Here is a 72089-nt window from a genome sequence, read left to right on the forward strand (position 1 = left end):
TCCCCGGCAGTGTCCGTTGCGTCACTGTAAGAAAAAAAAAAAAAAGTCCCTGACTCAGTGCTGTCAATGGAAGGAAAAATAATGTCCCTGAGTTCGTGGTACCAATAAGGTAAAAAAAAGTCATTGGTGTCACTATATAAACCTCCCCAGTACCCTGTACGGAGTCCCCGGCCAGCAGGCACTCTTATGGCTTAATGACGTTTTTCCGTTGCAGCGTCAGTGGTGTAACTGTAACGGAAAAAAACGTCCTTGAGTCTGTGACATCACTGGAAGTAAAAAATGTTCATGAGTCAGGGTTCTACTGAGAAGAAAAAAATGCACCTGCACCACTGAAAGGAAAAAGTATTCATGCTTCGGTGATGTCACTGAAGGAAACACCACTAAAAAGCTCCTTCTCCATCCCCTAGTACAGAGCCCTTTCTTCAGCCCCTGGCTTACCCCTCACCCCCGTCCACTACAAGGCTCATCACTAGAGATGTGCTTAGGCAGGTTCAGGCACAAGTCCGATTCTTAATTTGAAAGGATTCTTAATTTGAAAGAGAAAATGCAACCATTTAGTGAATCCAATGAATTTAAACAGAAAGTGAAGCAAGTTCAGGATCATATCAATAAGGTAGAGGACACTCAAAAGAAAAAAATTAAGAAATATTGTAGGGATATGCAGGATTTTAAATCTAATAACGTATATAAATGGCAAGAAGATGTTTCCGGTGGTAATGGTGACTCAAGGAACTCCTCTGTTGAGGAGGTGAGTGATGAGAAAAAATCTTCCCTGAAAACATCTCTCACTACAACAAATGTGAAGGGTAATCCACTCAGTAGTATTACTAATTCATCTCCTAAAAATAATTTTTGGAAAGATAACACATCGGGTTATAATGTACCTGTAAAAAATCGGTTTGAACCTCTTAACAATTGGGGTATGGCATCCCCTAGAGCAGCGGTTCTCAACCTGGGGGTCGCGACCCCTTTGGGGGTCGAACGACCATTTCCCAGGGGTCGCCTAAGACCATCGGAAAACACATATTTCCGATGGTCTTAGGAACCGAGACACCGCTGCAGTCTCCGGCGATGTGTGGGCGGGATGATACGCTGCTGTCACCTGGCCACACCTCCGGGATCGCTCAGCAGCTCCGCCTCCTCGCCGCTGATTGGCCACCGGAACTGTAGCTCAGGAGAGGCACACAGGCGGCCAATCACCGGCGAGGAGGTGGAGCTTGGAGAGGAGGAGCCGAGCGGCAGCGCGCGTACATCAAAGAAGACCGAGGGAGCTGCCGGAGCGAGTGAAGAGGAGAGCAGCCAGAGAAGGAAGACAGCTGACAGGTAAGTGAGAGAGCGAGCCCAGGCTGGAGCAGGGGTCAGCAAAGTAAGTATCATTGGTGTCAGTGGGAGGAATAGTGCCCCATCATTTGTGTCACTAATACCAACGATGGGGCACTATTCCTCCCCCCACTGACACCAACGATGGGGCACTATTCCTCCCCCCACTGACACCAACGATGGGGTACTATTCCTCCCCCCACTGACACCAACGATGGGGCACTATTCCTCCCCCAACTGACACCAACGATGGGGCACTATTCCTCCCCCCACTGACACCAACGATGTGGCACTATTCCTCCCCCCACTGACACCAACGATGGGGCACTATTCCTCCCCCCACTGACACCAACGATGGGGCACTATTCCTCCCCCCACTGACACCAACGATGTGGCACTATTCCTCCCCCCACTGACACCAACGATGGGGCACTATTCCTCCCCCCACTGACACCAACGATGGGGCACTATTCCTCCCCCCACTGACACCAACGATGGGGCACTATTCCTCCCCCCACTGACACCAACGATGGGGCACTATTTCCCCCCCCCTGACCCCAATGATGGGGCACTATTCTCCCCTCCACCACACTGACATCAATGATGGGGCACTATTCCTCCCCCCACTGACACCAACGATGGGGCACTATTCCCCCCCCCACTGACACCAACGATGGGACACTATTTCCTCCCCCCCCTGACCCCAATGATGGGGCACTATTCTCCCCTCCACCACACTGACATCAATGATGGGGCACTATTCCTCCCACTGACACCAATGATGGGGCACTATTCCTCCCACTGACACCAATGATGTGGCACTATTCCTCCCACTGACACCAGTGATGGGGCACTACTCCCACTGACACCAGTGATGGGGCACTACTCCCCCCACTGACACCAGTGATGGGGCACTATTCCTCCCACTGACACCAATGATTAGGCACTACTCCCCCCACTGACACCAATGATGGGGCACTACTCCCCCCACTGACACCAATGATGGGGCACTATTCCTCCCACTGACACCAATGATGTGGCACTATTCCTCCCACTGACACCAGTGATGGAGCACTACTCCTCCCACTGACACCAGTGATGGGGCACTACTCCCCCCACTGACACCAGTGATGGAGCACTACTCCCCCCACTGACACCAATGATGGGGCACTACTCCCCCCACTGACACCAATGATGGGGCACTACTCCTCCCACTGACACCAATGATGGGGCACTACTCCTCCCACTGACACCAATGATGGGGCACTACTCCTCCCACTGACACCAATGATGGGGCACTATTCCTCCCACTGACACCAATGATGTGGCACTATTCCTCCCACTGACACCAGTGATGGAGCACTACTCCTCCCACTGACACCAGTGATGGGGCACTACTCCCCCCACTGACACCAGTGATGGAGCACTACTCCCCCCACTGACACCAATGATGGGGCACTATTCTCCCCTCCACCACACTGACATCAATGATGGGGCACTATTCCTCCCCCCACTGACACCAACGATGGGGCACTATTCCCCCCCCCCCACTGACACCAACGATGGGACACTATTTCCCCCCCCCCCTGACCCCAATGATGGGGCACTATTCTCCCCTCCACCACACTGACATCAATGATGGGGCACTATTCCTCCCACTGACACCAATGATGGGGCACTATTCCTCCCACTGACACCAATGATGTGGCACTATTCCTCCCACTGACACCAGTGATGGGGCACTACTCCCACTGACACCAGTGATGGGGCACTACTCCCCCCACTGACACCAGTGATGGGGCACTATTCCTCCCACTGACACCAATGATGGGGCACTACTCCCCCCACTGACACCAATGATGGGGCACTACTCCCCCCACTGACACCAATGATGGGGCACTATTCCTCCCACTGACACCAATGATGTGGCACTATTCCTCCCACTGACACCAGTGATGGAGCACTACTCCTCCCACTGACACCAGTGATGGGGTACTACTCCCCCCACTGACACCAGTGATGGAGCACTACTCCCCCCACTGACACCAATGATGGGGCACTACTCCCCCCACTGACACCAATGATGGGCACTACTCCTCCCACTGACACCAATGATGGGGCACTACTCCTCCCACTGACACCAATGATGGGGCACTACTCCTCCCACTGACACCAATGATGGGGCACTATTCCTCCCACTGACACCAATGATGTGGCACTATTCCTCCCACTGACACCAGTGATGGAGCACTACTCCTCCCACTGACACCAGTGATGGGGCACTACTCCCCCCACTGACACCAGTGATGGAGCACTACTCCCCCCACTGACACCAATGATGGGGCACTACTCCCCCCACTGACACCAATGATGGGGCACTACTCCTCCCACTGACACCAACGATGGGGCACTATTCCTCCCACTGACACCAACGATGGGGCACTATTCCTCCCACTGACTCCAACGATGGGGCACTATTCCTCCCACTGACACCAACGATGGGGCACTATTCCTCCCTCTGATACCAATGATGGGGCACTATTCCTCCCACTGATACCAACGATGGGGCACTATTCCTCCCACTGACACCAACGATGGGGCACTATTCCTCCCACTGACACCAACGATGGGGCACTATTCCTCCCACTTACACCAACGATGGGGCACTATTCCTCCCACTGACACCAACGATGGGGCACTATTCCTCCCACTGACACCAACGATGGGGCACTATTCATCCCACTGACACCAATGATGGGGCACTATTCCTCCCACTGACACCAACGATGGGGCACTATTCCTCCCACTGACACCAACGATGGGGCACTATTCCTCCCACTGATACCAACGATGGGGCACTATTCCTCCCACTGACACCAGTGATGGGGCACTATTCCTCCCACTGACACCAGTGATGGGGCACTATTCCTCCCACTGACACCAGTGATGGGGCACTATTCCTCCCACTGACACCAGTGATGGGGCACTATTCATCCCACTGACATCAGTGATGGGGCACTATTCCTCCCACTGATACCAACGATGGGGCACTATGCATCCCACTGACATCAGTGATGGGGCACTATTCCTCCCACTGACACCAGTGATGGGGCACTATTCATCCCACTGACATCAGTGATGGGGCACTATTCCTCCCACTGATACCAACGATGGGGCACTATTCCTCCCACTGATACCAATGATGGGGCACTATTCATCCCACTGACATCAGTGATGGGGCACTATTCCTCCCACTGATACCAACAATGGGGCACTATTCATCCCACTGACATCAGTGATGGGGCACTACTCCTTCCACTGACACCAATGACATGGCACTACTCCTCCCACTGCAAAATTACAGTTATGAAGTAGCAATGAAAATAATTTTATGGTTGGGGGTCACCACAACATGAGGAACTGTATTAAGGGGTCGCGGCATTAGAAAGGTTGAGAACCACTGCCCTAGAGGATATAACTACAATACAGGGAGAGATAATAATTTTTCAAGGGGAGGCTTTGCAGGACCACCCCCTTGGAGAGGAGGGGGTCCAAGAGATTCTTTCCATATGAGGGGGAGAGGGGGACCTTACTACCACCCCGGGAGGGGGAGAGGAGGGTGGGGGCCACCCAGGATGGATCACTATCCCTATTGGGGAGGAGGAGAAGGAGGGGGTGTAGAGGAGGGCAAGGGAAAAAGAAAAAGGTCGACCTAAATCAAGGAATTTTTAACTTAAGTGATTATGTTTTAACTGAAGAAGAATTGAAAGTGCTATCTTTGGGTCTGAAATTTGCACCAGATAGAGATCTTAACAAATTGGATGCATACATAGATTTACAGAAATATATTAGAAAAATTAATCTAAAGAAATTTTGGAGTAAGAAACAAAGTGGTAATAATGATATTGAGAAGGGTGTTGTTAGTGATAAATCAAGTTTATATCCTATTGGGAATATGCAAAAGGATACTATAGGCCCTTATTTGCATACTAAATTAAGGAACAAATCAGTCTTTAATCCTAAAATAGCAAATAATCACTGTGTGGAAACTTTTAAAAAAAATGGTAGAGCATGATTTGGAGCATTTATCTATCCCCAAGTTGAGATCTAAACAGGATATAATTTCAGGAATTTGGAAGTTAGAAAAGAATGAAAATATTGTAATTAGATCAGCAGATAAGGGAGGGGGGTAGTGGTTTTAAATAAATCAGATTATTATATAGAGCTGAATAGACTGGTGGATGATGTTAACACATATGAATTATTGAAAAATAACCCCACAAGGAAATATAGATCAAAATTAATTAAACTAGTCAAAGAAGGAGAAAAATTGGGAATATTGAATAGTAAGGAAACAAGATATCTAGTGCCTAAGGCTCCTAAAATACCAGTGATTTACCAATTACCTAAAATTCATAAAAATCTGACAAAACCTCCAGGAAGACCGATCATAAATGGGACTGATTCATTGTTCTCCAGACTGGGAGAATATGTAGATAAGTTTTTGCAACCCTTGGTATCTTCCTTTCCCGCTTACTTAAGAGATAGTGGGGATTTGATTAGCTCACTCAAAGCTATTAGTGAAGGTGAGTATTGTGTCATGGCCAGTGTAGATGTAAATTCGCTATGCACTAATATAAAACATCATGACGCCCTAGCAGCGGTTAAAGGAGCAATGGTAACTAAGTCAGGAGTTGATTCTGACCAAATACAATTTATCATGAAATGTCTGGATCTGGCTATGACACATAATTATTTCTGGCATTCTAAAAGATTTTATAAACAGATTATGGGTGTAGCGATGGGTGCTAAGTATGCACCGTCAGTAGCTAATTTATTCATGAGTGGGTGGGAAAGTAAGGCAATCTTTGAAAATAGGAAGAAAGAACTGCTACTTTATAGGAGGTTCATAGATGACATCATCATTATATGGAAAGGAGATAAAGAAGGACTGGTTGACTTTATTGATAAGATGGGGAATAATGATGTTAACTTATCATTCACTTATAACCTGAGTGAGACAGCTATTGATTTTTTGGACCTGACGGTGTATAGGCAAGGTAACAGGTTTCTTACAAAGACCCATTTTAAAGATGTTGACAGGAATGGGTATATTCCGAACCATAGCTGCCATCACAGAAACTGGCTTAAGGCCATTCCGAAAGGTCAACTTATTAGGTTAAAACGCAACTGTGATGATAATAAAGTATTTCAAAATCAATCTGATATGTTATTGAATAGATTTAGGGAAAAAGGTTATAAAGAACAGTCCTTGCAATGTGCTTTAGAACAGGTCAAGGGAATGAATAGGGAAGATTTGCTGGTCAAACAATCTAAAGATAGATGCACAGGAGAAATGGCTTTTATAACGAGTTATTCTCGCCAATTTAAATTAGTAGAAAGGATTATAAGAAAGCACTGGCCGATTCTAAAAAGAGATGAGATTTTGAGTAAATTACTTCCGGAGAGGCCTAGTTTCATTTACAGAAAACTGCCTGTATTAAGAGATAAATTGGTAAAGAATGTTCCTGATAAACCGAGGAAATTAACCACTTTTTTGGATAGAGTGGGTTTTTTTAAATGCGGAAGGTGTTCAGCATGTAGAATTTTAAAAGGGGATAATAATAAAAAATATTTTGATAGCTTCAAATCTAGCTCTAAGGGTTCATCCTATAAAATTAAGAAGTTTATTTCATGTGACACTAACCATGTTACCTATGTGCTTGAATGTTCTTGTAACCTTCAATATATAGGAAGAACTACTAGAAAATTATCTGTGAGATTAGGTGAGCATATCAGAAACATCAAAAAAGGATTTAAGTATCACAGTTTATCACATCACTTTAGGGTTTGTCACAATAGGGACCCAACTTGTCTAAAATTCTGTGGTATAGATAGAGTGGAAACGCCATGGAGAGGGGGAGATATGTTGATAGGCATCTCACAAAATGAAACTAAGTGGATTTATAATATGGGGACATTGGCCCCCAAAGGTTTAAATGCAGAGATTGACATTGTTTCTTATCCAATTGGTGAGTGGATTGACTGAGACCATTAATAGTGTAGTTGTGGGTGGTTTCAGACACTCTACTTAGTGAAAAGTTCATGGTTGTATCCAATAGAGTTTTGTGGTGCTATAGCTTCAAAATATTTCAGAGATTTTTAAGGAATTGTGATCTACATATGTACATTTGTTTTTTTATATATATATTTTTTTATTTTATTTTTTTTATTTATATTTGCTTTATTTTTTTTTCATTGTTTTACTTTTCTTATTATTTTTTATTTTATTTTTAATGAATTTTTTTATTTAATATTATTATTATTTTTTTTTTCTTAATTTATAATACATTTTTATTCTTTCATTATTTCCCAGAGAGTATTAAAGATAATTGGAATATATGGTGATTTGTATTTATATTTATGAGGAATTTTGTTTCATTGTTTTAATTGCGGATCATTGTCTTGTATTTAAGTTGTGAAGGGTTCTCACGCTGAGTATATAGAGGATGAGGTAAGATCAGAGGGTGGGTACTTTGTATGGTAATTATAATGGTTTAATGATCAGGTGTGGTAGTGGGAGGTAGTTTCTATTAATTTGCATAGGAGATGGATGAGAGCTCTCCCTAAGGGGCATAAAAGACGGCCAGATACTGAAGGTGGTGTCTTGAAAACGCCCTGTGGGTGGGGCGAAACGTGTTGACGCACTTCCGGGCTGCTGTCTTCTTGGCCTACGTCACTTCTGGTATTTGGAACGCACGCCGACTTTTGCGGTTCAAACAGCCATTTTTGAGGTGGAAAGCTGGTCATCCTCTACAGTGATCCTAAAAGCGTGAGATCCCTATATTTACAATTTGGAAACTTCTTCCTTTGAGGCTATTAAACAAGGCCTGTTATTTTATTGAAACATGTGAGTGTCCTTATTCTATGGATTTATATGGTATTGAGTGGCAGTATTACACTATGTAGCCTTTCTTTCCTTGCACATTGAGGATTCCATGGAGAAGTAGAGTGGAGTCGATTGCTGTATCTAAGCAGGGTGAAGGCGATTTGAGTTCCTCCTGAGGGGCTATAGGATCCCTTATATCCTATGAGGCTTATTACTCACCTCCATCTGGTGAGTGCTGTCAATATTATTTTTCACATGGTGATTAGGTGGAAGCACATTTTGGAACATTGTTTTGAAAATCCTTTTGGGAAAATAAGGACTTATGTTTGAAATATTATATATATATTTTTGCACGGACATTTATTTGATTATTTTTATTTATTTAATGTTTGCGCTGTTTTTTGTGTTATTTAATACAAGTCCGATTCTGCCCGAGCTAATTCAACAGTAAGCTGTCAAACACAACAGCCAATCCTAGGTGGCAGAAGCATTCACCACCCTGCAGATGCACGTATACACATCCCTTGCCCTGCTACTCCATACTGTTCACTGCCCTATCTCCACAGACTGCTCCCTGCCCTGCCACTACATGTACGTTGGGCAGCATGTCAGTCTGTTGGGCAGGATGTCCATCTTCTTCTAAAGTCATAGTGACGGTGTATGATGGGCAGGATTCTGAATCTGTGGAAAGTGTTGGCATATTAAGAACAGTAGTCCTTTCTGGTGGTATCGAAGATAGATCCGTGGACATGCTTATTGTAGTCTCTTCTGATCCTCTTGGGTTGTTCTGGTTTTCCGACTGATTTGTTACCAGACGTCCCTCTTCCATAGCCTTGTACTGGTTTTCAGGCTTTATACAGCAGTTATACCACCGAATTCTGTGTAGGTAAAAACAGAAAACAAACATTAAATTTAAAAATCCACTTTACGCTGTACAGTATTTATAAAGTGCCAACAGTTCGCTCAGCACTGTACATTACAAAGGGAGGCAGAATATGCGACAGTACGAAAACAATACAATGTGATACACGAGGGGTTCGATGGCCCTGCTCAGCATACACTGAGATATCAGTTTTGTGTGGACCGAAACTTGACTTGGCATAAAATATCTCCAGGGTAGCAAGGACCCTTCAAGTACCTCATTCAATTCAATCTATTTGTTCTTTTGCAGCCCCTTGGATCCTTGGCTTTGTGTTAAATCTAAATTATGATTCGGCACTTATATTGATGGCAAGCTTGCAAAATATTTGGTTTTTATGATTAGTCATAATTAATATTAATATGTGTGAATGGTCTTTGACAAATGGTAGTATTTACTATTCTTCAATTATAGCTGAGACCAAAAGATATACAAGTTAAGCTGAGATAGTATATACCAGCTGAAGGCTGAGTATACTATATTTAGGCTGGTAGCATATTTCAAGGTTATTAGAAGTGACTTACTATTACATTATGTATTTTAATAGTATCTGTGTGTATTTAGTATACGTCTCTAACATTGATACATATATAGTTTAGTGATTATACATTGATATGTTCTTAAGCTATACTATTCTTTAAATATATAGCTGAGGGTCATCAGCATACATATGTTCCTGTCCATCAAACATCATATGTATAGCATCCTTTCCTTATATGAAATGGCTTTGCTAAGCAGTAATAATTTCCATAGAAGGTATTAAGATCACTAACTATGACGTACATTTGCCTCATAAAAGACCATGAGACATCGGACAAGGAGACTCACACTTACACGCTACATGACTCTTGCATACACACGTCTGAGAAGCTGCAACAGGTGCATACTGAGATCACTTCCGGCTACAATATAGTCACGTCCGGCTTCTACACAAAGTCATTGAGACGGACAAGGACATGAAGGACAGAACAGCCATGACATATAATGGTGACTTTATCGTTTGTTTGTTATTTTTACAGTAGTTTTATCTACATGGAACTGTTCATAATACGCTTTACATTGTTTATTTGACACCATTGTGTGATAGAATAAAATCACACTTCATTTTTTTATTTCAATGGCTCTTTCATTCATAATCGCCTCAAGACACTAGAAGAAGTATTATATGTGTCTAAAAATCCAACACTTGGTCATTACATGTAGTTTTTTAATGCAAGCTGTGTAACTATCAGAAGCACAGCTCCAGTCTAAGCGCTGCTGTATAGGGAGTACCTGAATTTTACTTGGTATCAGCCTCTTGCGGTCTCTGTACAGCAGAGGTTAGACTAAGGTAGGAATAGGGACCACAAGGAGCCAATTAGTTGTGCTGCAAGTGCAAACAGCATGCTGATAGGAAGAAAGAGAAGCGTGACAAAGTAATGACTTCATCAATTTTCTGCTACTCTTTTCAATGTCTGGTCACAGGCTGAAGTGTTGCTGATCTACAGCAGAAAAAAAAATCCAGATCTCTTTCACTGCCAGAGCTGTGCTGTGTGGCAGGGCTGTGTAAATCTCAGAGCTGGATGGACAGAAATACAAACCATTTGAAAGGTATAACAACTTTTATACAGCATCTATGACATCTGTGTATTTAGCAGTCTACCCAGGGTTCAGCCTAATCTGTCATGTCGGAAAATACATCAGAGAGGCTAGGAGAAATCAGATATGCTTGTCAAAATGCAAACAGGAGTTATGGCTTATGGTGGCCATCAGCAATCTGATCAAATGATTCTTCACAGAATTGGATAATATGATCGGATCTATATATTATCATAAAGACACCGATTGATTTAAAAAAAAGTATTCTGGCCTGAACAGGAAAATCTGATTGTAGGAAAGCAGATAAATGCAATATAATCCTTGAAGAGAAGTAGTTCCGGCCCCCCTCCCAAAAATTAAAAGTCAGCAGCTGGGTGCTGGAGCTGCTGACTAAGGAAAAGCAGCAGAAAACCAGCAGTGAAACCTTGACTCTTCACAGCGGGTTTCCTACTGCGCATGGGCAGCAGTTTTCTGGGACCTGTAAAAAGTCCCAGAGGGTTGCGGGGGGGGGGGGGGATGAGGAGGAGAGGGGGCTGAACTTGCGGAAGTGGGAGCAGGTACCTGTCAAAACTAGGTACTCGCCCCCCAATAGGTGCTAAATGTGGCAGCGGAGGGGGGATGAAGAAGATATGTAGAGCTACCACTTTTGGGTGGATCGCCACTTTAAGTGTATGGTGCGTGAAACAAGCTTTTTGATTTTTCAGATCATATTTCCAATCAGCCAATAAATCTATCAAAAATACAATTTTACACTAATCATTTTGTGTATGGCCACCATAAGACTATGGGGGTGATTTACTAAAGCTGCAAGGTTCAAAATCTGGTGGAGCTCGGCATAGAAACCAATCAGCTTCCAGGTTTTGTCAAAACTTAATTGAATAAGCTGAATTTAGAAGCCAATTGGCTACCATGCACAGCTGCATCAGATTCTGAGTGCACCAGTTCAGTAAATCTCCCCGAATGTTTTTAGTAAGATTTGTATGAAAGTGCTGCACTTACCCTAAGTAGCATCCTCCTATGCAGGCCAATATTACAACAACAAGGCCTATTACCACTGGGATGGCAAAGTAAGAGATTAGACCTTTTTTAACCAAACTCTGTAAAAGCATGTCAAAATACAGGCCACTCCCTTGATGGTTCTGAGTGTCCAACGGAGAGATCATGCCATTATTGGCCATTTCATGCTGAATTTCCTCTTCAATCACTGTCTGGCTGGTCCCAGTGGCAGCATCTCGCTGGCTGGTCCCAGTGGCAGCATCTCGCTGGCTGGTCCCAGTGGCAGCATCTGGCTGGCTGGTTCCAGTGGCAGCATCTGTAGAGTCCTCTTGGTCAAGTGAATCCTGTGCGTTGCCATCGGTCTCATTATTCACCAAGAATCGAAGGTTATCCATTTCAATTGGAGAGATTCCTGTAGAGATAAAATAAATAGTTGTAAAGGAAAAACTAGCCTGAGCATCCCCTGCATAGTAAATTCACAAATGGTAAGAAAAGTTGGTAATCGTGATCTTTTAACCTTTTTTTGCCGACAGATAACCATTCTCCAGCAAGATATTCCATAGTAAATGAAAATCATAGAAGCAGACACCGTAATGCGTGGGCACCATGCAGAGAACACTTTGCCTTTTCTGGATGAACGCAAAGTGTTCTCTGGACTAGGTGGGGTGGTGACATAACATTCTGCACCTTGTCCAATTAAGGAACACTTTGCATTCATTCTGAAGTTGCAAAACATTCTTCCAGCGGCTTAGAGACTGGCATCCATACAAGGGTTCTGGAAGTGGATTCTCACAGCTGTGTGATGAGTTTGGTATCATTCCGAAAGCATGTAAGTGCATTATATGTCATTTTAGCTTTACTTAATAAAGAAGTTTATTGCCCTACTAGGGCATGTGCTTCCCTGGTCTGTTTTTTGTTTAAAGTGTTAGTTCACCTTTACCAAAAACCTGCCGATCTCTGGATAATAAACTGTGTGTCTCTGACTAAAGTTGAATAATTCCCTTGCTATAGATGTAGGCCATTTATGTACCTCATGAAGCCTGACTGGAATACTCCCAAGGACGTATCCAGACGTGAACTATTTAATTTGTCCACAGTCCTTGTTTTGGCAATTCAAGGGATGACTACAAAGACCCTGATATAGTGAAGGCTGCATGCAACACTGGTTTGGAGCTTTTTTGGCTGGTCACAACTGAGCGTGAGTGGGATTAAGCCTTGGTTCACACCAATGTGATTTGTCATGCATTTTGACAGTTCAAAAATCACATGACAAGTCGCACCTTATTTTCAGCAACAGAACAAATCAATCAAATCGAGTCGCTGTAACTTTAAAAAGGTTCCTGTGCTACTATTCTGTCATTTAATTGCAACTTGCATTGACTTCTGTTAAATGAAGTCACAAGCCACAATGAAATCACACATCCAGAACGCACTGATTTGCGGCTTTGAAATCGTTCTGATGCACTGGTGTGAACCAGAGCTAATTGTGTTTTGGTTAATAAAAATTTGATTTTTGGAATTGTGATTAAACAGTGGGTATACATCCAATGGGAAATGGTCCTATGGAAATTGTTGATCCTGATTTAAAATAAAAACATTTGAAATTCTGAACTATTTCATTTCTTTGTAGCCAGCGAATGGTTATCAAATCACTTAAGTGACCCATGCTCTTCAAGAGGTTGAGCACTCCTGACCCAACTCTATTTCAAAAGTGTGGAAAGGGGAATCTTCCCCAATGAGGTGCTGTATTCAGACAGCAGGGAGACTTCCCTGCCATCAAAGTACACTGATCAGTGTTGCAGGTTATAACCTGCAGTTCTGATCGAGTGCGGAAAATCTAACAATTGTGCAGATCAACTTCTGTACAACCACAATACCCATAGATTGAATTTGGCCTGGTCCCTGCTGAACTAGCCCAATTTCGATCCATGTATGGCCAGCTTTATTCTAGAAGACTTACCTGTCTCTTCAGTTTGATCGTAGATATTGATTCTAACTTTTGGAATATGATTGTTTGTAAACCCATTGATCTTCAAATGGAGCTCATATATTCCACTGTCATCCTCACTGACACTGTCTATGGCTAAGGAGCAATTCCCATGGTGCACACGAGAGATAAATAATTGCACCCTTGTGTCATGGAGTTTCTCTCTCAGGAGAACAGTAGTTTTGCTTACAGTTAGGTAGATTAGGCTGGTGTACATTCCACCTTCTTCTGTTTTGTCCCATTCCAAAGTGATGTCTCTACTCTCAATGGGTCCACTCACATGAAAGCTGCACGGGATTATCAGTCGCGATCCGGTATGAATGTTTATCTCATCATCCATTTGAATGTCCGTAATTTTCATGGCTGTTGAGAGAAAAAAAAAACAAACAATTAATTTAAATGCACCAAAACTACTACAGGAGTCATACAGATGCCCAAAACTAGAAAATAAGTAGCCCTTCCTTCCACCTTAGTAATGTTATGACACTGCACAATTCTGAACCCCAGCCATCCAGGTCTAGCATATCCTTCCCCTATTTGACCATTTCACCTACATATCAGCAGAGGCAGAGACAGGGAATAAAGTCATTCTAAAAAAAACAGATTACAGTGAACCTGTTAGCCATGATAAATGCCCTTCGCATTAAGGCTAGGTTCACACCTATGCAGTTTGCATATGATCCATTTCTACAGTGCGTTTTGCGTTTTTGCACAAGCAGGTTTTGTTTTTCTTGTTGCTAGGCAGATTAAAATGCAAAACGCAGCAAAAATGCACTACTTGCTTTTCTGCAGCATTTCCATTGAAGTCTATAGAACCAAAAACACTACTTTTTGCGTTTAAAAAAGTCCCTGTCCCTTTCCAAAAAACACACCTGGTGAAAACACGAAGATGTGAATGTGTCCATAGGAAATCATGTTAAATGGACTGTAGTTTGTTTCTGCAAAACACTTAGGTGTGAACCTGGGGTAAAGCTTTTAAAATGAGAAATATGCTTGATAACCAGAAAGCTTCTTTTGTGTGCCTCTCTGATTTAGTGTCACTTTGTTGCTGGGAGTTCAATTTTCCCTGACATCTGAGATAAAGCCTACCAAGTACCAATATCCTCACCACCTAGTGGCCTGTAAAAGCACTCTTATTGGAAAGAAAAATGGCATCTAGGTATGACGCAGCCAGTAGAAAGGGAAATTAGGCCCTAATAACAAAGTGAAAATCTCATAGTTGGCAACCCCTACATCCCGACTTGTTGCTTGAATGTGAAAAACATTGGTTGTATAGTATCACTACTATGAGCCTCAAAGACAAAATGTAATATATTGCAGTTTATCAACCATTGAATGTGGTGGCTGCATTCATTTTTTTCCCCAAGCATTTATTTATTTTATTTTAACCTGGTGATCAGCCAGTAATACACCTCCTGTATTAGGGTGGCTACATTCACTCCCCCATTGTATCTATGGAGGAGCACTGAAGCCACCTATGGACAGCAGCACTGTCAATCAGTTGAGAAGGTAATGTTGGATGGACTAGTAGATTTAGATGGACGTTACTGTAATGACTAATACTATAAAACCCAACTCAAGCTAACACTTATTAAGCAGTTATGTCAATTGTTTTTTTTTCCCTTTTCAGATAAAGGTTTTACATAATAGGAAAAAAGCTGACTATTGTAGGCACCCTGTCAGTGTTACATAGTTTGTTTTAGCCTTCCAAATGCCACTTTTGCTGGACAGCTTGGTTTGTTACAGTAAGCTGAAAAACAACAGACTTACTGGTCAGATCACCAGGTAATAAACTATGTTATGGGGGAATTCAGAAAAAAAAAAAGTGTTAATACTAGTGGCAGACTGTATCATGTACAGTATGTCATTTTTTTTTCTTATTAAGCTCACATTTTCATTTTTAGACCTCATGCACACTGGACGTTTTTACAACTGCGGTTTACTGGTTGTAGCAAAAAAAAACCCATCAAAAGCCAAAAACTCCTCAGCATGTTATCCTATGTATCCATGCACACAGACTGCAATCAACTTTTGGCTGAAAAAAAAAAAACTCAGAACTAGTGGATTTCTAGAGGAGTTTTTTTAGCTGTAAATGCGTCAAACCACTGTTTTTGGACAAAAAAAAATGTATTTTTTGGTCAAAATACAAAACCTCTAAAAAATTAAACTGCAAAAAAAAATAAAATGCAGCAAAACACCACTAAAATCTAATACAAAAACTCTAAAAAAAACTCACATTTTAACATGATTTTACACAGCTAACGTTACCAGCGTTATTAAAACACCCTGTGTGCATGTAGCCTAATAATCACATGAACTCTCACAAGAAAAATAAAAACTCTCTAGCAATACACACCAAATAGAGCATGTGCAGTTTCTCCACATGATAGGTCTTATCAGGAGATAAGAGGGAAACACTGGAAAAAGGGGAGGATCAGAGAAGTCAGGATCAAACAGCCTTTTTACACAATGCAGAGGATTAACCACTTAAGTTCCACAGTGAGTATAGCAAGCATGCTTTACTGCATATAAAGACTGATTTTACTGTTGTGGGTTTAGTAACACTTTAAAAGCAAAGTCAGAAACCCTGTGGTCTAAGCTTTTATACCTATAGACATTACAGAATACATCAGAGTCCTCCATTACATCAGGTGTCTTTATCGGAGTAACCTCATAAAACAGTAACCCCAATCAGAATACACTCATATCAGTTTCCCCCATCAAACAGTCCCCCCCTTACATAATGTGTCCCCATCAGAGTACCCCCTAACATCAATTTCCCCCATACATCAGGTGTCCCTACACAAGTAATGTCACTGGTTGCTATGACACCTGCGGTCCTGGCAACCAATGACTGCAAGACTAGGTCCAAACCTATGCTGGTTGTTGTCGTTCTGTTTTTCTGACTCATTTGTGTTTTTCAGGTACATTTTTGATGCAATTTTAATGTACTTTTGCATTTTTGGGATGCGTTCATGTTGACGGGGAGATGTCTGTTGCAGGAAAACACATCAAAAACAAATACACCAAATATGCATGTACATGCATGTTTCATGTGCTTTCATACATTTTTTATGTGATTCCATTGCAGTCTATGGTGTCAAAAACGCACCATGCTGCAATGTAGAAAAAGTCCCTGCTCCTTTCCAAAAACGCACAGGTGACAACTGCATGTATGTGAATGTGACCTATAGGAACGAAGGCTAAATGGAGTATAGTGCGTTTCTGAAAACGCACTGAATAGTGCATAGATGTGAACGTATACCTTAGGCTAGGTTCACAGGCTAGGCCAGGACCGCAGGTGTCACAGCAACCAGTGACATTACTTGTATGGGGGGCACTCTGATAGGGATAACCTATGCCTTAGGTTAGGTTCACAGGCTAGGCCAGGACTGCAGGTGTCATAGCAACCAGTGACATTACTTGTATGGGGGCACTCTGATAGGGATAACCTATACCTTAGGCTAGGTTCACAGGCTAGGCCAGGGCCTCAGGTGTCATAGCAACCAGTGACATTACTTGTATGGGGGCACTCTGATAGGGATAACCTATGCCTTAGGCTAGGTTCACAGGCTAGGCCAGGACTGCAGTGTCATAGCAACAAGTGACATTACTTGTATGGGGGCACTCTGATAGGGATAACCTATGCCTTAGGCTAGGTTCACAGGCTAGGCCAGGGCCTCAGGTGTCATAGCAACCAGTGACATTACTTGTATGGGGGCACTCTGATAGGGATAACCTATGCCTTAGGCTAGGTTCACAGGCTAGGCCAGGACTGCAGTGTCATAGCAACCAGTGACATTACTTGTATGGGGGCACTCTGATAGGGATAATCTATGCCTTAGGCTAGGTTCACAGGCTAGGCCAGGACTGCAGTGTCATAGCAACCAGTGACATTACGTGTATGGGGGCACTCTGATAGGGATAATCTATGCCTTAGGCTAGGTTCACAGGCTAGGCCAGGACCGCAGGTGTCATAGCAACCAGTGACATTACTTGTATGGGGGCACTCTGATAGGGAGTTTGCATCTGATACGTTTCTGTAGTGCTTTTTGCGTTTTTGCACATGCGTTTTTTGATTTTTTTCTTCTTGCTAGGCAGATTAAAACGCAAAACGAATCAAAAACACACTACATGCAGCGTTTCCATATGAGTCTATAGAACCAAAAACACAACTTTTTGCGTTTAAAAAAGTCCCTGACCCTTTCCAAAAATGCATCGGGTGAAAACACACAGATGTGAACACGTTCCATAGGAAATCATGTTAAATGGACTGCAGTGCATTTCTGCAAAACGCTGCAGAAACCGCTTAGGTGTGAACCTGGGGTTAGTGAGGATCCAGCACAGCAGAATGTTGCGCTGACAGTCTAGACTGGGCAGTTAGTTGGTCTGGATGTGGACCGCGGTCCGCCATTAAGGGTAGGCTGCTATATAATGTGTAAAACCAATCGTCACCCCTGATCACACAAATCAATTTATAACATGCTGAGCAAACTGTTAGCAATATATAAATCCTGTATAATACTGACTACAGTATTGTAAAAATAAACATATCTTTTCCTAGGGGGTCACCTTTGTGAAATCTATAGGGGAGAATATCCCGGATCTAATACATGTACATCACAAAACCCATGCTAAGTGCAACACTACCAACACAGCAAAGGATGGAAATCAAATCACAGAACACCCGGAGATAAGAAGTACTGCTTCCAACATGAACTCCGTACAAATCCCGCGGGAAAATGTGCCGAATTCAGTGAAAGGAAAGTCATCTTGTAGTTAATTCTAGGTTCCAGTCTATGTACATACCTGATGAAACTGCCAGAAAAAGCAGAAGAAACACGAAAATCATTTGGCGAAACATTTTCAATCACACGCTGAGCGCCGCACTCCTCACTCCTCTCCTCTCCAAACTCCAAGCAGAAATGATACACCTGCAGCGCAAATCTCCCGGCAACAGAGCAGCAGAGAAAAGGGGCGTGGCTAAAGCAACGGATGCGCGCACAGTAAGTGAGCGGTCAGATCACCAGTCTTCAGGCGCATGCGCCAAAAGATATTATTTTGGCCTCCACACTGAAAATAATTAAGGCGCCTGTTGGAACGTGATATTGAACCCTCTTTTTTATAATCATGTTCTCGGTGCGCAGCATGAAGCATTAAGGGTTCATGCACACGGGGCGCTTGGAAAACTTCTGAATGATGGAAACTGCTGGAAAACGTAGGTTAAAAAACATCAGTTTAGCCGTGTTTGCATACCGCGTTTAGAAGCGTTTTAAAATAAACCTCAGGAGACCCTCCCAAATGCCCAGAATGCACTGAAAAATAGTAAATAATTAACTATTTCAGACATTTTGAGAGAAATAGAGCAGAAGCAGAGAGAGTAGTATTTGCCGAGATGACCTGTCTTTTCTGGTTGTATTCACAATAGATCCCATCATGAGCATAATGCAACACGTTCTACTATATTTTCCTTCACGCAAAACCTGGAACTGACTGCACTGGTGTACTGGGCGCATTTGAATACACAGAAAACACTTTGCATGCATTTCTGATGATGAAAAAAGGCTCTAGACAGCATCTGAACATGGAACAGTTAAAAAACGCTACTAAGCGCAAACGCTTATAAACACAGTTAACCGTGTTTACAAACGTTTGGTGTTTGAAACGCCGGTAAAATCTGAACACAAGTTTGGTGCGTTCAAACTAACGACTGTAAATGACCATGGACACATAGGAAAACATTGGGGAAAGTTCAGGGGCTGCTGAAAAAAACACTGAACAGCTCCTGAACATCAGTTTATCAGCTGCACTGTACATGAGCCCTAAATCTAATCTGATGTTTCCCAGATTCTCCTTTGTATATTATTATACAGCCTGTGCAGATTTTTATTTTTTGCACTATAAACAAAAAAAGACCAGCAATTTTGAGAAAAAACTATTTTTTTTTACTTTTTGCTATTAAACATGTCTAGTAAAAAAAATTAAAAAATCAAATTGCATCATAAATTTCGGCCAAAATGTATTCTGCTACATGTCTTTGATAAAAAAAAATCCCAATACATGTAACTGAATTGGTTTATGTAAAAGTTATAGCACTTACAAAATGGTGGTATAGATACTGGAAATGTTTTTTTTTTTTTGTTACTAGTAATGGCAGCGATCAGTGACTTACAGTGGGACTGTGGCGGGCATTCTGATACTGGGGGGAACTGACTTGAAATAAGAATTGGTCATGTAACACTGTGCTGGTCACTGACTTGGTGTCCCTGACATCCCCAGTGACACCAATACAGTGATCAGTGCTAATAAAAAGCACTGACACTGTAGTAATAGCTCTGGGCAGGGAGTGTGCAGTGGTACACTGTAAGCACACTGCTTTGTATGGCTCTGCTATGCAGAGCCATACAAAGCAGTGTGCAGGAGCTGATGGGAGAGATATGCATTGTTTGCATACAGGTCTCTCCCCTATCGGAATTCCTCGGAGATCACCTGGTGCCGGCGAGGAATCACAGGGTGGGACCCGGTGATTGACAACCCAGGCCGAGAATGGCGGCGTGGGTAGGGCATGCGTGCGCCCCCTACCTGGGACTGCAAAATCACACACACACACACTTATATATATATATATATATATATATATATATATATGTATATTATATATACACACACATCTATATGATTTTGCACACCCGTGCCACCCTGTAGCAGTATTTCTGTTATAGGGCGGCGTGGAAGCAGTTAACAATAAGGAGCCCCCCCAGATACCACCCACCCTTCCATGTTAATGAGTAAGGTGTACACAGTGCCCCTAATCAGTCACCAAAAACAGTCAGTAGTAAAAAAAAAACCACAAACACAGTTTCTGACAAGTCCTTTATTAAAAAAAATTATTAAAAAATATCGCACATCATACAGCCAATGTCATTTACGTCGTTTGGGGATTTAACCCCCCTGAAGGTATTCCCGAGTGTAGCTCGGGGTTAAGTTTCAGTACCAGAAGCGGTAACCCTGAGCTACACTCGGGATTACACTGCAGCGTTGCTCTGGGATCCCTGGATCACTTACCTTGTCCCGCGGTCCCGCGCTGTCCTCCTGCTGTGTCCTCGGCCATGTCCTTCGGCCAATGCCGGCATCCGTCTTCCGGGTTCCGTTCCCTGCGAGCGTCGAGACGTACGGGGGATGGAACCGGTGGGAGATTCAAAAATGTCAAAATTTAACATACACATAATACACTAAAATCTGATAGTATTACATTACTGTATCAAAGCATTTCACATACATTTTGTCCCTAGTGCTTTGTCCTGTGCCCTGCCTGTATTTTTACCGTTCTTTCTGCCTGGAAACTGAGAAAAGTCCATGGCGTCCAAAAAGCGTCCCTTTAGGTCAAAAGCGGTTTAAGACCAGCTAGAATACAGCAATACTAAATCAGAACTACTTGCAGAATTGAGTGATAATGATTTGTGGGGAAATTCGTCATCAGACACTGAAAACGATTCTGTGACTTTGCTCAGTGATGTGCGAACTTGGCGCTCTATTTCAAACTTCAGTGTTTTTGGTTTGATTATATTATTGAATAAAATGTATTATTATTATATTATTATTTTTTATGATTATTTATTATATTATCATTTATGATTTCGTGTTTCAATCTTTATCATACCCGGGATGTTTACTAGACTCTTGTTCGGACAGATCTCAGTGAGTTATTCCTAAGAATTACAGGCCTACAATAAAAAAAGAACATATTTCCAGTGAAAACAATGTACCGCTTTGAGCACAGAAATACTGACATAATCATACCACTATGGAGGTTAAGACCTGGCCTTGACCTCCTGCCTGTGAGCCCCCCTCCCCCCTTTTTGTTGAAGCCTAGAGATTTTATTATGTGGTTTGGTCACCTTTCATTTGAAAGGGGGGCAGTTAATAAATGATTTTGCTATTATTACAGCCTGAGTCGTAGTGACCTGGTTTGTTTACTAGTCTGTTGTGTTGAGATAATTTATTATACAGTACCAGTTTATATTTATCGTAAATTATATATGTTTAAACCTTTAAAACTAGTAATAAAGAGGTGGCGGCCATGTTAAGCTCCACTCCTAGTTTGTAGTCTTTATTTTATTGATGTCTTATAATGGAGTCTGCTTTTATAGGTCTGCATGCTGCAGTGTACATACATATTGTGAGTTTTTTCACACCTAGAGCAGCCCATGAATTTTAATGCATTTTTACCATGTCTTTTACCACGTTTGTTGTGCTGCTTTTGCACAGCAAAATACGCTGCATTTGGGTTACCATTAACAATGTATGGCACTGCAAACGCAACATGTTGGTGCAAAAGTTTGGTGCATCCCTACATTACATCACTTCCGAATTTTCTTTTTGTCCTAGAAGAATTTCTGCAACGTTAGTAACTTCTTCACTTTCAACATAAGACTAGCGTGCAATTAACCCAGACAAATATTCGTCCAATATTCTCATCGTGTGTACAGGGCTTAAGTAATCAAGACACACGGGAAAAGGCAATAATGATTACTATACAAGCACTGTGTGATCTTAATGGTATAGGCAGTATTCTGATGTGCACAACAAAATGTGAGTGAAATTATTTTTTTTTAATAAACATGTTTTGATTGACAGCATAGTGATTCATTACTGCTGTTGACATCACTGTCAGTTTCCCTGTCACTGTCAGTGGTTGCTGTGATTTATCCCTGCTTCACACTGTGCGGGCTGGTTGGGGTGTGGGAATCTCAGCCAAATCGCACTTCTCTTACGAGACTCGCAGGGCCACCATTCCATTCTGAATGGAACCCCATGCATCTCAGCCTGCAGCACGTTTGCAGGAACCAACGCTGATGTACATACTATAATTGGAATGGTTGTCCATGAGGAAGAATTCTGGAGGAAGCATTCACGTCTTGGGAATTCATTTTTGAGCGAGCAATCTACACCTAGAGGGTAAGAGTAGGAATTACAGACACAAAATGTGGATTGGTGGAGTTTCTATTGGTTACGAGCACTTTAATGTGAATAGTTTGTAGTTTATTTTTCATTGTGTGGCAAAGATAATGCACTATGTGCGGTGTATATATTTTCCTTGAGGATTAAAGAGGAAGAGGAGGTCACCGTTTCCAAGATTTATCAATTGAGAATATACAAGTTTTGGAGAATTAAGAAGTCACGTGGGGGCACTGATTGTGGACTTTTCATTTGATCGGATGCTGAGGCAGGGGTGTCCCTAGGGTTGGTGTCACCCGATGCGGTAACACTTGGTGTCACCCCTCTGACGATCCCCACAGGATGGATTGGATCTGTGGATTGAGCATAATGGATCGGAGTCCGATCCATTACGCTCCCCAATCCGCAGATCCGATCCATCCTGTGGGGATCGTCGGCTGGCTTTAAAACTTACTTTTTCATGGAACGATCATTTAACCCCATATAGGTTGCAAGCCGATGATCCCTGCAAGATGGATAGGATCTGCGGATTGGGGAGCATAATGGATCGGACTCCGATCCATTATGCTCAATCCGCAGATCCGATTCATCTGAGAAGAATAGCCCTTGGCTGCTGTTGTACACAGTGCAGGAACAGTCACTGATACATGAAATTCTATGTAAATATTATGCAAATCTACAAGCCTACAACTCTTTGCCAGCACAGGCAGGCTTCTGAGATGTTTCCTATTTCCTACAGATTTGATTTCTGCTGCTTTTGTATATTTTGGCTGAAAGAGTGTGGGGATTGTGGGCATCTACACTCACCGGCCACTTTATTAGGTACATCTGTTAAATTGCTTGGTAACACAAATTACTAATCAGCCAATCACATGGCAGCAAGTCAGTGCATTTAGGCATGTAGATGTGGTGAAGACGACTTGCTGAAGTTCAAACTGAGCATCAGTATGGGGAAGAAAGGGGATTTAAGTGACTTTGAATGTGGCATGGTTGTTGGCGCCAGACAGGCTGGTCTGAGTATTTAAAAAACTGCTGATCTACTGGGATTTTCACAACCATCTGTAGGAAAATCGAGACTCAGCAGACCAGGCAACGTTTTTCCAATTGGAAAACCCAGTTACTCCTGCGCTAGGGGATGGACTCAATGTCATTAAGACCACATATGGAAATTCTTGGGATATGCACACCTTGCTGCCCTCAAAGGACCGGGGGAGTCCAAAGTACTGAATAGGGAAAAAACAAACAGAGGGAGCACCAGCCTAGTGCATTGCCTTAAAAATGTTTAATTAATGTAAATAATAAGTATTATACTCATAAACAATCAATAAATAAAAGGCATATCATAAAAGAACAGCTCTGTTCAATTCGCACTGCACGTCTATCTGTAGTGAGAACTCTCTATTCAATGTTTTTCCAATATTCTATTATCCAATTTTGGTGAGCCTGTGCGAATTGTGGCCTCCATTTCTTGCCGTTAGCTGACAGGATTAGCACCCAGTATGGACTTCTGCCGCTGTAGCCCATCTCCTTCAAGGTTCAACGTGTTGTACGTTCAGAGATGTATTCTGTATATCTTGGTTGTAACAAGTGGTTATTTGAGTAATTGTTGCCTTTCTATCATCTAGAACCAGTCTGCCCATTCTCCTCTGACCTCTGACAACAAGGCATTTTCGTCCACACAGCTTCCGCTCACTGGATATTTTCTCTTTTTCAGACCATTCTCTGTAAACCCTAGAGATGGTTGTGTGTGAAGATCCCAGTAGATCAACAGTTTTTGAAATGCTTAGACCAGCCCATCTGGATCAACCATGATCACTTAAATCCCCTTTCTTCTCCATTCTGATGCTCGGTTTGAACTTCAGTGAGTCGTCTTCACCACGTCTAGATGCTTGAATGCATTGAGTTGTTGCCATGTAATTGGCTGATTAGCAGTTTGTGATACCAAGCAATTGAACAGGTGATTTAAGTAAGACTTTGACAGTGCATTTTTTAGCAAAATCCTCAAATAAAGATATCAATATCTTGACACTCATTTGTAAATTTAGAGGAATTTCGCTGATAGTACAGCCTTTTAATGGGAAGCGAGTTAAAAGATTTGACTGGTAAATGACATAAAGAAAGAAATCCCTCATAAGATGAGGCACATTGCAACTTTATTAGTACAAAAGCTAATGACACAAACTAATGAGCAATGAACTAGAGGAAGGGAGGAGAGGAGGAATATCAAAGTTTAATATTGACACTCCTAAATTAATTACCCACTTACCGACCCACTCATAGTAAACATACTGCGAGCAGGTGGCAGGTGCGGCAATGTACATGTACTTTGCTGGCCTTCTTCCCTGTTTGGGGGTGCGTGTGAATGGCCACAGCACAAATGTGTTAGCAAGTAACAGCCAATGAATTTGACTGTATACCTGTTGATCAGCTGTGGCCAATCACAGAACAGAGTCCTGTGTTTACACTGTATACAGACAGTGATCTGGCTGTTCCTTTTCCCTTAAAATCTAGGAGAAAACAGCCAGATCTGTAAGTAAAGGCAGCACATATTACACTTGCTAGGTACACAGTTAACCCCTTGATTTCCTCTTAATGTTATCCCCTTTCCTGTCAGTGATATTAGTACAGTGTACAGTATTATCACTAATCACTGTATTAGTGTCACTAACGACGTAAGTGTCAGAGTTACTGTACCTCCCAGCGAGGGTCTGTTAGTGCCAGATTATCCACCACGCTATCACAGTCCCACAGTAAGCCACTGATCACTGCCATTACCAATATAGCATCATAGCTGCTTAAATGCCAGTATATATAGCATAGTTTGTAGATGCTATAACTTCCACACAAACCAATTAATATACTTATTGAGATTTTTTTTTTACCAAAGACATAGAAGAACACATTGTGGTCTACATACATGAAGAATTTAGATTTTTATTTTTTTTTTTATTGGATTTATTTCTATAACAGCAAGTAGAAAATATTGGGGGGGGGATGTTCAAACTTTCTTCATTTATATGTTAAAAGATATAAACTCCAGTGGTAATAAAATACCCTAAAAGAAAGCTCTATTTATGGGGAAAAAAACTATATAAAATTTCATTTGGGAACAGTGTTGCATGACCTAGCAATTGCCAGTTAAAGTAGCACAGTGCTGAATAGAAAAAAATCCCCGGTCATGATGGGGGTAAAACCTTTCTGGAGGTCATGTTGTTAAAATGAAGGAGCTGTATTGCAGAGAAAAAGTGTTGGCTATAACCAAGCAATGCCATTAATCCAAGGTGATATCTGATATATACTGCATAGGTGTTCTGTATCTATGATCTGATACATACTGCATATGTTTCATTCAAAGTGATAAACAGTTACAATCAGTTATAAAATCAATATGTGTATTAATTTGTGATTTGCAGGTAGCTTGTGCTGGCAAAAAAATGGCATGTGTGCATAAACCGCCCATGTATGAAGTTTAATATTTACTGTCCAAGACATGCTGCAAAAAAATCTGTTCACATTGGTAAAACTATATTGCTTTCTATTGGTTTAACTTCCATTTCAAGTGCTGTGTATAGTTGTATGTTCTAAATGTATCTAATTTATAGCTAAAGCTAAACTTCACAGTTACCTTCAGTCTTGCAAAACTGCACAGGATCTTCTCCTGTGCTGAAATTGCTTACTTTGATTTCACTGCATACTGCGAGTGTCTCACAGTGTGTATTAGAAGCTGTAGCAAGTTATATACAGCCCTAGTCATTTTCTGGCTGGAGGACATCTAGCTTCATCTATCTCCTTCCTACCCCCTTCTTACGGTTCTTGGCTTGCCCCTATAATTAATTGGATTTCAGTCATTATTCATGGAGGCGCAGCATCAATGTAAGGGGTTCATATTGGAATGGGACTGATGTTTATAGAGACAATGTTGTTGAAAATACCTTTTGCATTAAAAAGTTTTGATTCTGGTCAGCATTTAACCCTGTGCTATCTGCATATGGCTATAAATGACTTCTTAAAGATTTTAAATCTACTTTGTGAACCTGTAAATATTGAATTGTAACTAAAGAAACAAATAATCACATCTAAGTAAACTAGGTACGGTACATTGGAATGTGCAACCTTTTTGCAGATTTTTTTTTTTTTTTGTTCTGAAGGATTTGCTGTTCTTTCTCAAACTGATTTCTGAATGGGAGTGTTGGCCTTACTACAACCTCCTGGTGCAATCTCAGTGTTGCCAGAGGAAAAGCTGCAGCATGTGCTCCCCTTTACAAGTGAATGAGCCTTGGAAGCTCATTTAGACAGGCCGTTTGTTACTGTATTTGAAATGCACATGAAACGCAGGACAACAAATTCCCTTTTACTTCAATGATGTACAGCATACACAGTAAAACTTGACATTACTTGCCATTAAGATACATGATATCCCTGAAAGGCACTGGTGATATAGCCTTCTCAGGGGGCATCTGTAAGGCTCTGGCCCAGTGCCTATGAAGACCAAGAAGTAGAAAAACTCTTCCCTTGTCATTCAAACATTTGGAACTGTGATGCATGTGTAAGTTGTAGTCTTTTGCTATTAATGCAGATGCCAGCAAAAGACTCACACAGATCTCATCCTTTGCCATGGGTAACAGAAGGAACAAGAAGTGAGACAGGAGTACCAGAACTCCAGGAGATTCTAACCTAGAAAAGACAGGAACCCTATTTTCAATGGCTACATTGGGCGACCAGTGCACCTAAATTCTATTTTTCACCTTATGTCCATTTTAAGAGGTTTAAGAGGGTGAATGATTATGAAAACCCTGCCATACTCTATCCAAAAGGCAATAAAATGTATTGCCTGGTATCAAGCTTTAATTAATATTACTGCAAGGTGCGTTCCACTTAACCTTCCTCAAATGTAATTTCAGTTACTGGAACAAGAAGTAACTTGTATTAGATGTATCTCTTCATATAACGGACACTGCTTCTTTTTGTAATTGCTTTATTTTTAAAGTTAAGTCATAGAGCACAGTTACATAAATACAGCCATGAACAGATAGATGGCCAGGTAACATTATTTCCAGTGATACATATTAAAAAAATAAATTACAAAGTGACTGACACATGGCACAGGAGAGTAGAGAGGTTATTCTGCAGTACAAACACAATAAGAAAAACAACATGGGTGTATGGTATGGGAATATGCATCTCAAGGTGTAGAGGTGTGCCTGAGCAAATCTGATTCCCGGTGGCTAATAAGCTGACCATAAAAACGGATGAGTGCTAACCTTCTACTATACTTATGAGACCAGGATGTAAAAAAGTGGGGAAACTATGTGAAATCTTAGAAACCGCCGGGGGGGAGGGGGACCAAAGAGGAGCCAACACAGGAAAAGGTGAGCTGGGAACAAAGGCATTCTTCCTGGCATGGTAAAAGGAGAGAGGCTCAGCAAATTACACAGGTTGTGTCAGTGCATTTAAGTAAGCATCCGCATTGCCAGGGCATCCAAGTGGACCTGAAGGTCTCTTCTGTATTGTGAGGTGTGGCAGTAAGGTCTTTGATATCTCCTATCTCATTGACCTTAGCAAACTAAAGAGATTTTGTGGGTGGGTCCGTTTTGACCATCCACCTTTTAAATACAGCAAGGGCCTGTATTCTAATTCAATGGAAGCAAAGTAAATTTATGTTTCTCTGAGAGGTCCAACAGGCAGCCTGCCGGATTATCACTCAAATCCACTGAAATGAGCTGCTTGATAATGCCTGTCATGTCTTGCCAAAAAGGTAGTATTTGGGAATATTGCCAGAATATGTAAAACAAGGTACCCCTCTCTTTTCTTCACCAGTCACTGGAGGCCTAGGGAAAAACATGGTGAAGGGTTGCTGATACCCTGTACCACCTCATCAGGATTTTATAGCTGGTGGGAAAAGTGGAGAACTTTTGCTCGTTGAGCAGTTAGGCATATTCCAAAATCAGATTCCCATTTCAACAGGGAAGGAGTATGAGCATAATTGGGTACAGACCTGATCAAAGATGCATAAATAATAGAGACAATGACAGATTGGTTTTCCTTTATGAAATAGGCATTCGAACTCTATTGAGGGGCAGATAATACCCCTCTGTCTGGAGAGCTTGTGTAGAAAATGGTGCAGTTGTAGCCCAAACCAAAAATCTAATCGGTGATCGAACAACTGGTTCACATTTACCGAGGAAAGGGTGCTGTTATGGATCAGGTAGTCTATCAGGTGCGAGCGAACACTGCCTGAAAGGCATTGAATTTGTCTTTAACCCAGGTTCTGAGGTAAGGAATATGTGGAACCTGGGTACTGTGAAAGGTTTCCCTGGAAACTGTCAATGTACTCCCCAGGGTGGGATGCTTGCATATTCTTGCCAATGCCTCCACTGGCTTCCACTCACCCAACAAATAAAGTTCAAAGTACTACCAATTTACAAAGCCATCCACAACTCAACCCTCAGCTACATCACTAACCTGGTCTCAAAATATCAACCAAACTCCTCTCTTCAGTCCTCCCAATACCACCTGCTCTCTAGTTACCATGTCACCTCTTCCCATGCAAGCCTCTCTCATCCTATGGAACTTCCTGCCCCAATCTGTCCGACTATCTCCTAATCTATCCACCTTTAAATGATCCCTGACAACCCTTCTCTTAAAAGAAGCCTATCCTGCTTTAAACAAATGCACTGTGTTTTTACTTTCTCCATCAGCTCATCCCTCACAGCTATTACCCTTTGTATCACTTGACCCTCCCTCTTAGATTGTAAGCTCTAAAGAGCAGGGCCCTCTGATTCCTGCTGTACCAAATTGTATTGTAACTGTAATGTCTACCTTAATTTTGTAATGCACTACGCAAACTGTTGGTGCTATATAAATACTGTATAATAATACTAATAATAATACGTCAGGTGGTAACAGGGAGGAAATCCAGGGCCAACTCAATGCTGTGTCTCCAGAGTCTTCACCTCTATGGACACCCAGCGGTTTGCTGAGCCATGACAGTACCAATCTACAACTCTGGTCAGGTGTGTCGCTCTATAATAGACCAGAATGTCAGGGAGGCCCACACCTCCAGCCACCTTAGGCAGTTTTAGAAGCTGTAACCTAAGACAGGGTTTTTTATATGACTAGACGAACTCCCGTATCATGGTACCCATTCTTCTGAAGAAGAAAGAGGTCAGTCTGATAGGAAGAGCTTGGAACAAAAAGAAAACCCTGGGGAGAACTATCATTTTTATGGCATTACTGCGACCAAACCAAGTTAAGTTCAACTATTGCCAAGCCTGTAGATCATCCTTGATTTTCCAGAGTAGGGGGTCAGATCACTGGGATCTGACATGATGTTGGTTCCCAAGTACCAGATAGAGACAGAAGCCCATTGAAACGGAAAGTGGGGCCAGACAGACTGATTGGTAGCCAGGTCTGTAAAGATATTGAGGATTTAGTTAAGCTTATTTTGAAGTTGGATAAAGACCTAAGTAATGCAATGCCTTGAACATCTTTGGCAGGGTATTCATGGGCTCTGTAACAAAAGATCAAGTCATCAGCAAAGGCTGTAACCTTATGAAGATTTTATATAGCCGGATATGTTGGGGTTCTAACATATGTTGCAAAGAAAAGGCTCTAGTGTCAGAATTAAGATTATGGGGGACGATGGGCACCCCTGTCTCCTCCCAGAACACTACCCCTCTTGCATCAAAAACAGTAATAAAAAACAACCAGCTAAGTAGATGTGGACAATTTCCATGTTGAGAGTTCCTGCCATTGAACTATAGCTGAGCTCGTCAACATGGCAACTGGCTAAAGGGTGCTTTACAATGGAAATTTTTTACTGTTAATAAATAGGATAGGTTACTGTGCAGTGATTCGACATAGAAGAGCCTTGAGCTAGCTAGTAGATATTCAAACAGCAATGCGGAGTTGATTCTGAAACCTTACAGGAAAGCTTATGATGCAAAAATAACTAATACTCTTTTGAAGATCACAAACCATGAATTGCTGAATTTCAAGCAATGGTGTGCCAAAGTGAGGTAGTCCAGTTACCTTTTTATAACAACTCTAAAAGCATCCAATACCTGCAGACAGTTCAAGGTCAGATAGTTTACTGTACACCAGCCCTCTGAGTTCCTTTCCATGCTTTGTCTTCATTCTTACCTGTCACCTTAAAGAGAAAAACCCCAAAGTAGATTATCTCTTCCAGTCTCTAGATCTTAGGTCTCCAATCATAAACTCACTCATATTATCTATCTGACTTGCCTTTTACCAGCTGTATCCCATCAATTCCAACACCTTCAGAGAATACCTTTGTGCCGTGTCTTAGTGGGTTAGCACACTCGCAGACTAATGCCCCGTACACACGATAAGAAAATTGTATGAAATATTTTGCAGAACCACTGATCGAACAATTTTCTCTTCGTTGATGAGCAGGATGTTTTAACCGATGATATTGTGAATGAAAAAATCTGGTTGAACAACAGTGAAAAATGTTGTTGTTTTGCATACGAACAACCGATTTTCTATGCAGTGGTATGACGGTCGTACGAAAAAATCTATCAAGCGCTATCACGCATGAGCGGAAACAGAAGATGTCTCGGATGTTTATGTCCAAGGAATCTTTGTAAACACGAACGAAAAATCCAAATGTTAAAAGTAGATTGGCCTAATGAGATAATGAAACCAGAATTCTGCATATTATATTTTATTTATCACTATATATATAGATAATATAATAAACTATATTATACTCATTGCTGTTAATTGTTGTGTATATCGCTCGTTCTGGCCAGAAGGACGTGGCTACAAGGTCACACGCATACTGCATCACTTCCACTTGTACGGAAGACATCAACACTGCGTATTGCCCGATGAACAATTTTTTTAGATTGGTTAATGTGGGCCAGGATTTCAACCAACGAACGTCAGATGACCAATCAGTCGATTTTCGAATCATGTATTCCCACCTTTAGAAAGAAAAACAGTTAAACAGAGCCACTGTCTAGCTCTACAAAGGAAGTAAAGCCTGCATATGTTATGAACAAATACAGTATGTCTGCCCCTGAGTACATATATATGTCTTTGTCATTGACAAAAACAGCTGTTGACCCCGCCAGAAATTAAGTGACCTGATAATTTCCTCTACTAGGCCTCGTGCACACTGCAGCGTAAAAATGTTCAGTACTGCAGGTTTTTTTACTCATCTAAAATGCATACCATTGACTACAATGTGCCTGTACACAGAGGTGCATAAACAAGCACTGCATATTCATGAGTAAAAAAATAAATAAATAATATAGAAAACTCTGCATTCCTGGTCAGTATTTTGTGCCAGTACGCGCAAATACGTGCATATGAGCATAAATATTAACACATTTTGTCTAGGGATGTATTGTAAGCGCAAACGCGCTTTCAAGGTCAGATTTCTTGAGTACTCAAAGACCAGGCTGGCCTTGTATCCCTTCATATATATGTAACACACATATTATTATCACAAAGTCAACTAACTGGACTAATAAGTATTCTCGGTTCACAATCAACAGCTTTAAATATTATTGGGTCCTGTGAGTTTCAGGGCTTTTCCACATCTTGGACACAAACAATTATGAAGTCACTTTCTTGTATGTAACCCGTGTGTGACGAGCCATGGCCTGTGTGCTGGTCGCCATGCAGATTGTATGCTCCAGTTTTCCTTCGGGGGTCAGACGGAAGGTGCGGGAAATCTGCAAACAGGAGAAGATTGATAATGGAACACTAATAGCAAATACTATCATCTAAAAACAAGTACAAAAAAGTCTATGTAACAGGCTCCTTGTACAAGAGGATTCAGAAGGAATCACATGCTCAGCAGTCAGTCCTTTCTCTCTCTCTCCTAGTTCATGACTCATCCACTACACAGCAAACGCTGGGAGGGGGAGGAAGCAGGAAGTGAAGGGGAGAACAGAGAGACACGAGGCTGGAGAAAAGACAGGGACACGTGGAGCCCATCCAAGCAGAGGAGGAGGCACTACAGCACTCAGCGCGGATAGAGGGACCCTGCTGTGTGTTCAGAGTCTGGTGAGCTGTCCCCCTGGAGAGAGTAAGACCCACCATTTACACTTTGCATATAGACTGGGACATCCGCACCCCACTGCTGGGATCTCACCCATCCGGGGCCCTATGCAAGCCACAGATCCCTCTGCTTGCTTTGCCCCTCACCACCAGTATAATTGAGACTGTCTGCCCCGGGGACTGACACATACTGGGAGATTGCATCCTGCGACTGCCCCTGGTCTTGGGGTGCTTTGTGTTGCCTTTAGACACTGAGGTTGGACCCTCTCAGCCCAGAAACCTAGTGAAATCTGATGTAACCCACACCAGCTGAAACTCCAAAGAAGTCTTCAGCTGCTATTTACTTCATTGTAAGGAATAAACGTGCACCAACTAGAGCTCCACCGTTACAAGGACTAGAGTGGGGGAATCTGGCTTAGTAGCTTTATTAGAGGTACCTCTTTATTGCATTCTGTTCTGACTCTGAGGTGATTTTTGGCTAACGCCCCTCAGAAGCAGAATCATACACCGGTGTGGGTAATACATTTCATTGATAGAGTATAAGTAAGTTTATTTGTTTGATATCAGTTGTATTCTGCTTAAAGTGCGGCTCTGCCATCAGGAGACTCTTGGCTGTGAAGCCCTCTAGTGGCAGACCAAATTTACTGCATTGCATAAAAGAAGAAAAGTAAGTTTTGAAGTTGAAAGGGGAACCCCACCCCTCTACACTACATTTTATTCTCCATAAAATTGTTCTTGTTTTATTTAACCCTGTGTCAGCAAATGTCTTGGCGGGGTATTTGCTATTCATTACCAGTTGTGCCAGAGGGATTGGGTTTGCTTAGGGTTGGATCTAATGAGCGCAGGATCCATAATATATTCCAGCTTGTCCCAAGGGGCAGTGCTACATGTGGGGGCTCGTCCGGGATACTTGCTGCTCAATTACCCAACAACCACTCAAGCAGTGCCCTATACCAACTCCTAAGATGGACGTCGCAGCCGCGACCAAGTGGTGCAGCATGGAAAATGCTTGCCCAGAACGGAGTGTAGTGATCGAGTTCCCCAGAGAAAAGGGGACCGAAGAACAGATTAACAAGATAGTGAATGCACTACCCACAGAGGGGAAGAAAACGTGCGTGATAGATGTGATACCCGCCTCAGACACCACCCTGGCATATGCCCTGCTAGAGTGGAAGAAGGGGATCCCTGACAGTTTCCAAGGAGCCAATATCCAAATAGAGGATGGGACAAGGCTCCAGTTACTTCAGTTGAACACCCCAGGGCCTAGTTGTGCAAAACCTGAGAGGGAAGAACCCTTGTCCCAGACACCTCTAGCCACCATAGGCCCGGAACTCCTCACTGCATTGGGGGACTTCATGTTAAAATGCCACAAAGACCCCTCTCCATACACAGGGATGTATCGGAAGCTCCGATTCTTCTCGGGTAGGCAACCAATACCTACCGGGGAGGATGGCTTTGAAGAGTGGCTAGACCAAGCCATGCAAGCACTAAGTGAATGGGACATTCCTGAGGCCCACAAGAAACAGAGGATTACGGAGAGCCTAAGGAGCCCTGCATTGGAGGCCATTCGCAACCTAAAACTTAGCAAACAGGATTGCACTGCTCAGGACTATCTAGATATTTTACAAGATGTATTTGGGCGTACTGAAAAGGCTTCAGACCTCATCTATCAGCTAGAGCATACCTACCAAAATGAAGGGGAGAAACTCTCCAGTTACATGGGACGTCTAGACAAGATAATATACCAAATTCTGCTAAAAAGGGGAATAGGCCCTGAAAGAGTAGATGAGGTTCGGGCGCAACAAGTCCTACGGGGAGCCAGGCCCCTAGACCCCATTGCTATTCTATTACGAACTCGGCGAGATGGTGGCCTCCTGAACTATCCAGACTTGATCCGGACTGTGAGAGAGGAGGAAGCCATGTTGGATGACAAAGAGAGACAGTCAGATTCTGTTGTAGGGGTCCGGGTAGTCAATGTGGGAGGTGACACCCCTGAAGTTGAACTCCTTAAGACTCAGGTGTCCCAACTAATGGAGATGGTGACCTTACTAATGGCGGGACCGTCGGGTTTAGTGAGAGAGATGAGAGCAGTTTCTGAAAACCTGTCAGGAGTTGCCCCAACGCAAGCAACTAGTCCCACCATTCAAATGATCTGCTTTAATTGTGGAGGGACCGGACATGTCAGGAGAGTCTGTCCGAGCCCCAGGAAGCCTGAAGCTAAGCGCCAAAAACCGGCGGAAAACTTCAGAGGGCCCTGGTGAAGGAGCAACCCAGGGACCCCACCACCGTAGCTAGCTCCACTCAACCAAGTAAAAGGGGGGCGAGGAGAAAATCTGGTCCTATCCAGAAGGACCCCACCATCCCTTACAAACAGCCTAGGGAAAATGCCACTTCACCTCAGGGAGTCAGTGCACACCTCAAACCTGGGAGTCAACCACGGCTTAGGCCGAGCCAAAACTCCCCCAGGAGGGGAGTAAGGATAAGAACTGCAGAACAGAAGAAGACGGCTACCTGTTCACCACTCCCTGGGAATTTAGTGGGACCCTCCCCTGTCGTCCCGATTCAGGTAGAAGGGATTTATAGCAGGGCTCTTCTGGACACCGGAGCCCAAGTAACCCTTCTGTACCGAGACTTCTATGACAAGCATCTGAAGCATTTGCCCTTGCAGAAGCTGGAAGACCTGGAAATATGGGGCACAGGAACCCAGAAGTTTCCCTATGATGGTTACCTATCGGTCAGACTAACTTTTGATCCTTCCATGACAGGGAAGGCTGAGACTTTCGAAGCCTTAGCCGTCATCTGTCCCCGGCCGCCTGGGGCCAATAGGAGTCCCCTAATCATAGGGACCAACACCAATCTTGTCAGAAGGCTGTTGGCGCCATTGGTCGAAGAGCCCAATGATCAACCCACTTCTGTACATCCCATGCTGAGGCAAGCATATCAGCGCCTGGTACAAGAGAGGAGAGCCCCAGCGGAAAGAATAGGGAAGATATGGCGCCTGGATCAACATGAGAAGGTGCTACAACCCGGAGAGGTGGCGTGTTTACAAGCATCAGTCAAATTGACCTGGAAGCAGCCAGGCCCCTTCATTGTCCTTGAGGCTGGTGGCTGTGAAGAGAACACAGGAGTGGAGATCCTCCCGGAGGTAGTGTCAACAAAAGCGCTACGGAGGAGCCACGGAAAGGTTTCGGTCAGTGTTGATAACCCAACTGCTGCCCCAGTGAAAATCCCAGCTCGGGTGCTGTTAGGACATGTGGATCCTGCAAGCCCAATCTTGCCCACTGAGCTAGGGGACGGAAGAGAGAAAGAAATCCCTGTCGATGCGTTTTACCCAAGGAACACCCCCCTTTCCCCGAAATGGAGAGAGAGAGCGAAGAATCAACTCCTAAGGTGGCGGGCTGCATTCTCCAGAAGTGAGTTCGATGTGGGGTGTGCAGAGAGTGCCCATCATCGGATTCGGCTTCGAGAAGACAGGGAAAGGGTTCGACGAGTTCCATTGGGAGATTTGGATGACCTGCGTGAGCAATTGGCAGAGTTGTAGAGGACAGGCATCATCAGAGAGTCCCGAAGCCCATACGCCTCTCCGATAGTGGTGGTCCGGAAGAAGAACGGATCTTTGAGATTGTGCATCGACTACCGGACGCTAAACCGAATAACTGTTCCTGATCAGTATACCACCCCCAGGGTAGAGGATGCTTTGCAAAGCCTATCAGGGGCAAAGTGGTTCAGTGTGCTGGACCTAAAGAATGGGTATTACCAGATCCCCATGCACCCGGAAGACCGAGAAAAGACCGCGTTCATAACCCCAATAGGGTTCTTTGAATTTGATCGGATGCCTCAAGGTTTGTGCAACTCTCCAGCCACCTTTCAAAGGCTGATGGAGAAGACGGTGGGTGACATGAATTTAATTGAAGTACTGGTATACTTGGACGACATCATTGTGTTCGGGAAGACTCTGGAGGAACATGAGGAGAGATTGGAGAAGGTGCTCAAGAGACTTCATGATGAGGGACTGAAGTTGTCTTTGGAGAAGTGCCAGTTTTACCAACCCTCGGTCAATTACCTGGGTCATATCATATCTGCCGACGGAGTGGCCACTGACCCCCAGAAGCTGGAAGCTGTCACCTCATGGCCAAGGCCCACAAATGTCACAGAGCTCAGATCTTTCCTGGGGTTTTGCTCCTATTATTGCAGATTCGTCCAGGGCTTCGCTCGGATAGCCCGCCCACTCAATGAACTGCTCAGAAACGAAGAAGACAATGATGATGCAGATCTTTCTAGACCTGCGAAGCCAGCAGTGGGACCCAGGAGGCCTAGGGAATCTATTCAAGGACAATGGACAACCCAGTGTGAAGAGGCCTTTGAACGGCTGAAAAAGAGTCTAACCACCGCCCCAATCCTGGCCTATGCAGACCCAGCCAAGCCGTACGAATTGCATGTGGATGCAAGTAGAGATGGGTTAGGGGGAGTCCTCTATCAAGAACAGAATGGATGCTTGCGACCTGTCGCCTATGTGAGCCGGGGTTTGGCGTCCGCTGAGAAGAACTACCCCACCCACAAGCTTGAATTCTTGGCCTTGAAGTGGGCAGTAGTGGACAAACTTCGAGATTACCTATATGGAGCAGAATTTGTGATAAAAACAGATAATAACCCCCTCACATACATTCTCACTACAGCTAAGCTGGATGCTACTGGCCACAGGTGGTTAGCTGCCTTATCGGAGTTCACTTTCAGCCTCAGTTATCGGCCAGGGATTGGGAATAGGGATGCAGATGCCTTATCCCGAAGACCTCACTGTTCCAAGGATTCCCCAGAAGAGTGGACTCAGGTGCCCTCTGAAGGGGTACGAGCCTTATGCCAAGGAGTGGAACACCGAACAAGAGGTGGGTCCAGGGCAGAAGACATTGGGATTTCGGCATCTGGCGTTCCCAGGTGTTATTGCAATGTCACCCAGGTTGGGGGTGAAGGCCTGCCCAAGCTTTCCAGGAAGGATCTGCGAAGAGATCAGTTGGAAGACCCCCTCTGTGGCCTAGTATTGAAGGCTTTAGAAAGCAAAAGCCCCGATTTGCTTCTTACATCATCAAGGGAGGCCCGGCGGCTACATCGTGAGTGGGATCGGCTACAGTTACGCCACGGAGTGGTCTACCGAAGGGGCCCCTCTGATGATCCTGAAGTAGTGTCAGAACCAACATCGGAAGCAACGCCAGAACCATTGCTAGAGCCCAGGGAACAGAGAGAGCGTAGAGTTATTCAGCCCCCAAAAAGACTGACATATGATGTGTTGGGTGAAAACTCTGAGGAAGTAGTACATGCTTCTAGAAGGAATCTCGTGACGCCTGGTTCTCCTACAGCAGTTTCGGTAGAGAACAGCCCCAACTCACCCCCTGGCACATCTGGTTGGGCCATTCCCATTAGTGTGGCCTATGGGCAGGACAACCCTCACTCTGCTACATGGTGGGAGGTTCCTCTGCCAGATTCTTATGCAAGTGTGAATAATTTAATTTCCTGTGTGTACTAACTTTGCTTTTTCTCCGCGTGTATATAAAAAAAAGCATGTAACAGGTTGCTTTTACTGCTGTCTTTGGAGGACCAAAGCTTCTCTGGTGGGGGGAGTGTGTAGCAGGCTCCTTGTACAAGAGGATTCAGAAGGAATCACATGGTGAGCAGTCAGTCCTTCCTCTCTCTCCCCTATTTGTAAAACCTGGGCATTCTGCCAAGTTGATGACTCATCCACTACACAGCAAGAATGCAGGGAAGGGGAGGAAGCAGGAAGTGAAGGAGAACAGAGAGACACGAGGCTGGAGAAATACAGGGACACGTGGAGCCTGTCCAAGCAGAGGAGGAGGCACTACAGCACTCAGCGCGGATAGAGGGACCCTGCTGTGTGTTCAGTCTGGTGAGCTGTCCCACTGGGAGAAAGTAAGACACACCATTTACACTTTGCATATAGACTGGGACATCCGCACCCCACTGCTGGGATCTCACCCATCCGGGGCCCTGTGCAAGCCACAGATCCCTCTGCCTGCTTTGCCCCTCACCACCAGTATAATTGAGACTGTCTGCCCCGAGGACTGACACATACTGGGAAATTGCATCCTGCGACTGCCCCTGGTCTTGGGGTGCTTTGTGTTGCCTTTAGACACTGAGGTTGGACCCTCTCAGCCCAGAAACCTAGTGAAATCTGATGTAACCCACACCAGCTGAAACTCCAAAGAAGTCTTCAGCTGCTATTTACTTCATTATAAGGACTAAACGTGCACCAACTAGAGCTCCACCGTTACAAGGACTGAAGTGGGGGAATCTGGCTTAGTAGCTTTATTAGAGGTACCTCTTTATTGCATTCTGTTCTGACTCTGAGGTGATTTTTGGCTAACGCCCCTCAGAAGCAGAATCATACACCGGTGTGGGTAATACATTTCATTGATAGAGTATAAGTAAGTTTGTTTGATATCAGTTGTATTCTGCTTAAAGTGCGACTCTGCCATCCGGAGACTCTTGGCTGTGAAGCCCTCTAGTGGCAGACCAAATTTACTGCATTGCATAAAAGAAGAAAAGTAAGTTTTGAAGTTGAAAGGGGAACCCCACCCCTCTACACTACATTTTATTCTCCATAAAATTGTTCTTGTTTTATTTAACCCTGTGTCAGCAAATTTCTTGGCGGGGTATTTGCTATTCATTACCAGTTGTGCCAGAGGGATTGGGTTTGCTTAGGGTTGGATCTATTGAGCGCAGGACCCATAATATATTCCAGCTTGTCCCAAGGGGCAGTGCTACATCTACATTTTGTGATTTCACACGACCACAAGCCATCATGTCTCTGCAATATGAAATGCAACAAAGTGATCTGTTAAACAAAATTCAGTTTTGTGTAAATGTGAGAGAGCACAAATATACACGACAAGTGTATTGGCACATGCTAAGTGAAACGGTCATACAAATTATGCAACAATGTAAACACAAAACACATACATATTTGTGATCTCTGCATTTTCTGGATCATCTATTCTCAACCAGGGTTCCTTCTGAGATTGCTAGGGCTTCCCTGAGCTGTGGCTAACTGACCTCCTATTTGATTTTACCTGCCTAGTTCCATGACCAACACCCAGTGCCGGGCCAAGGTCCTCTAGTGCAGAGGGAGAAGATGCCAAATGGTGCCCCCCCCCCCAAATGTATGAGCATTGTGTGTCAGTAAAAATATCCCCCCTGCCCCAAAAAAACCAATACATGCACTATAGGAGGTCTATAGGATCACAGAATCGGGGGGCCCCCCGCTAGTGATGCCAATGGCTGTCGTGTTGCCATTGGGCAGTGTTTGCTTGCCCGCCCCCTACCTGCTCTCCTTGCTGGAAGAAGATGGTTGAGGGTAAACAAACACTGCACAGTGGCGATCGAGCAGTACCGATCAAGGAGAGCTGCAGTGGCAGGAGATGGAGCTGGAGGGGAAAAAGAGCACAACCCGTCCCTCCTCCCTCTTCTCCAGATCTGGCTTGTCTCCTCCAAAGCTAAACTGACAGGAGTAATGATGCTGCCATCACTACTCCTGTCAGCTTGTAGGTAGGAACTCTCTATACGGTGCCCCCCCCCACCCTCACAGAATACCACTGCGCCCAGGCAGCCGCCTCTCTTGCCCACCCCTTGTCCTGGCCCTGCCAACACCACTTGCCAAAGTCAGCATCATGACACAGATGGTCTTCTTTGCCAACACCACTTGGCTAAGTCAGCATCATGACACAGATGGTCTTTTTGGTGTCTTCAAGGGTTGAATGCTTCCTAGTGACCACCAATATATGAGGCATTTCTGTCATTGACACTCGATGAATTGGCTTTAGTAAGGGTCCCTTGAGACAAACATTAGTTTAGAGGCTCCTCTTAGGTAAAGAGATCGAGAAAGGTTGTTCAAGACTATTAAAACATTTAAAAAGGTTATATTATATTCTTTAAGATAAAGAATATATGTACAAACCTCGTATACATTGCCTTTAAAATAATATTCAGATTTTTGATTAATTAGAAACTCTTTTTTTTAAGAAAATTCTATATTCTGCCAGTAGTACTCTTTTTCTGCTCAGGCAAAATATGTCACTTCTGTTCTTACCTGCTGCACGTGAGGCTTCTTGACAAAGCTAATGCTGCCGAGTGAGTGTGAGGTCAGAGTGAGCTGTTTCCCCTGCACTTCCCCTTCTTCCACCTCCACAACACCTAAAGCGGAGAAAGGGTAAGAAGGTGACAAAATGTGTGTTGCTGCTGTATAACGGTACAGTAATTTTTTTATTACTAATCTGAGGTTAGGGGTTAAAGGGTTAGGGACTGATGTGAATGTACAATATATATGTGTAAATCGCTGTGTAAACTGACAGCGCTGTATAAGTACCTGTAATAAATAAATAATATTAAACGTTAGGCTTAAGACAAGAGTTATTCACCTAAGATGAACTTTTCAATTATGCTTATCTACTTGAAGACCCACTAACATACATATACATTCAAGTGGTTATACCGGAATGATGCCTGCAGCTACAGGCATTATCCCAGCAGGTGGTTCCGCAGGCCACTGGAGGACCGGTAGTCCGATGACCTCTATGACACAGGAAACTGGAAGCAAAGAGTACTATAGTCACTTCTGTTTTCCCGGATGCAAACAGCGCCATTTTTAAAATAGGAAAGCATTTGATCACACCAATCTTGATTTGATCAGATGCTTTTAGGACAGTGGAGAGGTATGGGATCCAATACACCCCTGATCTCTCCATAAAGAGTACCTGTTACTGTCTTTTGCTGTCACAAGGGATGTTTACATTCCTTGTGACAGCAATAAAAGTGAAAAAAATTAATTTAAGAAACAGTGTAAAAAAAAATAATTTTTAAGCACACATTGGTCCTTCACATAGCTACATAGTTAGTCTGGCCAAAAAAAGGACAAAAATCCATATACAGTTGCAAGAAAAAGTATGTGAACCCCTTGGGATTCCGTGGAGTTTTGCATGAATTGGGCATAAAATGTGCTCTGAACGTCATCTACGTCACAACAATAGAAGAACACAGTCTGCTGAACATAATACTACACAAACATTAGATGTTGCCATGGTTTAACTGCACATCACATGTAAACATTCACAGTGCAGGGAGGAAAAAGTATGTGAACCTTTGGACTTAATAACTGGTTGACCCTCCTTTGGCAGCAATAACCTCAACCAAACGTTTCCTGTAGTTGCAGATCAGACCTGCACAATGATCTGGAGTCATTTTGGACCACTCCTCTTCACAAAACTGTTTCAGTGTAGCAATATTCTTGGGATGTCTGGTGTGAATCGCTCTCTTAAGGTCATGCCACAGCATTTCAATCGGGTTGAGGTCAGGACTCTTGACTGGGCCACTCCAGAAGGCGTATTCTGTGCTGTTGCAGCCATTGTTTTGTTGAATTACTTGTATGCTTTGGGTCATTGTCCTGTTGCATCACCCATCCTCTGCGGAGCTTCAGTTGGCGGACAGATGGTCGTACGTTTTCCTGCAAAATGTCTTGATAAACTCTGGAATTCATTTTCCCATCAATGACAACAATCCGTCCAGGCCCTGAGGCAGCAAAGCAGCCCCAAACCATGATGCTCCCTCCGCCATGTTTCACAGTGGGGATGAGGTTTTGATGTTGGTGTGCTGTGCCTTTTTTTCTCCACACATAGTGTTGTGTGTTCTTCCCAAACAACTCAATCTTGGTTTCATCTGTCCACAGTATATTTTGCCAGTAGTGCTGTGGAACATCCAGGTGCTCTTTTGCAAACTTCAAACGTGCTGCAATATTCTTTTTGGACAGCAATGGCTTCCTCCGTGGTGTCCTCCCATGTACTCCATTCTTGTTTAATGTTTTCCTTATTGTAGATGTGTCAACAAAAATGTTAGCATGTGCCAGAGATTTCTGTAGGTCTTTAGCTGACACTCTGGGATTCTTCTTTACCTCATGCAGCATTCTGCGCTGTGCTCTTGCAGTCATTTTTACAGGACGACCACGCCTAGGGAGAGTAGCAACAGTGCTAAACTTTCTCCATTTGTAGACAGTCTGTCTTACCGTGGACACATGAACATCAAGGCTTTTGGAGATACTTTTGTAACCCTTTCCAGCTTCATGCAAGTCAACAATTTTTGATCGTAGGTCTTCTGAGAGCTCTTTTCTGCGAGGCATGGTTCACATCAGACAGTGCTTCTTGAAACCAGTCAACCCAAAACAGGTGTGTGTTTTTTAAGGGCAGGACAGCTGTCAGCAACACATGCAATATCATCACACTGATTGGAGTCAAGGTTGGCTCACTCCTGGCTCCAATTAGCTCTGGGAGAAGTCATTAAGCTAGGGCCTCACATACTTTTTGCTCCCTGCACTGTGAATGTTTACATGTTATGTGCTATTAAACCATGGCAACATCTAATGTTTGTGTAGTATTATGTTCAGCAGACTGTGTTCTTCTATTGTTGTGACTTAGATGACGTTCAGAGCACATTTTATGCCCAATTCATGCAAAACTCCACGTAATCCCAAGGGGTTCACATACTTGTTCTTGCAACTGTACATGTAAATGCAATCGCACCACAGATGTGTGGTATTGCCACGAACGTCTGAGTGAGTAATAAGTCTAGCATTAGACCTCCTCTGTAACTCTAAACGGGTAACCTGTAAAGGCTTATAACGCATCGCCTACGGAGATTTTTAAATACCATATTTTAGAGTCATTCCATAAGCATGCGCATTTTCAGAGCATGACATGTTTGGTATCTATTCACTCGGCATAACATCATCTTTTATAGTTTACCAAAAACTTGGGTATTATATTGTTTTGCGTGCATTAAATTTCATGAAAATGTATTTTCTCCCAAACAATGTTGCATTCGAAGAACCGAGAGACATAAGAAATTGCTAAACCCACCATTTTATTCTCTAGGGACTAAAAATCTATATATAATGTTTGGGGGTTCTAAGTAATTCTCTTGCAAAAAATACAGATTTTTAAATGTTAATAAAAAGTGTCAGAAAAGGCTGGGTCTTCAAGTGTTTTTTTTTTTTTTGCAGTACAAAATTATATGCACTAAAAGCAAAATACAGCTACCACAGTAAATAATGGCAGTACATGAAGCCCACAAGAACTCCATTCTAGACTGAGTATGGCATAATCATAGAAAGCAAATTATATAACAGTGGAATACAAGTAACCTTAAAAAAATAGTGGAAGATATGACTATTAAGCTATACTACCGTGTTCTTTTCATTTTAGCTTTAGACTATCCAAATTAATTAATGAGCCTAACTATTTGCATATATTGTGACAGATGGACAGTCTGAAAAGGCAGTTAGGGTTCGTTAACACTTGCGTTGATTAGTAACACACATTTTAACATTCATTTTTAGTGTGATTTGATACTTCTGTGATGCTTTTTTTGAAGTTTTAATGAATCTTGGCAAATGCCCTGTATTTGTCGGTTTCCTTTTCTTCCCATATATGAAATACCAAGTGAAGCCAACTCTAAAGAGCCCCTCTACTGCTGCAGGTAGGGTTAGGGAGCACAATGATAGACATCTATGGAGGCTTTGGAGAAGTGGTGAAGCACCAAAAAGCAACACGGGGTATAATTTCTGCAACTCAACAGTGTGAAAAGGACTATAAGGCAACTATTTTATTCAGTGATAGCTGCTCTGATTGGCATTCAAAGTGCTTCATAAACGTGAGACAGATGCCACATTCTGAAGCAAGTGTGCACAAGGCCTTAAAAGAGAAGTTTGGGATTCTAAGAAAAAAAGAAACAGATTCATACTCATTTAGGTGGATGCAGCATCAGGCTGGGGGGGGGGGGATTCAGGCTTTTAAGACCAAGAATTGAGCTATCACAGACTGCTGATCGCTTAGTTCTTAGTCTTCAGTGAGCAGAGAGGTGGTGAATGTCAGTGCTCTGCCCCTCAAGCGCCCACTTGGGCACCGAGCTGTGGAGGGGTGGAATTGGCTGGCTTAGGCTCTCAGCAGCGCTGTAGTGTTGACTGCTTTTTTTTGTCTAGGGGACTTGGTAAACCCCATTTACATACTTGATCCATGGATCCTGCTGGTTTCTCCACCCTCAATATTAACTTATATATTTCTGCACTTGAATAAATAAAAATATAGTGAAAAGAAAAAGGAGGGGAAAAGCTGCTGGCACAGGTAATAAGATATAACCAACCTCACAAAATACAAATCAAAAAGTGCAGCGCTAATCATTTAAAAAGTGATAGTCCAACAAAATTGTGTTCCTATAACAAAAGCCTAAGATATGTGTAAAATAGTGCTTCCATAATAATCCAAAGGAAGACGAAGTGCCCATCAATGCAATTCCACTGAAGGAAATAGGAGAACACCTCGGAGGTCTGGTGGTAATTAAAGTAAAGTGAATGCTTACCAGAATCAATTGGCTTTCAAATGAATGAAAAAGCCAACAGCACTATAGGGAATAGCCCCAAGCCAATCCTTAACTGATGATGGGATGTTGTTCTGACTCTGGACTCTGCTCAGACTCCACTCCCAAATTCATAAACAGGAGTTAATCGCCTCCATGTCAGCATCATGAGTAATTTCAATGGTTTCCACAAGGGCCTTATCTGCACCAGACACCTCCCTGTGCGGTTGGGGATCCTATCTCCACCATGCCCACTCAGACAACTCTTCAGGAGTCCTGCCCGCCTCGGGCGTCACTGCTCCCCAGCCTCTTCTCCCCCAAGCTCTGGTGATATAAGGTCTTCTGACAGTTCCCCACTGGAACATGGGGGACACCCTCTGCCGGGGAAGTGCAGGATTGGGTATGTAATACTGCTTTTAAGTCCCCTAGCCATGAAAGAGAAGTTAACACTTGCAGTTCAGGCACACCCCCACTGCTAGGGAGTGTTTCCTAGAGTTGGGATTTAATTTATAACTACCTTATTAAAATTAGGACAATCATTATACATTTGCAAACACTAAAATGTAGAAGTACCTAGGTTCTGGGCGCATACAAATGCCACCTTGTTGGTTCTCGGCTTCACATGGATGAATCCACACTCTCTGTGCAGTGGCTTCCCATTATCAGGGTTGGAGGCACAAAACCTTTAGAACGACATTACCCATACATAAATATATAATTTCTCATCACATGCCTTCAAAATGCACTTTTCATAAAATAATTACAACTGTTCCGTCTTTCTAACTTGCATCTGCCATTCTGGATGCAAGTCAAATGCAACATTATTCATCTATCATAAGATCTATATCTTCACTGTACTGTATATAGATGAATTGGGGACAGTTATTCAATCTTGGAAAAAATGGTGTTGCCTAAGTAATGAGATTACTGGTATTATTACAGAAACCTACACTGTGTAAATGGAGTCTACGCTCTATGAACAAAACCCTAATATGAGGCAAATGTATAGTCTGGTATGATGGGAGGCTGAAACTCCACTTCTCATAGTTGCCCCATATATGCATGTCTTGGTGCAGCAGCAGCTTTTGCCAGCCACAATGACAGTGAAAAAGAGTGGGGCTTAGTCAAGGTTCACACCTATCCGTTTTCTGCTGTGTTTTGTGGAAACGCACAGCAGTCCATTTAACATGATTTCCTATGGAACTTTTTTAAATGCAAAACACTGCGTTTTTGGTTCTATAGACTTCAATGGAGAGCTGAAGAAAAGCATGTAGTGCATTTTTGATGTGTTTTCATTTTAATCTGCCCAGCAACAATTAAAAAAAAAATCAAAACACAAAAAGCATTGAAAACGCATTTGCAAAAACGCACTGCATAAACGGATCAAACGCAATCTGCATAGGTGTGAACCTAGCCTTAGTGTTACGGAGATATACTTGAAATGACACCTTGTATTTCAAACATGTCTAGAATGGTAGCACCACTATGACAATTTTCGACTGCTGTACTGGAGTGTGGAATCTGTCAAACAAATCTTTATATCTCTGCTAGAATGTGCTGTCTGTAGTATGAGTTTAAAGCTCCATATAGTATAATTTTATTCATTCCTTTTGGGCCACGTACCCATGTAAGTCAGATTAATATAAATATAACACCTGCATGTCCACACTAGAGCTGGCCATACGCTATTAAAGAGAAGTATGGGATTTTTTTTTTTTAAATCATACCTAGGTGGATGCAGCATTGATCTAATGATGCATCTGTCCCCCACCGACTCTAAGGCTGAGAGCTGAGCGAACAGACACCGCTGATCGCTCAGTTCTCCCCGCCGCTTGGACCAGAGAGCGGTGACTGTCAGATACCACTGTGCTTTGCCCCTCCAGAGCATACTTGAGCATAAGGCTAGGGAGGGGATGGAGTGGCTGGCTCAGTCTCCCGCTGAAAATTTTAGGTTTGGCTCCTTTGATTTTTCAATGGAAGAATGATAGGCAGGAGGGTGGCAATAAGGCCACTTATGAAGTGAATTGCAGTAAATTCATCAGGAACTGGCTACAATTCACATAGTGGGAGATATGACACTGTCTAAATCAGTAATATTTTTGCACTATATCAGCAAACCAACCTTTCTTTTACAAGCTACTTACATGAAATGCAGCATAGGCTGGCCAACATGTGATATGACAGCTTTATCCATGTAGCGAAATGATGGTATAGAGGGAAATTCCCCCTCCCCAAGGGGATCTGACACCCAGGTCCCCAGCATCCATGCTAACGGGGCCACAGCAGGGTTCAAAGTTGGTGCATCTGCAATTTACACAAAATATATTATTACCAGGTGTATAGGAAATAAGCCAATAATAGTTTTTATTGAAGGCATAGAAGAAACAGGCAAGTCAAAAATATTAAAGTAAACGGTAAAGTAGCCATTGAGTGTTCTATTGAGTGCTGTAATCCAGGCCAACCTCACAGTTTGCATCAGAATGAACACAAAGGACTCAATTAAAAGTGAAGAGGCTCTTAGATTGTAAACTCCAAAGAGCATGGCCCTCCTAACCCTCTTGTATTGAACTGTATTGTTGCTGTATTGTCTCCCGTTATATTGTAAAGCGCTAAGCAAACTGTTGGTGCTATATAAATCCCGTAAAATAATAATAATAATAATAATAATGTATAACAATAAACAATACAAACAACCATATATTCAGCTACCAAATGTATGCATGCACACATCACTCCCATACTTAAAAAGCCCTACTGGACCCCACCAACCTGAACAACTTAAGACTCATCTCCCTGCTGCCATTTACCTCTAAACTCCTAGAATGCTTAGTCTACAATCACCTGAGCTCCTACCTCACTGACAACAACCTTCTTGACCCTTTACAGTCTGGCTTTCGCTCAATGCCCTCCACTGAAACTGCCCTACTAAAATTCACTAATGATCTACTAACTGCTAAAACCAAGGGCCACTACTCCGTACTCTTACTACTTGAACTCTGCAGCTTTTGATATGGTTGACCATCCCCTCCCCCCAAAAAACTCCACTCTCTTGGCCTCCGAGACTCTGCTCTCTCCTGGTTCTCCTTCTACCTTTCACAGCGCTCCTTCAGCGTCACCTATAACTCTGCCTCCTCCTCTTCACTCCCTCTTTCTGTAGGGGTCCCTCAAGGTTCCTTCCTTGGACCACTTCTCTTCTCCATCTACACCTCTTCCCTTGGTCACTTGATAAACTCCCACGGCTTTAAGTACCATCTCTATGCTGATGACACACAAATCACCCCTTCAGTCTCCTCTCGCATTACTAACCTACTAAGTGACATATCGGCATGGATGTCACTCCACTTTCTCAAACTCAATCTTTCCAAAACTGAGCTCTTAGTATTCCCCCTAGCCCGTGCCCCCTCCCCTGACTTCTCCATCAAGATCAATAACACAATCATCAGTCCCTCCCCTCATGCCAGGGTACTAGGTGTACTCCTAGACTCCCATCTGTCCTTTCAGCCCTAAATCCAATCGCTGTCCAAATCTTGTAGACTTCACCTCCGCAACATCTCCAAGATATGGCCGTTCTTAACCTCTGAACCACTAAGCGACTTATTCACTCCCTTGTTATCTCTCATCTTGACTATTGTAACTCCCTCCTCATTGGCCTACCTCATCGCAGGCTATCCCCTCTTCAGTCTATCATGAATGCTGCTGCCAGATTTATCCACCTTACTAACCGTTCTGTATCTGCCACCCCTCTCTGCCAATCCCTCCACTGGCTTCCCATTGCCCAACGGATAAAATTCAAAACATTAACAATAACATATAAAGCCATTTATAACTCTGGCCCAAATTACATCTTTCTCCAAATATCACCCAAACCGCACTCGCCGCTCCTCGCACGACCTCCTTCTCTCTAGCTCCCTTGTCTCCTCATCCCATGCTCGTCTCCAGGACTTATCCAGAGCTTCCCCCATCCTCTGGAATTCTCTACCCCAATTTATCAGACTATCGCCTACTCTGCTCACTTTTAGGTGATCTCTGAAAAGCTATCTCTTCAGGGAAGCCTATCCTGCCGTCAGCTAATAATGGAGTCTTCTACTCTTCCTACCAGTCCATCCCCCATAGTTACTACCTTTTGTACCACAAGCCCCTCCCTCCTAGATTGTAAACTCTGAGGAGCATGGCCCTCCTATCCCTCTTGTATTGAACTGTATTGTTGCTGTATTGTCTCCTATTATATTGTAAAGCGCTGAGCAAACTGTTGGCGCTATATAAATCCTGTATAATAATAATAATAATAATAATGTAGAGTAAACATAATGCACTTAGATTTGCCTGAATTACAGCAATCAATGGAACTCCTATTCCAACCAAAATCTATGTAAGAATTGATGATGTATGATATTATAGTGTTCTTAGTATATCGATTTTCATATTTCTTATTATATTTTAATTATTGTAAAATTCTTTTTCCTTTGACTTGTTATATTTGACATTATATTTATGTTGTAGTGTGTCATCGTGTAATTTATCCCCTGAAGAAGACTCTACAGGAGTTGAAATGCATTGGAATTTGTTGTATGCATTGTCAGTCTAAAATCACACTGTCATCCTTTACCTGTTTGAACATCTTTGCCATCATACAAATCAGTAAACCTTTTTATCTTTTGTATGAATAAAGTATTGTATTTTTTTTTTATTGATTTGTTGTATTCAGCACCTTTAAAGTCCCCTCCACCTTATTCCTTGGGATATGTATAACTGTAATAAAAGTAAGTTATCTTTTTGAAATGCATTCATGGACCACAGCCTACACACACGTTGTGGTTATTTTTATCTAGTTATACCTGCAGGGTGTTGTGTGAACAACCAACTGCTGCCAAGTGAAATGTAAGTCAGGTATTCTGAATCTGCCAGCTTTCAGCTCTTTTCTGTGACAGAGGAGACTAAAGGTGGGAATAGACGATTCGAAAATCGACTGATCGGTCATCCGACGACCGAGAGGCGTTCTTTCGTTGGTCGAAATCGTGGCCCACATTAACCAATCTAAAAAAATAATTTGTCGGGCAATATGTAGTGTTGACATCTTCCGTACAAGTGGAAGTGATGCAGTGTGCGTGTGACCTTGTAGCCAGGCCTTTCAATCCAGAACGAGCGATATACACAACAGTTACCAGCAATGAGTATAATATAGTTTATTACATTATCTATATACATAAATAGTGATACATAAAAATATAATCTGCATGATTCTGGTTTCATTATCTCATTAGGCAATCTACTTTTAACATTTGGATTTTTTGTTTGTGTTTACGAAGATTCCTTGGACATAAACATCCGAGTCATCTTCTGTTTCTGCTCATGCGTGATAGCGCTTGATAGATTTTTTTTGTATGACTGTCATACCACCACATAGCAAATCGGTCGTTCGTATGCGAAACAACAAAATTTTTCACTGTTGTTCACCCAGATTTTTTTCATTCACAATATCGTTATCGGTTAAAACATCCTGCTCATCAACGAAGAGAAAATCGTTCGATCAGTGATTCCGCAAAATATTTCGGATGATTTTCTTATCGTGTGTACAGGGCAATAGGCTGGTCATACATTATACAATTTTCTTGATAATTTTGTTTTAGATTTACCGAACACTATATAATGTGAGGTCAAACCGAAACACTTTCAATAGTATCCAATTAGGGAAGCCCTTGCACTACATAGTTGAAGGTAAATCTAAAGGAAATTGGGCAGAAATTGGACAGAAAATTGTATAGTGTATGGCCATCCTAAAAGAGATGAAAAGGATAGAGATGTGTAGTGCAAAAGAGGAGACCCAAGGAAACAAACTCATACAGAAACACATGCAGGGGATTCATGGCATCCATCTTTAGCAGCTTTATATACTGCGTTACACTCAATAACTGGGCATTCTGATTTTAGAATAGTTTCAATGTTTTCTGCAGTTCACTGATTGATTTCACTTGTCTGTAAAATCTCTTTAATGACTGCTATGACCCTTGTTATAGCCCCCATGTAATCCAACCAGTGCTCCTCAAACTGTCAAGGAACAACAAATGCCAGCATGCCCTGTCTACCTGAGGCTGGGACCTATAATTACCCACCGATACAGCCTATCCCGAATACTCCAGCATTCTCAAAACTCTCAATAATGGCAACTATAAATTAATCTACCTCCTCTTCAGGTCAAAACATGCTGGCTGGCTGTATTGCCTAGTTACGGCATAAAAAAAAAATATATATCAGATTTCCCTTTCACTCTCCAGCTAACATTTTCAAGTACATGTGTGAAACTGAATATATACTCAAACACTTTACCCAAGGTTCACACCTAAGCGTTGTCCGCAGCATTTTGCAGAAACGCACTACAGTCCATTTACCGTATTTTTCACCATATAAGACGCACCTGACCATAAGACGCACCTAGGTTTTAGAGGCAGAAAACAGGAAAAAAAAATTCTGAACTAATGGACTGCAGACATAGTACAGGAGATGACCAGAGACTGCGGACAGTACAGATGACTGCTGACCTTTGGGGAGGTGGGGAGCGGGTACCTGAATTTGACAGGTACCCGCTCTTACTTCCGCAGAGTTTTTGTTTGCTCTTACCTGTTCCTCGATCCAGCCGCGCGCTGTCTTCCCGGCTTCTGTAATGGCGCTCGGCATGACAGCCGGGTGCCCAGTGCGCATGAGCGAGAAGCACTTGCGCTTTGTGATTGGTCCGGCGGCTTCTGGGATCTGTCATGTGTCCCAGGTACCGCCTTACCATTCACAAAAAGCACCGCTTCTTGCGCATGCGCACTTGGCACCCGGCTGTCATGCCCAGTGCCCACACTACAGAAGCCGGGAAGACAGCACGCCGCTGGATAGAGGAACAGGTAAGGTCCCGCTGCAGAGCTGAGCGGCCGGCCCGGTATTCTGACACGGCCGCAGTGGAAATACCGGACCGGCCGCTTCATATTCGCTCCATAAGACGCACTGACATTTCCCCCCCAGTTTTGGGGAAGAAAAAGTGTGTCTTGTACGGCGAAAAATACGGTAACATGATTTCCTATGGGACAGGTTCACATCTCCACGTTTTCACCCGGTGCATTTTTTGGAAAGGGTCAGGGACTTTTTTAAAACGCAAAAAGTTGCGTTTTGGGTTCTATAGACTTCAATGGAAACGCTGCAGAAAAGCAAGTAGTGCATTTTTTGCATTTTATTCTGCCTAGCAACAAGAATTGAAAAAAAAAAAAAACCCGCTTGTGCAAAAACGCAAAACGCACTGCATGCAAAAAAGTATGCAGTGTGTTTTGCTGAACAACAAAAAAAAAAAACCTCCAAATGCATCATAAACGTGGCAAAAATGAATGTGCAAAAACGCAACGCAAAGCGCACTGCAGAAACGAATCAAATGCAAACTGCATAGGTGCGACCCTGGCCTTAAGACCCCTTTTACACAGGTGGATCAGGTGGATGACAGGTCTGTGTCCACTCCGCTTGTGCAGCGCAGACTAGGACACAGCCCGCTGTTCTCTATGGGGCGGTTGGATGTAAACGGACCGCCTGTCCATTTACATCTGATTGTCACTCGATCCAATCTGCTAGATATATGAGGAACAGATCCCCCATTCGTCTGTTTTTAGCAGATCATATGGGATGCAGGTGGGTGTAAATAGACACATGTCCATTTACATCTGGACCCCGCTGCTATCTCAGCCAACGAAGAAAGGCAGTCCCGAGATAGCTGAGACTCCAGTGCACATCGCTGGATCGAGAGGGGGCTTAGGTGAGTATTAGGGGGGGAATGCTGCACAGAGAAGGTTTTTTAACTTCATGCATAGAATCAGGGTTGCTGTTAGAAAACACAGGGCCCCATAAAACCAACCTGACAGCCCCCCACCACCAAAAAAACCCCCAGTTTACTATACTTCAGTTATGAATGAACACAGTCAGTTATTGCTACTGATCACTCATTGTGTTCATTCAGGAAAGGATGGGGCTGGTAAATGTGACATATTTACCACATCCTTCCCCCACTCTCCACCCTGAAGGATCTTATGCAGCTGCTAGTGGGAAAGAGAGGAGGGAAGCCGGTAGCACTGCAGGGGTGGGGGCACATGGGGGAAGGGGGTTTGCTGGGCAGCAGGAGGAAATATATGGTGCACAAGGAGGGTGATGAGTGCACCGTGGGGGGGGGGGGGCAATTACTGGAACCTATTTCCTTTTTGGCTCTCTCTGCAGTAGCCGAAATCCAGTGGGAAGGAGAGGAAAAGAAGCCAGATTTCAGCTGCTGCACAGAGACCCACACAAGGGATCGGTTCCAGTTATTGCCCCCCCCCCCCCGCCATGCTGATCTCCCTCCTTGCCCATGTCTGCCACCTGGGCCCCATACAGGAAGACTGGTCCTTATCCACAGCCCTGCATAGAATGCACGAAGGTAAAAAACCTTCAGCCTTTACAACCGCTTTAATGGACTGCCTTGACAAACTGCAAAGTTACCATGCCAAAAGAGATACACTAAACTAGAGAAACTTCAGGTGCCACGACAAGTATAGAAAAGCAGTGGCCCTGGAAATACGAGACCAAGCATGGCTAGCTTACTAACATGCTCTGATAAACACCACAAATAAATCTTTTGTTTGCATCTTAAAGCGTCATTCACAAGTCCATAAAAATGCGCATATACAATTTTAATTATGGATCTGAACACAGATATATTGTTTTCAATAGAGCCATTCACACAGGTGCGTAAATATCAGCTACTTTCAGATCAGTAACACAGAATCCAAAAATCTGCATCTAAGAACATGCCATTTACATGCTTACGCATATAAATACACGTATACACATTTGTATGAGCGTAAATTAAAAATCAAGTATCATAAAAACAAGTTATGGACACATACGCATCTTTACGCGTTTAAAATAATTGATATGCTAGTATTTTATTGATCATTACCCAGCAACTTTTCGTTTAGAAAACACATTTGTAATAACATCAACATAACAAATTTTTGTGTGAATGAAGCATTAATGTTATCCTCAAATTAAATATTCGCCAGTAAAAATGTTATAGAAATCTGCACCCAGCTACACTATTATTAGACTAAAACTCTAAAATGATGGTTAAATTAGCTGGAAAAAAAAAATGACACATGTCTGTTACACATGGGGGCATATTCTGCAGAGAGAACCCCACTGTATTACAATCTATGCTATGCACTAATCATAAATGACAGTGTTTCACCTGTGCTGGATTCCAAGGCCATTCTCTTCTTTGTCCTTGTCCCAGGATGTGATATCATGCAGAAACAGTGCACTCTGGGATATGTAGTTTTAGGTTAGAATTCCCAAGAGCTATCAATATTGGCTCTGGTCTTGGTTACAGAGTAAACTACATTACATAACATTGTGAAGTCATCATCATTAGCTGAGAAAATAACCAGCACACTGTATATAGAACAAGTATATAGCATGCCCTCCATACTCGAAATATAAATGCCAAAAGATTGTATGGGTATTCTTCTAGGCAGCAATAAGAGACGGGGGGTTATTTACTAAAGGTGGAAAGTGCAAAATCTGGTGCAGCTCTACATAGACACTAATGTGTCACCAGTGTGTTGATCTGCGTTTTAGCGCAGCTGTAAAATGCAGATCAACGGAAGGATATCTGCAAAACAATAATCCCCGATGTGTCTTATGCACACCATAAGGCTGTGTTGACCTGCGTTGCACTAAAATGCAACATGCATTGGGGCAATTAGGGCTGGATAGCCGATTCCTGCACCTAGGATCACAGGTGTATGTGAACAGCTGTAGCCTGGGAACTTGTACAAAGCAATGACAGGCTAACGAGAGCCACACCTGTCTGCTGCTATTCACATTTATTTGCACATCCAGAGGTTTCCTGCGGTTAGGGACAGATGTGTGACCCTGGACATAGAAAGATTGCTACCAGGGTCAGACATCTGTTCCTAACCTTAGGTAACCACTAGATCTCCCTATGCATGTGGACAGCTGCAGCTCCTGTCTGCCTGTCATTGCTTTGTACAGGCTTACAGGGTACTCTGCAACCCAGTTCTAGTCTTCTATTAGGTTGAAAGACATCCACTTCCTGTGAGCCCAGGGTGTCAAAGAACTGTCTGCATTGGGAAGTGTAATTAGGATGCCCTGAACTCATGGAATACTACAGGAAATGAGACCACATAATGATGTGGCACTAGTCTCTGCGGCATTAGGGACTTGCCAATACCTGGAGAAAGAATAAGACCCATGACATCACACATAGGGTTGCCACCTCATCCCTTTAAACCCAAACACATATTAATTACACAGGTTCTGAGTGTAATTTAATGCAGATAAGGCACTAAGTGAGTTTAACTACCATCTTAATCAGCCACAGAACCTGTATAACTAATATGTGTTTGGTTTTAAAGGGATGAGGAGGCAATCAGTCACACAACTGGACCAAAAACTCCTGGAGAAAAAGGTACCAAGAAATACTGATGTGAATGGATCTATGGTCATGGCAAAAAGTTATTACACCCCATGAAAACAATGGACTTTTTCAACATATTTGAAAAGGCAAACATGTCATCTTCAGTGTCTAGAGATAAAGGTGATATTCATGAAAAAACACATGGAAAATTAGCATTTCCGAGTGTGGCTCAGAGTTCATTTTCAGTAGCAAACGTGGTAACCCCAAGCCACACTTGGGATTACAATGTAGTGTAACTTGATGTCATCCCGCTGTGTCCTCCGGCATTCGTCTTCTGGGTTCCCTTCCCTGCGAGCATCGCGACACAGGTGGGCGGAACCAGCAGGAGATTTAAAAAAGGTAAAAACATGACATACAATACTGTTAGGGACCAGCCGGTGGTAGCCTCTAGCGGCCCACAGACCAGAATTCCCCAGGGCGCGGAATCTAAGTTCTGACTTGCTTGTTCACCAGAGTCCCTGATGGTGGGGATGGACTTGGAGCAAGCCGAGACCAGGTCGCGACCCCTGGGTGCAACCAGCTGTGGAAGAGGCACCTGTCGGTGGTACGCAGCAGGTGAGAGTCTGATGTGAGGAGGTAGAGTAAGCGAGGTCAGACAGGCTGGGTCGGTAACAGCGGAGCAGGTTGGTACAAAACAGCAGGCAGAAGAATAAACGGGACACGGTCCGGGTTTGGCAACAGGAGATCAAAAATGCAGGAGCAGGCAGGAGAATGGTCAGGCAAGCCAGGGGTCAGAGCAGGAGAAGTCAGCAGATCAGGATCAGGCAGGGTCAGCAGCAAAGTAAACTCACAGGAAAGACCACACGGCACATGAGCATTGCAAGAGCTGGGTTTAAATAGCCAGCCCAACTCCTGACAGGCACTCCTGGGTCCTAATGCTTGCCTGGTGCCGTCATTGGTGACAGGCGCATCTGGGTCCTAGTGCCCGCCTGCCTGTACGTTTTGTCAGGACTCTACGCATGTGCGCATTCGATCGCTGCAGCGATCTTCCCATTCCCTGACAAATACATTGTAATCTGTTAGCATTACATTACTGTTTCAAACCATTTCACATCAGTTTTGTCCCTAGTGCTTTGTCCTGTGCCCTGCCTGCACTTTTACCGTTCTTTCTGCCTGGAAACGTGAGAACGTTCATGGCATCCAAAAAGCATCCCTTTAGGTCAAAAGCGGTTTTAGACCAGCTAGAGGACAGTGATAGTGAATTAGAATCACTTGCAGAATTGAACGATAGTGATTTGTCGGGAAATCCGTCATCAGACACTGAAAGTGACAGCAGCGACAATTCTGCAACTGAGCTCAGTGATGTGCTACCTTGGTGCTGTATTTCAAATTTCAGTGTTTTTGGTTTAATTACATTATTGAATTACATTTTTTATTATTATTATATTATTTTTTTATAATTATTCATTATATTATACTTTATGATTTCTTGTTTCAAACTTTATCATACCCGGGATGCTTACTATATTCTTGTTTGGACAGATTTAAGTGAGTTATTCCTAAGAATTACAGGCCTACAATATAAAACAACAAATTTCCATGCAAAACAATGTACCGCTTTGACATTTAAAAATATTGTCATAATCAGACTGCCAGGGAGGTTGAGTACACCATTGGCTTTAGAATGGTATTGCCCCCTTCACCAGAAATTATTCCTTGTAGGTATTCTGCATAACTGTCCACCAGTCTCTAACATTGACCATCCCTCCATGCAAAATTCTTTCAGTTGCAAAATGTTTGTGGGTTTCCTTGCATGACCCACCTGTGTCAAATAATCCCACTGCATTCCAAGAGGATTCAAATCGAGGCTTTGTCTAGTCCAATCTATAATCCCCCCCCCCCCACCTTCTCCTATTTCTTTTGTGGATTTGCTCGTGTGCTTCAGTTCATTATCAAGTTGCTGTGTTGAAAATCCATTTCTGGCTCACCTCTAGCTGTCAGACACATGACCTCACAGTCTCATCAAGCACACTTTGATAGAATGTAGAATCCACAGGTGTCTCGAATGAATTCAAGCTATCCAGGCACTGAAACAGCAAAGTAAACCCAAACCATAACATTTCCACCAAAAGGCTTCAAAGTTGGTAGGAGGTTCTCCTGAAAGTATGTCCTTCTCTTGCCCCAAATGTGCCTACTCTTTATGTGGCCAAACAACTGTATCTTTGATTCATCAGTCTTTGACACATTGTTCCCTTGTCTTTGCCTATATGTTCAATGACAAATGTTCTTGCGCTAATGTTCTTTTTGAACAGAAAAGGCTTTTCCTGGCACATCTTCGTTACAGGATATATTTGTGTTTTCACTCTCTAACTGCAGGGTAAAAGAGAAGTATGGCTTTTCAAAAAAAAAACAAACATACTCACCTAGGTGGATGCAGCATCGGTCCAGTGTTGCATCTATTCCCCGCCACCTCTAAGACTGAGAGCTAAGCGATCAAACACCACTGATTGCTCCGTTCTTTGTCTTCAGTGAGCAAAGAGCTGGTGACTGTCAGTCACCACGCTCTGCTCTGCCCCTTCAGTGCTCATTGGAGTGCCATGCTGTGGAGGAGGTGGGAGTTGCTGACTCAGGCTTTCAGCAGCGCGCTGAGAGGCTGAACCAGCTGCTGGTCAGGCATCTGGGTGGAGCCTGACATAAAAGTCGGGATCCTGCCAGAGTCTGGACCGACTCAGTGATGTCAGCTTTAGCCTGCTGTCGGCTGAATACGGGTCACAGAAGTGCAGAACTAAATTCACTTCTATGACCCACAAGAGACGTATAACTAAAATAGTTTTTTTCACTTTTTCCCCAGTTTGTAAATGCTGAACACAGATCCTAATTGGAGTGCTGATTGCCACTTTAAACAAGCTGCTATCAGGCTTCAGCACTACTTGAAGCTTGTTGAAGGCCTGCTTGTAGGCAGGTTGACCACACTAGTTAGGTAGTGGCTGGCCAAAGCAGGGGAAGGGGTTAATCATTTTGCACTTCTTCCCAGGCATTTTTGACCCAGCCTACCCACCCTGTGATTTATACATAAGGGAGAAAGGATGGGTACCACTGGCTTGCTCCCACTCTTCTTGGCTGAAATGCTGTGACACTGTGAACTATGGACCCTGCAGTCCACTCAAAAGACACCGGTTTCCAGTAAACCACCACCTAATGGACTCTTTTTTAGTAATGGACTTACACCTCCTTAAGGTTTTCCTTGGCGGCCTAAAGAGTAGTTAGGTAAGGATGTATTGCTCTAGACTTGTATTCATATTGCTTGAAAGTTCTCATTAAGTTTTGCTGAGCTGTTTCCAGAGCCTGGTCTCAAGTTACTTTAAAGGGGTGCATGAAGGTTCCTGGCATAAAAAAGAACTTGGGTCAGTAGACGCACAAATGGAATATGAAGCTGGTGGATTACAAAGGGTTAACTCACCCTCAGGAGGGAAGCAGCTGCCATGGGTAACCAAGGACTGATGTAAAGATAATAGTAGCCTGTTGTGAAGCATGGTGCCTGGGCAAGGTGAGGTGTCCTCCAGTAGCGAGTGTAGCAATCGTGCACACAGAGATGGATGCGAACCTCCATTTTGGCAAAGGCCTCTATCTTGTATCATTCTCTACTCCAAATCCCCCCTCCCTCTCTGTTGAGGGGCACGTGGTCCCTGGATGCTGAGTTCAAAAAGGCATCAAGGCCCAGCGGGGGAGCTCCTGGTTATAAACCCCAATTAGCCTGGCCCCCCGTATGTCTGCGAGACTCTTGCTGGAAAAGGATCGTAAAGCCATAAACCAGTCCTTCACTGAGCTTCAAAGACATTCCATGTAGTCTTAAAACAGACTCACATTTAAAAATCCCCTTTTCCCCTATGATTTCTTGGAATATGAGAGACGTACATAAAAACCAGGCATATATTCAGACCGGTAACTTTAATACAAGTCGTCTGATATATTACACCCCCTAGCTGACCTCTACAGGACAGCAGAAAATGATATCTCCTTAACCGTCCCAGCAGGTATGTCATATTTCATATCTAGACGTTTGGCAGGTGATTCTGCATATTAATCTACTCGTGGATAGAATGTTATATGTATCCAGGGAAAGTTATTGCCCTGGTATCAACTTGGGATTTTGGTTCTAGCTGGGGCCTCCGCCCACAACTCCCTCCCAAATGAGGCAATTGGTTCTCTGCTTCAGGGAGACACCCTGCTGAGTTCCTAAAAAAGCTGTTATGCTTGGAGCTAAGTTAAGCTGAGTTGAGTTGAAGTTGAAGAAGCTCCCTATTAACATCGGAAATAACTTGGAAGGAGCAGCGGGGGTGGAGCCTAAACATGGCGGCGACGGAGAGCACGATGTGAGTGCTCTCCGATAACCTCCAAAACTGACCCTCCCGAGACCCTCATGGAGTGAAGCCCTACCTGCATGAGGAGGGCTCCAAGCGGGGAGAGACTGGCGCGTGGAAGGGAGAGGAGAGCGGGCACGGACCTCCAGAAGGTGATCTCGCTGCGGAGACTCCAGTGCAGCTGTCGGGTTGCCGGGGAGACGAAGCAGGGCGGTGTGAGCACGCTGCTCGCCGCAAGGCATCACCGGGAGGCAGAGACGCCGGCTCCCTGTCAGAGTGTCAGAGCGGCAGTGACATGTCGGCTCCCCCTGCGCTTCAGGACTGGAAATCCGTACGGCCAGTGGAGGAGTGAAGCTGGTAGGAGAAAGGGCCCAGCTGAGGAGGACCTTGGAGGGAAAGAGGAGGCTGGTTGGCGCTCTGATCGGATAAGGTGCTGCCGGCTTATAGTTGCCTGTACCCCCTGGCCGGCTGTTTGATCCTGGGTCAGGGAGACCCATAAATATCAGGAGATCTATTCTTCTTCCCCAAGACGATCCCCAAGGAGAGAGAAAGGAGGTGGAAAGAAAGAAATAAAGTATCGGATACCCGAGGAATCCCCCCCAGGACTGAGCAGCAGTGAAGGCCCTCCACACAAGCCTGGAATCACCGTCCTGAGAAGGGAAGGGTGAGTGAAAACTGTTGGGGGCTTATTGCGTGGTGATCCCCTGAGTGACATAGGCGACCAAGGGGTGAAAGAGGGGAGGATTCCCAGGGGTTAGAAGAGAAGAAGAAAGGAGGCCCAGGTGTCCTAGGAGAGTAAAGGATATAGGAAAAATTGCAAGGCTATCAAGACATATAGAGGATATGAAGAACAAAGGTCCCAAGGGAGCAGGGCCCAAAGGGGCCCAAACAGGAACAATAAAGAAATTTACATCATATGGAAATACTACGCCAGAAAGGGCCCAAGGTGCAAAGGGGGAAATGGACATTAGTTCAGGAAATAGCCCTAGATTATCATGGGGCATGAATAGCAGCGGTAGCCAACAAATAGTGGAGGGCTCGGGAAAAAAAGAATCTGAAGGTGAACTACAAATACCAAATAAGAAGGAGATGGCAGAAATGTTTCAAAATCTGGAAAAACCGATAAAACATGAAATGACAGCTATTCGAAATGATTTAGGACACCTTCTATCAAGAATGGAAGAAACGGAGGAGAAAGTTAAAATCCAGGCCCAGAATATAGATAATTTAAGGGAAAAAATAAGCCAATTAGAAAATAACCAGAAAAAAATGATCTTTAGGATGGAAGTTCAAGAAAATAAAGAAAGAAGGTGTAATCTTAGAATACGAGGAATCCCAGAGACTGCTAAAGGGGAAATACTATATGAACTAGTTAAAAAAATCCTAAACTCCATAAGAGATAAACCGGAATCTGACGGGATCGGTTTGGACGGAGTGTTTAGGGTAGGAAAGCTCAAACGGGCTACTGAGAAGGAAAGACCGAGGGACATAATTGCCCAGTTCCAAAATTTTGGGGTCAAAGACGGGGAAGGAGGAGAGGGAGAATTAAGTAGAAAATGACTTTTTTTTTTTTTTCTTCTCTCTTGCTTCCCCCTCTCGCCCCTGGTCTTCCCCCTCCGGATGTTGAGACCCGCTTGGAGGCTCTGGTTAAGGGAGGGAGGTAAAGAGTAAAGACTCTTGCTGAGTCTAGACGATAGAGAGAGGGAATCGGGGGGGTTGGAGGAGAGGTGAGCCGTACATAGGCGGAGCTGACGCCCCAAATTTTAAATCAATGGTGGAAATAGTTCCACAAATGATTTGTAGGCAGTTTATAGGCCTAAAAACGGGTAGGGAAAAAAGAAGAGAGGGTGAGAAGGGTGGTGGGGGGGGGGAGGGAGGGAGGGGGGAGGGGACGAGAGTTGGGTGGGAGGAAGGGAGGGAAGGAGGTATTGGGTCAATACTCTGCATGACAGAAGGGATAAAGAGGAAGAGGCAATCTGGAAGAGAGATGGAGTTAATTGGGAATGATGGAAGAAATACAGTTTATAACCTATAATGTGAACGGGCTGAGTTGTCCAGGGAAGAGATTTAGGTTGTTTAATGAGTTACATCATAGGGTTACGTCAGTGGTATTTTTACAGGAGACGCATTTTGAGATAGAGGCAAACGTGAAATTGAAATCCAAATACTATCCAACATGGTACTATGCAGATTCTCCAATTAAAAGAGCAAAAGGGGTTGCAATAGATTTGGCAAAGAATATGAGATTTGAGCTGGAGGATAGAAGAACCGACCCGGAGGGGAGGTTTTTATTCTTAAAAGGTAAACTTCAGGGGATTGAGTGTACTTTAGCCAATATATACTGCCCCAATAAAAACTCGGAGAAGTATATGAAGGGTCTGTTGAAAAAATTAATGGAATTTAAAAAAGGGCGCTTGATAGTAGCTGGAGACCTAAACTTTTGTATGGACCCACAAAAGGATAATACCTCTTCCGTGCAAAGAGAGGGGAGTAGGTCTCTGAGGGCTCTGAAAAAAGTGATGCATGAATACCAACTAGTGGATACCTGGAGAATAACGCATATGAAAGACAGAGACTATACCTTCTTCTCTAATGCACATGAGATATACTCGAGATTAGATTACATCTTAATAGACCATCAACTTATAGATCATCTGGTAAAAATTGACATAGAGACAAGGACGTTCTCGGATTATGCTCCGGTCATGATGAAGTTGGGATGGGGAAGAAAGTGGACTGGAGGATTAGGGTGGAGGTTAAATGAGGTTCTTCTTCTGGATGAGGATGTAGTTCAGAAAATCGAGAAAGAGATTAAGGTATACTTTAAGGAGAACGAAACAGAGGAAGTATTGATAGCTACAGTCTGGGAAAGTCACAAGGTATTCATAAGAGGAATCTTGATTGCGGCAGGAGCAAGGAAGAAAAAGGAAAGAAGAAAGAGGGTCAGTGGGCTCTTAAAAGAAATATTGGACTTGGAGCAGATCCATAAGAAGAAAATAACAAAAGATACGAGACAGAAGTTAATGGATAAAAAAGATGAGCTAGAGAGGTTGATGGATGAGGAGAAGAGAAGAGTATACAACAGGGTTTTGAACGAGAGATATAGATGGGGAGACAGACCAGGAAGATATCTAATGAGAGCTTTGAATAAAAAGAAAAATAGGAATTATATAGAAAAGATAAAAAGTTCAAAGGGGGAGTTGGTCCACTCAAATAAAGAGATTATTAAAGTGTTTACGGAGTATTACAAAAAGTTATATAATATTAGCCCCCAAGGCCCTCTAAAAGAAGCCCAAGAGGGAATTAATGAAAAAAAGATGACATACTTAAAAAATGTGGGATTACCAAAACTAAGTGAAGCACAGTTGAACTCCCTAGACGTAGAAATTTCCCAGGAAGAAATTAAAATAGCATTAAGAAGCACAGGAGGGGGAAAAAGTCCAGGTCCGGATGGCTATACAGTTAAGTACTATAAGAAATTTAGTGAAGTACTGTTACCCAAGCTGGAGAAATATATGAATGCTCTGGGAGGTGGGATGGAAGTGAGGAGAGAATCCCTACAGGCACATGTAGTACTTATTCACAAGGAGGGAAAAGACCCATCTCAGTGCTCCAGCTATAGACCTATCTCATTATTGAACACAGACACAAAACTGTATGCAAAGGTGTTAGCAAACAGGTTGAGAGATCTGATGCCTGAATGGATCCATGGAGACCAGGTGGGCTTTGTACCGGGGAGAGAAGGTAGAGATAACGGCTTGAGAACCCTGATGCTTATTCAGAAAAGTAGAAGAGGGAAAGCCCCGGTGGTGCTCTTGTCAATTGATGCGGAGAAGGCATTTGATAGAGTGGACTGGGGCTTTATGATGGACAATTTAAAAGTGCTGGGGATAGGTGATAGAATGCGAGAGTGGATAAGTAAATTATATAGGGAGCCTACTGCAATCATCACGGTAAATGGGGAGAGATCAGAACCCATTGGAATGTCTAATGGTACAAGACAGGGCTGTCCTCTGTCCCCTCTGCTATATGTATTGTCACTCGAACCTCTGTTGTCAATAATAAGAAATAGTGGATCGGTAAAGGGAATTCAGATAGAATCCATAGAACATAGAGTAGCGGCCTTTGCGGACGACTTATTGTTCTACGTGGGGAATCCCCGAATAACGCTCCCAAATATAATGAAGATTCTGAAGGAGTACGGTGAACTATCAAATTTAAAAATTAATCCAACGAAAACAGAGATCCTGAATATTAATATATCAAAGAATGAAAAAGAAAAACTACAAAAAGAATTCCCCTTTATATGGAGAGAAAAAGAGATAAAATACCTAGGAATAAAACTCACTGCCTCATCTAAGCATTTGTATAGATTAAACTATATCTCTTTGATAAATGAGATCAGGGAAGATTTAAAAAGACTAGAAGGAGGAAATCCATCCTGGATAGGACGTATAAACTTAGTCAAAATGGTAATTATGCCTAAAATACTGTATAGATTTCAAATGGTACCAATTAAAATTCCAGAAGCCTTCTTTAAGATAATGAAAAAAATGTTAACAAGATACATATGGAAGAATAAAAAACCTAGAATAGCATATGAAACATTGAGTAGGACTAAAGAGAAAGGGGGATTGGGTCTACCAGATGTCAAGAGATACTATAAAGCAGTGGTTTTAGCAAGAATATATGACTGGACATTTAACCATAAGGGGAAAAGTTGGGTAACAATTGAAAATGATCTTAGTGGCATTAGATTGAGTCAGATGATATGGGTTCCACCACAGTTCAGGGGAACTAAAGAAAGCACAAGTATCTACACTTTAAATGTTTTTAGGGTATGGAACAATTTACATAAAAATATGAAATGGGAATTTAATTCAATATTAATGCCTCTCACAAATACTGAGTACTTTCCCCCGGGAAAGAATAAGATATCAGGGAGATGGTTTAGAAAGGAGGATACCCAACTGAGAGATGTTTTGGTGGAGGGGGAATTGAGATCACTTAAAGAGTTAATAGAGAAGAAGGGAGACATTTTTATTAGAATAGATGAGTGGAAATATCATCAATTGAAAAGTTTTATTGGAAATCTACCGAAACCCTTGAGAATAAAACAGGAGTGGAATATGTTTGAAAGGTTGTTAGAGACACGAAGGGATGGGAAGCACGGTATTTCAAAAGTGTATAGAATACTCACAGAATTAGACACAAACACAAAGTTAATTTTTATGACAAAATGGGAAAGAGATATGGGAGTTGGGTTTGATGAAGATAGAAAGAGAAAGATGTTTAGATTGATACACGATAATGTTAGCATGAGAGAGGTTGAGGTTAATTATAAGTGTGTGACACGATGGCACATCACACCGAGTGTAGAGCACAAGATGAAAGGGGAAAATTCAAATAGGTGCTGGAGAGGAAGTGGAGAGATAGGCACGGTGTTTCACATATGGTGGGAATGTCCGAAAATCCAGGCTTTTTGGAAGACAATAGTCAAGTTGATTGAAGAAATAACTGAAATTGACATAGGGTTAGACCCAACGACGTGCCTCCTACACAATGTGGAGACATCTGTAAATAAATATAAAGATTCAGGTATTTGGTACTTCTTGAATGCGGCGAAAGGGTTGATACCCAAGTTTTGGCGGAAAGCTGAGGTACCGAAGGAGGTAGACTGGATTAACAGAGTAAACCAGATAGGTAGAATGGAAAGATCATATCATATGCAGGAAGATAGGATGAGAGTTTATTTCAGGAGATGGGAAAAGTGGGAAAGAGCAGGATTGAAAGAGAAGTATAGGAAAATATGAACTAGGATGTTAACAAAAAATTAATAAGCCTCAAGAGATTAGAATGGGCTAGAGTCTGCAGAGGGGGAGGAGGGGGGAAGAGGGGCGGGAAGGGGGGGTAGTGGGACGGGAAAGAAAAGAGTTTTTAGTAAGGGAAAGGTAGAAATGTTATAAATGTCTATTTGTATGAGATTTACTTTACCTTTTTGGGTTTTTGTATTAACATGAAAAATTTAATAAATATTTAAATTAAAAAAAAAAAAAAAAAAACATCGGAAATAACTTTGGGAGATAAGGCCCTTCTGCTCTGACACTTGAAAGCTGCTTAAACCAGGACTTTTGGCAAGTACTTTATCTCTCTAAGTTCCTTTCTGTTATCTCTTTGCTCTGTTATTGCTCTCTGTCTATTTATATATATATATTGGCTACATCTTTTCTGAAAATTTTTTTATTGCACCCATTTGACCTTTTAGTAATAAATCTTACTTTCTGAAAGTGTTGAACTGTTTCTAAAGCTCTTTAATGCAAACTAAGAACCCCTGTCACTGAAGAACGCTACTGTGTGTGTTTAAACCTCTATATACCCTGCTTGCGGTGACAGTGGTATATAGACGATTATTCAACCATCAGAGTGTTATTGCTGATATTGCCGAGTTTCCTCTTTCTCTGTACAAAAAGGAGGTGGTGGCAGTGTGAAGGGTTAATTGCGTAATTATTTGTTAAAGGTAGTTAGTAAGAGGCTATAAAATAAGTTACCGTATCACCCAGTAAATGGTCTCCATTCAGTAGCCAAAAAAGGCATGCAAAAAAAGGGGGGGTTGTGAAAAGAGATTCACAAAGAAAGCGGCTACATTATGAACAGAATGTGATACTCAGAAAAATTTCCAAAAATTATGCTTTATTACACATACAAATTTGACATATGGGCAATCGCCCTGGTTTACCATCACCTCAGTATGAGACAATACACACAGACCTAAAACCATATAAAATGACACCAAGACCGGTCTGAATGCATGTGCAACAAGGACAATGACTACACGAGTCTAAAGTCCCTGTAGCACTGGCGCATAGGTGAACACTTCCCAAAGGAGGTGTATAGAAAATTATACCATAGGTATACCATAAAACATGTTATAAATATGTAGACTATGCTACTACCAGATTGGTTATATCCCAAACAGGGAGTTTCAAAAAATATACCATGGATATAAGTATCACATGTATGCAATACAGCAAGCACAGTATGCGTCAAAAAGAACGCATGCCTCTAGGCCTATATAAGACAAGACATAAATGTCATATAAATGATGCAGTACATTCCTATGCCGGCACAAGTGGTTGGGGCCCATTCATCTGTGATATTACCAGCTGTTTCCTAGGGCTCTTGAATAAGAATATGCCCCATTTTTTACCAGGATGGAAGGATAGATGCATAAAGCAGCACACTGCTTGAAATGGTTTCTTCACCACTACATGTGGACTACACACCACTTTCTGTAAGAAAACCAAGACACATCCCAATAGATCTTCTGCCTGTTGAAATACATGTGGTATATCTTGTTTCCTATAATAAAGCACCATGATGTCCCCATCCTGTAGTGAAACAAACAATATGTGGAAAGTCACTGAAAGAGCTTACACTCTATATAGGATATATTAGTCATATAGGTCACATAGGACCATATATCTAGTGTCCTGCAACAGTCCACTCACCACCTGTGCAATGGATAATAGGAGAGGAAAGAATGTCCTTCATAGGTACTGCCATACAAGGCCAGGGGGGCCAAGGAACCACCGCTGACATCCGCCGATATACCGCGGGTTCCAGCCTCTTCTCGGCGCCTGTGCTGCCTAGACTTGCCTCATGGCATGTGAAAATGGCTTCCTCCTTGTAGGTCAGCATGCGTTCCACCTAATGCGCATGACCGGAAGTGACGTATCTGACGTATGACGTCAACGCGTTTCGCCGATGGACGTATCTCACTCAGCTTCGTCAGGACCTGTTGCAGGACACTAGATATATGGTCCTATGTGACCTATATGACCAATATATCCTATATAGAGTGTAAGCTCTTTCAGTGACTTTCCACATATTGTTTGTTTCACTACAGGATGGGGACATCATGGTGCTTTATATAGGAAACAAGATATACCACATGTATTTCAACAGGCAGAAGATCTATTGGGATGTGTCTTGGTTTTCTTACAGAAAGTGGTGTGTAGTCCACATGTAGTGGTGAAGAAACCATTTCAAGCAGTGTGCTGCTTTATGCATCTATCCTTCCATCCTGGTAAAAAATGGGGCATATTCTTATTCAAGAGCCCTAGGAAACAGCTGGTAATATCACAGATGAATGGGCCCCAACCACTTGTGCCGGCATAGGAATGTACTGCATCATTTATATGACATTTATGTCTTGTCTTATATAGGCCTAGAGGCATGCGTTCTTTTTGACGCATACTGTGCTTGCTGTATTGCATACATGTGATACTTATATCCATGGTATATTTTTTGAAACTCCCTGTTTGGGATATAACCAATCTGGTAGTAGCATAGTCTACATATTTATAACATGTTTTATGGTATACCTATGGTATAATTTTCTATACACCTCCTTTGGGAAGTGTTCACCTATGCGCCAGTGCTACAGGGACTTTAGACTCGTGTAGTCATTGTCCTTGTTGCACATGCATTCAGACCGGTCTTGGTGTCATTTTATATGGTTTTAGGTCTGTGTGTATTGTCTCAGACTGAGGTGATGGTAAACCAGGGCGATTGCCCATATGTCAAATTTGTATGTGTAATAAAGCATAATTTTTGGAAATTTTTCTGAGTATCACATTCTGTTCATAATGTAGCCGCTTTCTTTGTGAATCTCTTTTCACAACCCCCCCTTTTTTTAATTGCGTAATTAACCTGACCCAGTAACAATTGCTCTCAGGCTGCCGGTACACAGATTGTGGTCCATTAGCTGGAAAATCTTTGTACAGGGTGCAGCTGGGCATGGCATTGTTACGCACGTGACAGTGCGGTTTTAGATTGGCTTGTCCTTTGGTCACGAATTTGGTGAGAAGGGCTGGGGTCTGACGCCACGATCGTCACAGCGAGGTGGTCAGGGCTTTAACTTGATCCTTAGAGGTCGGTTTCCTGTAATAACCAGAACTGAATCCACGTCAGAGACACTGTGGTAAAGGAAAAGAAGGAGTTAATTAAGTGCATGCATGAGATCCGCACAGGTGCACAGCGGGACCCCATTCTGTCACTGAGAGTGAGGTGGCAGAGGTACGCTGAATGGGTTGGAAAGGGCATAGGCTCAGCTGTGTCCCTGTCAGGGCAGGAGCTGAGGAACGGACAGGCAGGCCTAACAATGTAACGCACTGGCTGACGACAACCACCACCCACAGACCGAAGTCCCTCAGGGCGCGGAGTCTAAGTCCCAGGCTGCCCTTCACCAGGGCCCCTGATGGTGGGGATGGACTTGACACAGCCAGGAACCAGGTCGCGGCCCCCGAGACACCTCAGCTGCGGTAATGGCCGCCGCCAATGGCGTGTAGCTGGTGGAAGAGACAAAAGAGTAGTCAGACAAGCCGGGTCAACAACAACAGGACAAAACAGTACAGGACAGCAGACGAGAATCACAGGTCACGAGCCGGGTTCAGCAACAGAGGGTCAGATCAAAGGAGAATACAAAGAATAGTCGAGTCACAAGCCGAATCAGATACCAGGAGAGTCACGAGAGTCAGAACAGAGTAATAGCAACACAAAGACACAAGTGCAAAGAGCATGTGCGGGCCACAGGCTTATATGTCATCAGCCACACCCCTCTGGAGGATGGACCACAGAGACCTGAAGGCATAAAAGGATTCCCACCATGCACAGCAGAATCCAAGATGGACGCCAGCACATGGAGTAACATAACCTCAGGGAAAAGGTAGGACCTTGACAGTCCCTCCTAAATGTAACAGTTCACAGTCAAGGTGTGCAGTGCCATGGGACAGCATGTTTTACTGGAACTTGGCTTAGATAATCACTGAACACGGTGTACGGCTGATCTCTAAGTCGAAGTTAAGGTTGATTTCACTTGAATCTGGCCTCCGTCTGGTCCCAGCAATTGATGAGTGTGCGCATGGAAAAGATACCCAATGTGCAGAGCGTGTGACCCATGCCCACAACCTGACATCGTCCAGACCTTCCTTAGACTTACAACTTGGTGTAGTCGGCAAGGATACTCTGCCCCAGCCCACATGCTAAGGCCTGCTAGCAGCTCGTTTGAAGTGGTGGTCAGCACTTCCATTAAGGTCTGTGTTCAACATTTAGAAACTAGAGCTGAAGGGGGCTTTAAAGGCTCAGAGAAAGCTGCTCGAAGGTTGCCAAAAGTTTTGAAAAAGCTTGTTGAAGGCCATGTTAAACAGGCCTTAAAGCAGTAGTAAAGTCTGCTTTGTGATTTTTACCTACAGGTAAGCCTGTATTGTAGGTAAAATTAATATCTCCTAAATGTGTACCATTTAGGCGATATTCTGTACCGGTGCATTCCCGTGCTGCTCCTTCAGAGTGCTGTGCCGTGACCGATAACTTCATCACAGGCTCGGCTATTCAAGATGCCGGAGCTCGCAAACCGAAAAGAAGAACGAATGCAGATTGAAGCCCTGTCAACTGTAACAGCGAACTTCTGGAGGGTTTCATTCTAAGGTACGTATTTTTGCAGGGGTTTTTTTTTTTTTTTTCCTCTTTAATGCCGCGGTTTACCGCCACTTTAATCACACAGCTCCTCAGTCATACGTGCAGCTCAACAATATATTCATAAAGTCGTGAGGAACTGAAATCACAACACTCTTCAAGTGATGGTTTAGGGATTAGACAGAGGTTAAAGCATACATTTATGGGTAGCAGAAAAAGTTAGCACTCTATTTTTTTTTTTTTGTCGTACTTCTGTTTTAAAAACATATTAATAAATATTTTATTTTTTTAAACTGCTCGTGTGGTGTTCTTTTTTGGGTATGGTTAACAAATACCACTTACAATAAATACATTATCACTGTGTTGGTGTCACTGGGGATGTCAGTGACACCAAGTAAGTTCCCCCAGTGTCAGAATGCCCGCCACAGTCCCACTCTCTTTGTGGGGAAAAAAGGGTGTAAATTTCATTTGGGTGCAGCGTTGCATGACTGCGCAATTGTCAGTTAAAATAATGCAGCGCCGTAACGTAAAAAATGGCCTGGTCGTGGGGGGGGGGGGGGGGGTAAGTCCTCTGGAGGGCAAGTGGGTAAAAAGTAAGTAAAGTAAGTATACCACATTGAAATTGTTGTTTTTTTTCAGCAAATGTCAATCCTTGATTAAAAAAATACATACAGATAAAGATGATATACTTCAACAAATGACCATTTTCAATAGCTAAATGAACAAAAGCATAGATTTGTTACAGTAAGTGCACCCCTACATTTACCACCACTTCAATTCCATGAAGCTAGAATCTGGTGTTCCCGAACCTTTTTAGGGAGTATGCATGTAGAACCCATGTGATAGAAATAGACTAGGTTAAAAGGGGTTGGTTAAATAAAATGGTGACAGAAGCAGAAGCTAGATTATACTAGGCTAGAGCTCTGTTTTTGTTAGGAGAGGAATCCCCATGTGCGCAGACGCATGAATGTAAGGAACTCTGCCCGTGGTTAGACGTGCGCAAGCAGGTGTGTGTGGAAACGCGAATTTGCATTGCTGCCACAACGACTAAACTGCACTATTGCAGCCTGTCAGTGCCATTTGGTCTATTGTGTTCCTGATACCAGTTATTGATATTCTGTTATTGACCTGCTCTGTCCTTGACTCTGCTCTGATTGCTACCTGTACCGATCATTGGCCTGTGTCTGGATTACGTCTCTCCCTGCTCCTCCTGTCATACACCATCTGCTGTTACCGACCCTGGCTTGATTTCTGACTATACTCCTGCCTGCTGCCTTGTACCTCAGCTGCTCGCTGGTTGCAAAATTGGACTGTCTGATCCTGCTCTGTACCTGCCATTCAGCCGTCTCTGCCATCCTGCCATGTCCGCTTCAGTTCCAGCTCATCTGCCATTCCCTCCAGTTCTGGGACTCTGCTCTTCTGACGGCATAGCAGAAGCAACCAGCAAGAGACTATCAGGCACTCGTGCCACCCCGTGCTCTGGAGTTCCCTGTCACCAAGCCAGGGACTCCTGAACCGGGGCTGTAAGAGAAGACTTCATCCAGCACGTCAGGCTCCTCCACCAGGTTCGTTACAGTTTCTCAACCTTTTAATCTCAGTGGGAACCGCTAAAATTATTTTCAGGTCTCAGAAAACCCTTACTAAACCTAGTTCACCCTGGGTTAAAAGAGAAAATGCCTCTTACACTGGTGATCAGTAGGAAGAATGCAACCCTACAGTGTTGCTTTGAATACCACCCTTAA

The 72089-nt window shown here is 43.2% G+C and overlaps 2 protein-coding genes across 2 annotated transcripts; both read right to left on the reverse strand.

Moving 5' to 3' along the window:
- Window positions 1–8554: 8554 nt before the first annotated feature.
- On the reverse strand, window positions 8555–20800 carry LOC149470253 (uncharacterized). The gene is made up of 6 exons (XM_089665999.1): window positions 20755–20800; window positions 18499–18507; window positions 13663–14052; window positions 11997–12114; window positions 11706–11918; window positions 8555–9087 (listed from the first exon to the last, which is right to left on the reverse strand). The coding sequence occupies exons 1-6, from the start codon at window positions 20798–20800 to the stop codon at window positions 8742–8744; spliced, it is 1122 nt and encodes a 373-aa protein (XP_089522125.1). The 3' UTR covers window positions 8555–8741.
- A 6805-nt stretch (window positions 20801–27605) lies between these two features.
- LOC149470254 (peroxynitrite isomerase THAP4-like) lies at window positions 27606–55065 on the reverse strand. The gene is made up of 5 exons (XM_089665673.1): window positions 54323–55065; window positions 47229–47388; window positions 45658–45767; window positions 40775–40878; window positions 27606–32351 (listed from the first exon to the last, which is right to left on the reverse strand). Exons 1-5 carry the CDS (start codon window positions 54378–54380, stop codon window positions 32232–32234), a joined length of 552 nt encoding a protein of 183 aa, XP_089521799.1. The 5' UTR covers window positions 54381–55065; the 3' UTR covers window positions 27606–32231.
- Window positions 55066–72089: the final 17024 nt, after the last annotated feature.

Source organism: Staurois parvus, unplaced genomic scaffold, assembly GCF_062004578.1.
Source record: "Staurois parvus isolate SC_StPar_1 unplaced genomic scaffold, SC_StPar_1.0 ptg000049l, whole genome shotgun sequence".
Lineage (NCBI taxonomy): Eukaryota > Metazoa > Chordata > Amphibia > Anura > Ranidae > Staurois > Staurois parvus.

What these genes read in the sequence shown, in the direction of transcription:
- LOC149470253 (XM_089665999.1), bottom strand. Translation starts at nt 20,800, where the DNA reads ATGGCCGAGGACACAGCAGGAGGACAGCGCGGGACCGCGGGACAAG. An exon ending in GCTGCCACTGGAACCAGCCA is followed by an intron (nt 11,919 to 11,996) that starts GCCAGATGCTGC and finishes CACTGGGACCAG; the next exon opens with CCAGACAGTGATTGAAGAGG. An exon ending in ATAGGAGGATGCTACTTAGG is followed by an intron (nt 9,088 to 11,705) that starts GTAAGTGCAGCA and finishes TTACCTACACAG; the next exon opens with AATTCGGTGGTATAACTGCT.
- LOC149470254 (XM_089665673.1), bottom strand. Translation starts at nt 54,380, where the DNA reads ATGATATCACATCCTGGGACAAGGACAAAGAAGAGAATGGCCTTGGAA. An exon ending in CAGCCTATGCTGCATTTCAT is followed by an intron (nt 45,768 to 47,228) that starts GTAAGTAGCTTG and finishes GTCGTTCTAAAG; the next exon opens with GTTTTGTGCCTCCAACCCTG. An exon ending in TGTATGCGCCCAGAACCTAG is followed by an intron (nt 40,879 to 45,657) that starts GTACTTCTACAT and finishes TCTCCGCTTTAG; the next exon opens with GTGTTGTGGAGGTGGAAGAA.